The 72,089-nt window shown below is 41.9% G+C and overlaps 1 protein-coding gene across 1 annotated transcript; it reads right to left on the reverse strand.

Annotated features, from left to right (window-relative positions):
- Positions 1–5,178: 5,178 nt before the first annotated feature.
- LOC147722743 (uncharacterized) lies at positions 5,179–57,564 on the reverse strand. The gene is made up of 4 exons (XM_086966884.1): positions 57,497–57,564; positions 51,491–51,553; positions 7,501–7,596; positions 5,179–6,435 (listed from the first exon to the last, which is right to left on the reverse strand). The coding sequence occupies exons 3-4, from the start codon at positions 7,583–7,585 to the stop codon at positions 5,348–5,350; spliced, it is 1,173 nt and encodes a 390-aa protein (XP_086823010.1). The 5' UTR covers positions 7,586–7,596; positions 51,491–51,553; positions 57,497–57,564; the 3' UTR covers positions 5,179–5,347.
- Positions 57,565–72,089: the final 14,525 nt, after the last annotated feature.

The raw sequence follows: 72,089 nt of genomic DNA on the forward strand, positions 1-72,089 counted from the left end.
TCTAACTTAGGACTCTTTTTGAATTCTGAGGAAGTCAATCTAAACAAAGTAAAAATATATGACAAACTTTCCCTAATGGTTTCAGTTTCGATTTTAATCGCTGATGCAAACCTGTATGATACACTTGAATACGGTTGCTTTCACCTGATATCAGGAATTTCTCTTTTTCTTTATAAAGGTACTGATGAGTATCATATTTTCAAGTCTCCTATGTCTATATGGCCAATGAAGTCAAAATCACTGCGTATATAATAGAAAGACATGTTGGATTACTAAATGACATAGGATGTTTTGATCTTGCAATTTTGTTTCTGCTATTAATTTTGGTTTGTACAGTATATCCGATTGTTTTTATTGATAACATTAATCAGAACTGAGCAGTAATTATTCTTTGTTTTTACTGTTATAGGGGTCAACTTCTGTATATTTGTATTGTCCTGAAGATGGTCTCAGTATTGAAAGATAGAGACCGAAACATCGACCCACGCTTTTTCTTCCATTAATTTTTGTATCAAATTTTAACAAAGAAGAAAAGTGTTACAACATGTTACAGTGAAGGTTTTTTTAATTATATATGGTTTCCCTTCTTGTTACATTGGTTATATACATTTCTAGTACCCTCTTAAATATATAAAGTGAATATATATTTTATATACACCGGTTTCTGTGCTCTTTTGTTCAATCAATTATTAACCACTGTAAATTTGTGAAGTGATATGCTACTGTTTAGCTGGGGCCAAAATAACTCAGGCCTGTGATTTATTTCTTACAAATATTTGTGAAATATTTTGACCCAAACAAAACCCCTTGAAATCAACCTTTACCTTATCATTATATAGCCCAAGCCCTCAAGGGTATATTGGGTCTCCCACTTTGTGTTTAATACCCATGTGTCTGTGACATATCCACACTGCTCCACACCAATGTTATGTAACACATCACAGAACTCTGATATTGAGCACTCAATATGGACTACATGTCCCAAAATGCCAAGCATGAGAAAAGGAAATGGGGTCTGATGGTATGTCAGCTCCCCTGCCTGTGCAGAAATGTCATGAAATGATCTGTTCTCCCTTTAGATACATATTCATGATTCACACCTACACTGTCATTTCACTTTTTACTACAACAGAACAACAGGATGGCAGTGGATTTGATTGCTGATTGTGGATGGACCATGATGAATTCAAAATGGCTGCCAATTACTTACCGTGATGTATTTCCTGTCTCCCACTTCCTGTATAACATCTCCTGTCTGATATAATGTGTTCCGGGTAATTTTCGGAGGTTACGGGGCAAAATCGTATATTCCGGTGTCGGCCGTAATGCGCGTGCGCGTAAACGACGATCCCGAAACTACGTTTTTGGGCCGCAAATTCCAAAAATAAACTGGAACACATCATTTCATACAGACAATGTTATACAGGAAGTAGGAGACAGGAAATACATCACAGGAAGTAGTTGGCAGCCATATTGTGTTCATTCTGAGTCATCCTCTATCACTGATCAGATCCTCAGGCATCCTGCTGCTCTCATCAAATTTATTTCCCCATAATGGCTGAGGAGTATGAGGAGAGAGCACCCCCTTTCTCAGAAAGGGAATTGGACATCTTGGTGGAGGGGGTGCTGGAGAAATTTCCTCAGCTGTATGGGAACCCTGAGCACCAGCTGAGCACTGCAGCCAGGGCCAGGCTATGGGCCAACATCGCCGAGCGCTGCAGTACAGTGGGAGTGTCCACCAGGAGTGCTAGGGCGTGCCCTAAGTGCTGGGAGGACCTAAAGCGCTGGGCACGTCACAAGGCTACAGAGCTGGCTGGCCTGTCTTCCCAGCACCATGTGCATCGTCCTCGCCTCTCCCCACTGTACAGGAGGGTCCAGCGAGCAGCTTGGCTGACCCCCCATGCTCAGCTGGCGGAGCATGAGCAGCAGAGACCTAGTAAGTGCATCATATGCAATATGTGTCTGGGAGTATGATGTGAGTAAAACAGTGCTGTACCATTGTGTGTCCCATGCCTACATTCACCAATTCCGTGTCCAAGCAGCAGTCACCAAGATTAAAGAATCACACTGTGGCATATGGACTGTACAGGGCAGAGTGCATTTTGGGAGTTGTAGTTACTCCATGACAACTGTGTAAATGAGCCACACTCATGCATTCATATTGAATTCTGCTCTGCCAGCACCACTACCATTGAACCAAGTAAATCATAACTGTTGTGTGCATTGGATGAGCTATGGTACAGAGACTGTCCAGTGTGCGCATGGCAGGCCATAGGGTTTTGGATGTTGTGATTCGCATTGCACCTGTAGAGTTAGGTTCCAATTGAGACAGATCACCATGTGGCATGGAGTCAAGACATACTTTGAGATCCTTGCATCACTCTTAAGTGTTCCTAAATTTCCAAGGTGTGTCCACTGACAGACGTCTCACCGTCAGTGGCCTGTATGACATTTTACATGTACAGGTAGCTGTCGCAACCACCCACCACTATTCACCAGTGTACTGCACTACCTTTTAAGTCAACAAAGCCAATATGTGGCCCTGGATTGTCCGAGGATGTGTGGGGATGGCAAAAGGCTAGACTTTCAATGTAGCTAGATGAGTATTCCAGACCCTATGTGGATGTGTGACCCACATTCAGCTTGTCCCATACAATGCTCCAGAGCAGATGACACTTGTCCAGACGTTAAATAGCTGCAAATCAATATAAATGACAAGAATCTATTAAATCTGGACTTTTCATGTTCTCATTTGGTGGACTGGTTATTGAAAATGCACATGTAGCAGTGACAGGACACACAGATCACATGAATGACAAGGTTGAGGTTTGGCCAATACAGTTGTGTAAGCCACAATAATACACATGAGATGTCCATGTCAAACACAATTCAGTATATGACAGTGAACATACATGTAATGTAAGTTCATAAACAGAATAAGGGTTTGGAGCACACTGCCTCACAGTCTCCCCAGCACAGTTTGCCCCTTTGCATCCTGGTAAGTGCAGAACACAGTTCAAACTTACTTCAAAATTATCTGGAGTCATTCACCAAAGTTGGTGCAAACATGGCTGTATAAATCTAGACATGCGTTTCTGTATTGAGCCCTTCATCAGTAGAGAGCAGCTGTTTTAGAGAGCAAAGAAAAATCATCTGGGGTTGCTGTGTGCCTGTGAGTGGTACTGTGACCTGAGACGAACTTGGCAGCATTTCCAGCAACCACAGTAGATTTTGAAGTAAGTTTGAACTGGGTACTGCATCTACCAGGATGCAAAGGGGCAAACAGTGCTGGGGTTGTGAGGCAGTGTGCTCCCAACCCCCATTAAGTCCATAAATACTGAGGGTCAGATTTACAAGGCACTTGCGCCTCTTTAACACCGCCATTGGGTCACAGCGGCGGAGCAAACAAAGCGCCATGCTGCTGGGTAATTACAATGTGACACATCCGGTGCAGGAATGCTTCCTAATAGTGGCTGAGTGAAATCTACAAGATTTCACTCAGTCACTTTTAGGGTCATGCTGCGTCAAAACGCTGTGCCTGCTTGAAGCAGGTGTAAGGATTGACGCAGCATGTCAGTGATCGTGCACCCCTGAGCCTTCCTGGAGTGGGGACGCACTTGCCACGCCACTCCAGCAAAGTGCCGCTATTCCACCGGGGATGCATCACGCATCTGCCCACCCAAGCACCACGGTGTACCGCATTGTAAATGCGATGCATCAGGGGTGGTGCACGGGTGGGCAGATGCGTCGCAACTCTTCTGACACACCTCTGCTGGTTAGCAGAGATGTGCCAAAAGTTGTATATCAGCCCCTGACAACTGTAGAGTGTGATCAGAGGAGAACAAAATCTGACCTTGTTTCATCTATGTATGTGTATCGTCCTGCATGAAACAACCACCACATCAGGATTTTGCTTACACGTCTGCAGGCACAGCTGGGGAGACAGAAGATACGCAGGAACAAGTCTGGAGCTGGAGGACATCAGTTTGCTGGCGGCTACACCTTTTTTCCACCTGCGAGGACGAGGAGGATGAGGGGCCCTCTACATCTGCAGACCAGGGGGTTACGCCCACCGGGGATGAGGAAGAACAAGACTCTGGGACCACGTCCCGGGTGGAGGCTGTGGAGATTGTAGTGGGGGGAGGGACCGGACACCTCGGACCATGATGTGGTGGAGAGCTATTCACCTCCCACACACTCTTCACCAGTGGGTCACAAAGAGGTATCCCCGGGGCAGGCCAACATTCAATCTGGGCCTGCCACCTGCCCCTCTCTACCTCTAGAGTCCCCCATGCCATCGGGGGCTCCAGCTCAATCCCCTGAATCCTGTCCCCCTCCTCGTAGCCGCCAAGCCGAACAAATCAGCTCCGGACCGGAGGCACCACATGCCTTCTGTCCCCCCGACCCCTCCCGGTGTTGTCCTCCTGTGGCTGTGCCATGGGACTTGAGTTGGATGGTCGAGGGTCAACCTGACAGGTCCGCTCGCATGTTGCTGCAAGTGTGTCTGGAGATACGCTCTATGCGAGCGGACCTTGTCGGATCAATGGACAACCTCGGCACCCACATGCAGTCCATGAGCACAGCCATGTCTTCTTTTGTCTCCAAAATCCCTTCCCATACCACCGTCAATGTGTCCCCCTGTCTGTTGCCCTACACAGTTTCCCCCCGTACTCCTTATGTGTCATGTCCACATTTGATGCCTGTTCCTGCACAAGCCAGCCGTGTGGATGTGTCAGACCCTGAAGATCTAGACATTGTGGTCCTGGAGGATGACCAGAAAGACTTTTGACTTTTGGACTGAGACATTGTTCTGGACGAAGATTTATTTTTCCCCTTGTAAATAGACTGGTTTCCCTGACGCTATATTTGTTTTGCCCCAGCCCAATCCAAGTTCCCTTCTCCTTCTGCATTAAGATCATCATTTGTTTTCCTTTCTCGCTTCCAAACGGACGGTCAGTTTTTGTTCCTACATAAATATCTTTGAGTAATTCTACTTTGTTTAACTTGTTTGACTTCATTTTGAATGTCTGTTTCCAAAGATGGACACATATTTAGTGAGTCATATGCTATGCACATAATAACGTGTTGCTATGATGTGTTACACTCGTAACTGTCTCACACACACACGCACACATGCCTACATCGTTAGACAGGACATGATACACAACAGGATATTACTTTTGTAGATCTTTATTTTCACAATACACCAAAGGACCCCAAGACAAATTGCCCATGTGAATGTCACTGGCGATCATGTTTGCGTTTCCGCAATAGTGGGGGTGATGAACACGGTGAGGGGTGAGGTTGAGTTTGTCACCTTTGTGTATGTGGGTGTTGTACAGTGTGATCAAGAGATGCAGGTGCAGATGATGTCAGCACATTTGGTGTCTGTACCTGGACAAGGGCTGGTTGTGCAGGTGGTGGAAGTGACTGTCCAGAGGTTGGTGGTGTTTGTGCAGGTGGTGAGGGTAGTGGGAGTGACTATCCAGAGGTTGGTGGTATTTGTGCAGGTGGTGGGGGTGGTGGGAGTGACTGTCCAGAGGTTGGTGGTGTTTGTGCAGGTGGTAGGGGGGTGGGAGTGACTGTCCAGAGGTTGGTGGTGTTTGTGTAGGTGGTGGGGGTGACTGTCCAGAGGTTGGTGGTGTTTGTGCAGGTGGTGGGGGTGGTGGGAGTGGGAGTGACTGTCCAGAGGTTGTTGTTGTTTGTGCAGGTGGTGGGGGTGGTGGGAGTAATTGTCCAGCGGTTGGTGGTGTTTGTGCCGGTGGTGAGGGTGGTGGGAGTGACTGTTCAGAGGTTGGCAGTGTTTGTGCAGGTGGTGGGGGTGCCTGTTCAGGGTGCTGGTGTGTTTGTGTACCTTGGCTGTGGTGCTGTGCAGCTCCCACTGGCCACCATTGCCACATGCAGGCCCCTGCTGCAGGTGTCTGCCAGGGATGAAATGAGCAGGTCGAACAAAAGGGGGGGTGGCAGGTGGCAGACTGTGGGCAGGAGAAGGGTGCCCGTGGGATACCTGCACCACAACAGGGCTGGTACTTCCCACAAATGATGGAGAGGATGGCAGGGATACACTGCGTAGGGAAGAGCGGGTAGGGGAACCACCATGTCGGTCCCGGATGTGAGGGCTGTGAGGGAGTGATGTCTGTGATTGGATGTGTGTGAGCCGTGGCTGGTTTGATTTATGCCGAGTTTGTTTGAGAGGAGGCAGACGAGCGTCGCTTGGCAGAGGATGTGATGCAGTGACCTCAGTATCGTCATCCCCGGGGTCAATGTATATGTGCTCATCATCCTCCTCAAAGTCAACGTCCTCATGATCTTGAGCCTCCTCTTGGGCATGAGTTGCTGCCGACATTACTGCCTGGAGGATCAGAAGATTCTGCCCTCTGATTCCCCATTGGCCAGCACTGGTTGTCGGTCTGTCAGCCTCTCCCTCAGCATCATCTGAAGCACAGAGGTTGCAACCGTATTAGTGATTGACCAGGTATTACATGTGCTGCAACACCAGGGTTGTTTTAACTGTACTTTGCATCAGCAGATGAGGATCATGTGATCTGGTTAGGGTACCACCACAAATGACCACTCACACCATAGCACTGAGGTGTTACACAGAGATGTACATAATACTAACAAACTCACCAGCTCCAGCCACAACTCTCTGTCCGTTCGTATTCCCCCCTGGTGTATAGTGCTGCACCTGTCTCCTCATAGTTGTTGTAGACATAGCTGTAGAGGGTAGAAACTACATTCTCAATGATCTGCATCTCCAATTGACAGACAGGCATATGTGACACTCATAGGGGGTCATTATGATCGCAGACGGACTTGAGTACGTCCGCGACCATAGAGGGGGAGGGAACCTCTGCTTGGCCTGCGGAGTTCCCTCCTGTGCAATTAGGATGTGACCGCCACCCTGGCGGTCACATCCTCTATTTTTAACATTGCGGCGGGTGCTGCTTCAAGCTGCACCTGCCGCAATGTTAAAAATGAAAGCTGCACATTTGCATGCACAAAGCGGCAGGCACCGCGCGGTGCCTGCCGCTCTGTGCACGCAAATGCACCCACCACCCCCCCCGCTTCACCCCTGGGGGCCCGCAACGGAGCAGGAATACGTATGCCTTTGCACGGCGGACATGCCGCCGTGTAAAGGCATTGAAATTCAGACATCCTAATATGGCTGGCGGTGTCTGAGAGACACCGCCATCATATTAGGCCTTTACTGCCGCGGTTGTAAGCCAACCGCGGCGGAAAAGCAGCGGACCTAAACCAGGACTCACCAGCCATCCTAATTTGGCGGTGGGTCTTTGGTGGGTCCGCAGAGGATTTTCCGCATCCACCGGGCGGGCGGTGGCTTCCGCCGGCCCGGAGGATGGGGAAAATTCTCCATCATAATGTGCCCCCTTGTTTGTATTTCACTCTGTAAACAACAACTGTTGACTTCATGCAGAAGGGGATCTCGATCTCTGTCATGGCTTAGTAAGCTGGTGACACACCGCATGCCTTATTTACCTGACGGACTGGTGCGCAACAGTTTCACAGCTGGAGCCAGGATGTCATGCATCCCACGGGATGTTGTCCGCTGCAGTGGTCTCATCCTGTCAGCACCTGTGATGAGAAATACATGTCCACATTTTAGTACAACAGATTGTAGCTATGAGCCAAGATGTTATTCTCATTAACCATTTGCGGATAATCAAGGACAATGTGCAGCATGTTTACCTCATTGACTTTACACGTGGGCACCTGCTCACAAGCAGCATTTGACAGCTGTTACATCCATGCAGCACTGACATCAATAAGATGACACATCAACTGACAAACTTGTATGAGAAGGTTACTGATATTTCAAGGAAGGGGATAAATGACCATGACTCATCTGCATCACACTGATTTCACCTTTACCATTGAGACAACGTTTTATCATGGGTGTAATATTGTCTGTTAACAAGCCAGAAAGCAATTTTTGTGTGAGATGTGCAGTTGTCAGGGACATGATGTTACCCATTTGTGCTTCCCTACCCATGAGGTCACACAGCTCATTTTTGATTGAGAGTACACAGATTACTAATGTCCATCCTTTGAGTGTTCGCTGTTCCCATACTCCATTTCCAACATCATGGTACTACTTACATGACAACGGATGGTGTCTTGTGCAGCAGATATCCAAACTTCATATGTCAAACACTCACCTATACATGTGAATACAATAGAAGGGAGGCAAGCAAAAAACAACATTTGGTTATGATCCCACATTGCAGATGAGGTGAGAAGCTTTGAGGCTTCCTGCCTGCACTGGATTATCGTGTTGCTCTTCAGTCAATTAATTTTGCAGGTGCTACTGCATGAAGAGTCACCTTAGAAGCCCCTACACCTATCTGAAAGGTACACAACTGGCACCAGTGTGTGCCTCAGCCTTACTAATTTAATTTTGATTTAACCATGTACAGTTTGCTAGGGATTCATCCTATCATCGAATTGCAAGCCTGTTGTGTTTTGGTGAGTTCATATGACAAATTGTTCTATTGTATGTCCATTCTGCACACACTTGGCATACATTTTGTGTCACCCTCTCATTTGCCACCAGGGTCTGATCGGCCATGTGTTCAAATGCCCTATGTGAGCATATTGTGATGCAGGACAACAGTGTTTCACAACACATACGGTGGAGGTGAAAGGCACAATTAATGAGCATTCAGCTAGGTTGACTTACCTTGGGCCAGCACCGGAGCAGTGTGTGGTCCCTAGACAGATGTCAAGTCCAACCTAGTAGCAGAAGTCAGTGTGAGTCTTTGATTCACGAAGGACTGCATTGTACCTACAATGATAAGTGTGTTTTGCAACTTTACATTCCTGCTGCCACATGTGATGCATTCATTTTCTGGCACACAATGGACGAGCATAAGCAGTTGTGGGCACCACCGTTGCAGTAGTCTGTCATACATAATGTAAGGAGTGAACCCACATATCACTTAGAATGGGCCCACTACCTTGATGCTACTTATATCAAAATGACATGCCTACGAATTCAGAGGTAAGGTCCACTATCGTGTTTTGTTGATGCCCAGAAAATTATCCAATAAATGTACCCAGTACATGACCAGCTGTGAGGACTGTGCAATTTAATGTATGTTGGAAAGATTTGAAGTTGGACAGTGTATTTATTGTCAATACTAGAGAGACTGGTATCTCACTGTTTGTTTTTCATTTCCATATCTGTGCAAATAGACTTTCTTGATTAGGTCTACAGACACTATTACAATATAGTGGGTACACCCTTTTGACTAGTTGTGGGCCTCGATTACTGGATTGGTTTCCCCGGTCTGGGTCTGTTGGTGAAATACATGTTGTGTACCACAATTACAAAGGTATGATGAGCCAAGACATTTTATATTTTGTCTTTCGCTGTTAACAAATGTCATATGGTAAAGGTGAATGTCCATTGACAACTCCAATTCTAATGAAGCAAATTTTGCATCACTGGTTGATTTACATAGCTGGGCAGTATTTGTCCCTCTGTCGTATCCTGACAATGTATGCATTTTGACCATCTCCTGGCAAGTTTGACTTACCAGTTTGTGTGGTTGTCATGCCTTCCTCTGTACGTTGCTGATTCCTCCCATTAGATGCAGTGACCTCTGCTACTGCAGTTGTCTGTGCTCTGGCTTCATGTGTCAATGGGTGAGAATAGAGAAAAGTAAACAAATGGGTAATGTTCTTGTGGAACTTTTCGGTGATTTGCCCATATCTTCTGCGTGCTAACAGTGTTGTGAAGTACTGCCGCAGATGGGGCAGGTAGGAGCAGGGGTGTGTTGGATATGTAATGGCGTGGCAGAGTGGAAAATGGACAACAGAATCTGTGTATGACATATTTACATCTAATGGTACTCTCACCTTCTGCTTTGTGATTTAGGCTGGCACAGGGTGATGTACTTCTTGGAGAATTTGTGTCAGGTTTACAAGCCCCTTGAATAAGATTTACACTGCTGTTGCACCACTTCTGTGACACAACGGTGGTGTACAACAGACGACACATTTAGAATTATTTGCAACGTGGCGCTTCTATGGTGAAGCGTCACATTGTGAGGCCCTGCGCAACATTGAACCTTTGTCAGCTTCGATGTCGCCAGGGTGGGCATTCCTTTGGGATATTCCGCGTACAAGTGATTCAATGAAATCTGCAAGGTTTCACAGAGTCACTTTTCAGAGGGCGCTGCGACGCAACCTTACGCCTGCTTGAAGCAGACGTAAGGAGTGGCGCAGCACGTTAGGTATGGGCAGTGCATGAACATTATTGGAGTTGCATCGCTCTTGCGACACGACTCCAGCAAAGCCCCCCCTACACATAATCAGATTCAACACACACCTGTCTATCCCTGTGCCACAGAGCACCACCATCTCAACACAATGCCTCCGTGTTTGCGCAAGGGTTGAATTGCATGTCACATTGGTACTGGCGCTTCCCTGCTAATAATTGTCAATAGCTACTTTATATTTTTAACTTTATTTAGCATTTCCATATAGCATTGCACATTTTCAGTTAATATGAACAGTTATTGAATTTGCAGGGTTGTGTAAGTACGGCTGCAGTACTGTGGCCATGTTTTCAAAAGGGGGGGAGGGATTAGCCATTTATAATGCAAATGATTCTGGGACTTGTGGTGCTACATACAGAGGGTGACACATGAGTCTCTGACTGACTATATGTTTTATACACTTTGGACAAGTTCCTTTATACCAATGACAGTGTAACATAGACAATCTTTTCATGCACTTTTTCTTTTCATTCCACTTACCTGGTACCACGTAGTGGACATCACTGACAGGCAGCCCATGGATCAAGTTGGGGTGTATTGCTGTGAGGATATCCTCCTCCAGTGGGCTGAGCCGGATGCGGGGTCCAGGGCATGCAACAGGGAGGGATGCTGAATGGTGGCCTTGGAGGTACCTATGGTGCCCCCCTGTTGATCGCTGCACCCGGTGGCAGGCAACTTGAGGTGCCTGCCACAGAGTGCAGGGATGAACTGCAGTTAACAATGCAAGCAGGCATTCCATTCAGAATGCATGATCCCTTTGTTAAGTATAGGATTGCGACCAAACAGGGTTCAGTCACATCCTACTTGCAGGTCTGTAACCAATGACAGGAGGTAGGTTACAGTTCCTGACCGATGTTGGGAGGACTCCAACATAGGAATCGGGCCCTTAATATAAATTGGAGTGGGAATAGTAAATTATATATGTTTAGTGTCCAGCACCTTCCCAGAATTATTATAGTTTGGAGTGGGAATAGTAAATTATATATGTTTACTGTCCAGCACCTTCTCTGACTTAATATATATTGGAATGAGAATAGTAAATTAGATATGTTTAGTGTCCAGTACATTCCTAGCATTGATATAGTTTGGAGTGGGAATAGTAAATTATATATGTTTATTGTCCAACACCTTCCCAGACTTAATATAGTTTGGAGTCGGAATAGTAAATTATATATGTTTAGTGTCTAGCACCTTCCCTGACTTAATATAAGTTGAAGTCGGAATGCTAAATTAAATATGTTTAGTGCCCAGCACCTTCCCAGAGTTAATATAGTTTGGAGTGGGAATTGTAAATTAGATATATTTATTGTCGAGCACCTTCCCAGCGTTAATATAGTTTGGAGTGCCAATAGTAAATTATATATGTTTATTGTCCAGCACCTTTTCTGAATTAATGTAGTCTTTAGTGGGAATAGTAAAAATATATATATATTTTGGAGTTAGCATATAGATATATTTCTATATGTTTATCAAAGTAACATAGGGGGCCATTGCGATGGCAGGCGGACATGAGTCCCCCCGAGGTGGTGAGTGGAATCAGCCCCCTGTATGGCGGCACTCCGGCACATGAAATTACAATGTGATCACCACCATGGCGGTCGCATTGGCATATTTACCATTGTGGCGGATGCTGCTGGCTGCAGCACCCGCAGCAGTAGTAAAAATGCATGCAGTGCCTTTCCCTACACTATGTTGGTGGCACCATGTGTTGCCTCTCACTCAGTGCAGTTAAATGCAGGGGGGTACCATGGGTATCCCCCAGTGAAAAGCCACCTCCCCCCAACAAAAGGGGGGCCCGCAACAGGCCCCCAAAACCAATCCCCGCCATCCTTCCAATGGCAGTTTACCCGCCATGGAAAGAATGGCTGCGGCCAGCATCCTAATCTGGTGGACGGCGCCTTCTACGCACCGCCACCATTTTACTGATGTTGACCGCTCTGCCAGACAATTGTAACGATTACCTGTGGCTGATCGGTGGCGTGCGGTCTTTGCATCCACCACAGTCGGGGACAGATTCCCCCCGCATCGTAATGTGGTGAGGGGAAAATTACTGCTGTCGGTGGCGGGCCTTCCACCAACGTAATGACCCCCTTAGTTTTTTGAGGTAAATTGATGTAACTTAAATATTTTATTACATATACAAGATTTAAAACAATGTAAAATAAATACAGAAACATTTTCATATTTTATTTATGTTTTTATTTAGATTCAAACATTAAAGAATAAAATAAAAAGCATTTAATTGTATTAACTATATTTAATATATAGTTAAACAATGGAAAACATTTTTTTTTACATATATATTTTGTACATATGTATACATTATATATAATATTTTTGCAAACTCAAACTCATGTACATTTGAAAAAACAAGATGTAATTATATATTCCCTTTATACAATTTTTTTAAACAAATCATGTTTTTGGTAATAGTGATACATTATTTATTTATCTTGTAAATATTGATTACATCATTACATATAGTGTACATTATTAAAAACATAAAGGTTTAGAAAAAATATTGTAATTTGTTTACAATTATTTCAATTTTTTAACATATACTGTTATTTTAGGTAATATTTATATTTCAAATATAAATAATATAAACTAGACATGTCATTTTGAAATACAAACATTTTTCAAAACATTTATGGATGTTATCACATTATTTAATATTAGTACAGATGTTTCATATACATTGACCATAAAAAATGTATAGTTCATGAATTATAATAATAAATAATACATGTTTAATAAAATGTATTGTTATTACTATTGAACTTTTAAAAAAACATGTCAAATAACTTTTTTAAGAAGTGTATTATTTTGTAGTATTTTTACAAAAATGTATAGTAATGCAGTTCTAACGAACAGTAAGTTTAATAAAGAAAAAATATAAATCTTTATTGTTTAATGCAGCCACTTTTATTCCAAACATATTTAGTAAGCTATCGGTTTTGTTTTAGGTTATTTCTGAGGGGAGAAGCTCGTGGTTGGACGCTGCGTTCCATTGGGTAAGGTACGTTTAATTTTCTTTTTTTAAACTTTAATTTTGGTTTAATTTGAAGGCTGTCAAGTAGTATATAGTGTCAGGTTTTTCAATTTTTGGTGAGTTGTATGTTTTACTTTTGCATTTGCGAAATGCGGTTACTTTGTCAATCGGTCGGTGTTGGAGTTTGATAGCTATGTGAAAATATGTTTATAGTATGGTGTTAGTGTTATCTTTTTTTGTATTATGATATAATGTACATGTATATTTGTGCAGGAGAGATAGTTTTTTTCCTCACAGGTTTTTGTTGATTGGAAGTTGTCAATTGGTAGAAGAATATGTTTTTTATTTAAAGAAGTGTGTATTAGTAACCTAATAATTATTTTACACTTCCTTAGTTTTCCGATTTTTCCTAGAGCATTTCTTTTTTTGAATACTTTTTTCGGGATTTTTCTGGTTATCGTCTGTGGAGTTATTGCTGATGGATTACTTTTTATACAGTTGGATGTTTCCATTTTTTGGGGGGATTTTTTTCACTTATTGGGATTTTCATGAATGTGGATTTATTTATGGCAGTTTGGAGTACATTTCATCAGCTACGAAAACAGTAAGTAATTTTAAATTATTTATTCTGAGAGGTAAATGTTAATACTGTAATTGTTTTTGTTATTTATATTATATAAAATATAATTATTATGTTTATTTTTTACATAGTAATTAAATCAATTGACAAAATAATTATATTTTAGGAGTTACAATGTTTTTATTTATTTGATTGAGTGTTTTTAGATTACAAGTTTTGTGGATTTAGAGGTATATTTATTTAAAGTAGCCTTTTAGCTATTGTTTCAAGATATTTTAGCCCTTTAGTTGTTGGATAGAGTCTTACATTGCATTGCAAGTACTCAAACATTTGTTTAGTTTGCCTGGTTAGTTTTGGGACTAGTTGTCTTAAAGACTGTGTCAGGCACCCCATTTTGCACACCACAATGTTCTTGCTTGGATTGGGCGACCCATGGGCACCCTGTGACAGATTCAAAGGGCCTGAGGTGAAGGGGGGCCTGCTATGGCCCCCCCAAAGTACGATTCCAACAGCTGTTTTGTCTTGCTAAGACCGACTTGATATGGCTGCCTGAAATGTACAATGATGAAGAATTTCTTCATATTTCAAGAAGAATTCTTTCTCCAAACAAAGGGGGTCGCTATGGGGGCCACGTTTGCCCCAAATTTAGCAATAATATTTATGGACTACTTCGAAAAACAATTTATCTTCACAGACAACAACCCATTCAATGCCAATTTGGCAGTATGGGTGAGATATATTGATGATGTCCTATGCGTTTGGAATGGTAACTCTGAGGAATTAAACAACTTTCATGAATGGTTGAACCTAAGGAACGAACACATTCAATTTACCATGCAGTCCAGCAATGATCGGATCCCATTCCTAGATATTAGTATTCATGCTGAAAATGCTCATCTACAGACGACGCTATATAGGAAACTTACAGAAAGGAATTCATTATTACAGTATGGAAGCCATCACCCGAGGGCGTTAAAAGACAATTTATTTATTTATTTATTTATTTTGTGTACTTGTAGAGCGTAGACCTGTCACCCAGAGGGCATCCTGGCGCTTTGAACTTCGGGACGATTGCACTTCTCACTGCTCAAACAATTTTTGGAAAGAGATGCGTTTTCAACGCTTTCCTAAACGGCAGGTAGTCCTTGTGGCTTCTCAGAGAAAGAGGCAGGGAGTTCCAAAGTTTGGCCGCTGCAACACTAAATGAGCGGCCACCCATCCTAACTCTCTGAAACCTCGGGACCACCAGCAGTTGTGCCGAAGAGGAACGAAGGGGCAACGAGGCAGAGTACCAGGCAAACATATTCCGCAGTGGTACTGGGCCCTGTTGGTGTACTGCCTTGAACACCAGGCACGCAGCTTTATACAGCACTCGCAGATGAACCGGAAGCCAGTGTGAGTCTCTTAGAGCGAGAGTGGAAGAGCTGGACCTAGGACGAGAAAGAGACAATTTGGCGGCCATGTTCTGCACCCGTTGTAACTTCCCCAGCAGATTTTTTGGGGCCTCCAGAAGTAGCGCATTGCAATAGTCTAAACGACTTAGAATGGTACTGCGGACTACTTCCGGCCTGGCCTGGGCGGGTAGAAGGGGCAGAACTTTACGCAACATGCGTAACAGCATCATGCATGTAGAGAGGGTTTTATTGACGTGCAAGTCAAGCTGTAAATTTGGGCCGAAGATCACCCCCAAGTTGCAAGCTGATTCCGCCGCCGCTACTGGCTCGGGAAAGGTGTTAGGCCAAAAGTTCTCTGGAAGAACTCTCGGGATCCGGTCTATGGAACAATATACCTCCGTCTTTGAGCTGTTAAATTGGAGGGAGTTGGCCCGTAACCAGTCCGCTGTGGCTGCCCTACAGCGGTGAAATGTCTCCAGCGGGACCGCATTATTTCCTTCCAGAGAGAAGACCAGCTGGGTGTCGTCGGCATAGTTGAAAGCCGAGACACCAAAAGATTTTATAAGCTGGACCAAGGGGCGAAGGTACAGGTTAAAAAGTATGGGGCTGATGGCCAAGCCCTGTGGGACCCCCTGTCCAACTTTTCTTGGCTCAGAACAGAATGGAGGAAGCGACAATCTGCCTGTAGGACAGTTCCTACGAATTAGAGGGAATTGCTCCAAAAAAGATGACTATATGTGTGAGTCACATGATATATCAAAACGCCTGGTAGCTCGAGGATACGCAGGGCGGTTGGTGAAGAAAGCCCGTAAACGGGCATGGTACAATCCACATGAAACTCTTCTCAATGCTGAAAATCGGGATAAAGCCAACCCTGAACGCATAATCTGCGTCACCATCTTCTCGACGAGAAGTAATGAAATTAAAAAGATCATTAATAAGAATTGGTCGCTGGTTGCAGATTACATTAGGCAGGACGGTCTACAGTTACATTCCTTTAAAAGAGCCAAAAATATCCGAGACATGGTGGTTCATTCCTTCCTGGACCCAGTGGAACAACCTACTATCACTTCAATGTGGAATCTTCCCCCGATTGTTGGATCCCATAGGTGTGGAGCATGCATCGCATGTGCTACTACACTGCAAACCAAGACTTTTGTGCATAAAAACCGGACTTTCGATCTAAAATCATACACTAATTGTAATACGACTAACATTATATACGTAATTCAGTGTCCTTGCGAGCAAGTATATGTCGGGCACACTCAACAGAAGGCCAAACAGAGGATTTTACAGCATGGAAGCAGAATATGCTGTGCTGTACCAGGAGCCCCTTTAGTAGATCACTTTCAAAGAATGGGGCACACTGTTCAGGAATTGAGATGGGTGGTCATAGAAAAAATCACTCTGGGCAGAAGGGGTGGCAATCTGGTGACAGTGCTTAATACCAGCGAATCTAAATGGATGGCCACATTTGACTAAAAAAAAAACATTCTCAAGAGACCGACAGTAGTTATGCCCAGATGGCAGCACTGGGACATTAACCACAGTGATAGATGTGACTGTGTTCGATGGTCTGTTGGTTGAGTTTGTACATACAAGTGTAGATTAATGCTTGGACTCTTTGTTCCTTAATTTATTGCAATGACGTCCTCCATCTTGCTTGGTTCTGTGTGAATTAATTGATAATGTTTACACCCTCATGTTCGAGAGGTGCACGTTATAATTGTTTTCGGCAATTACGCTATCTATTATAGAATGTGCCAGTTTGCTATGACGCCCTCCATCCTGCTTAACTAATTGACAACGTCTACACCCTCATGCTTGAGAGGTGCACGTTGTTTTTGTAATTGTTTCTGGCAATGTCGCTATCTATCATAGAATGTCCTAGATTTAATAACTGATAACGTTTACACCCTAATGTGCGAGAGGTGCACGTTTTTGGCAATGACCCTTCTTAGAATATGCCTGATAGCGTTTTACACTCTTTCAAAATAATTATCTGTCATTGATCGTTTCTAAGTGACTCCTCTTTAACGTGCCATCATTTAATAACGGGCCGATGTTGTCTTATATTAAGGAAGAGTCGATTGCTGCCTTTGTTTAATGTAATGTGGGAATTCTTGAACAACTCAATCATTTATAGTTCCCTCCTGTTTGTATTAATCAATGCAACCTTAGATCGGAGACGTTGGCTCTCCACATTGCAGCCGAGTAGTATTTTTTCAGTTGCTAGTCACTCACGTGACTGCGCTACAATTTTTCTAGCCTGAACGCAGAAGTGGTTTGACTAAGCGTACTCCGCGAACACGAAGGACAGAGCACTCTGAGAGGGCAGACCGCCGCTGCGGCTACGTTGTTGATGTAAGTGCCGTATCCATGCTGGATACCGCTAGACCGTTCTAATGATCCTTGTTTTTAACAGGGGATTACTCCGATACTACACCTAAACACTAATATTTCCCTTCACCCTTCCCCGCAGAGAATCGAGGGCGGCGCTGAGTCCCTATCGTCTAGGACGAATATGGCATTTTTTGGACTGCTGATTGCTATCGTGGCCTCCTAATCGATGTAAGTGTTTATCACGGAATGTATGGGGCGTTAATGCCACGTGCAGGCAGTCCTTAATAATTAATGGGTTGTAACACCATCCCTCTCATCCCCCCACTTAGCGGAAGTGCAGGAGAGGATATTTCCTATTCATCTCACCAGTCCTCATGAGCAGAAGGACAGACTCCAGCCCCATCTTGAAACACACATTTAAGTGTCTGAAGAAAATCAAAATAAGACTGATTTAACCCAACTAGTGAGCAGATAAGCAAAACAAAGATAGGGCTGCATTTAAATTCTAATATTGATAATTCGTGCATGGTAGCCCTATAACTCATTGTCTTCTCCGCCTCTTCAGTGGCAGGAGTATGAAGAATTGATGTACTTCTGAACAGTACCACCGGGCGATTATTCTGCTGTTGGTTACCTATTTGTGTAATTAGTCAGTCCTTACCTAGTGTTGTTCTTGGGTACGATGCCTGAATCCTATTTATACATGGTTCTATCCTTGTTCCTCCCTAGCCTGCCTGAATTGGTCTTCAGTCCACTAGTATCTGACCACACGGAAGGTGGTCCAACAGATTCCCAATACCCGGAGCCGGCTGGCCCGAGTCACCATGGTAATTCTCCGTTTTTGTACAATATGGCTATTTTGAATAGCTTTTTAATCCACTTTTTATGTAGAATTTACTTAGTTTTTTTCTCTCTTAATTTATAGAGTTGTCTTGCCCCACTACATCCCTTGTTGTCCTGATGAAGACCCCGTCCAAGGGCTCAAGTCAACCTCCCATGTAGGGGTCGAAACGTCGACGGCTCTACCAGTATTGTCATCCGGCACTATCCATGACTGTTTAGTATTTATGATTGTGACCGTCGAATGACTTCTGCAATGTTACTGTAATTGTGACTTGAATAAGTTGAAGCCTTTCTTAATTAATATTGAATTTTTTGTTGAGTATGACATTAAGGTCTCTCTTTTGAACTACCCTACCCTTTCCATTTCACACCTTACACTTCCCTCCCTTTCCTGTGCTCGGGGCATTATTAGGATTGCGTATAATGTCTGATTTATTGACTAGCTCATTGTGATTAAAGAACAGTGTTTGCTCTATTAAATGTGATGAATTCTTTTATTAGAAAATGTTTTGAGTAATTAATTGTGTACCAAAGGTTCTTGCCGAGCAATCAATTAGACATTCATAATATCTTCAGAGTTCATACAATTGAAATTGAACAAAACAAGTCCATATGTAGTCCAATAGCCAGTCAGACACCAAAGTCCTGAAGTACGTTGATCCTTATTTTATTTCAAGATCCCAAAGTTCAAAATATTTTCTGCAGCCAAAGTTCAAAACATTCTCTGCAGCCAACACGTGTTTCGTTGGGCATCAATCTTATGCCTAAACAACTTCCTCAGGGCTGCAAGCCAAAAACAATAAGAACATGGTATAACATACCAACTACAATAAACTAATACAGTTTATTGGAAAAAAAATAATATTAATAAATCAATCACCACCTAAGTGAAAGAAAAGACATAGGTCCCAAATTTAACTGACAGAAATTAAAAAATAATACGTTTTATGTGACTCCCGGTGTTAGTATATAATTTTCAACAAAACGTTCAGGTATTTCGCCAAATACATAGTTTACATAAGTGTGAGTTACCTAGGTTCAATAGGTTTATCTTCTCTATTTGTTTCTTCAAAGGATTATATTCCATAGAATAATAACAGTATCTGGAATGATATAAGGAAGCTCTTAGCTCTGACCCCACAGTTCACATCCAGTCTAAGTGTTGAAAAAGTTTGCGTGTACTACTTACTAGTATCTAATGTAAAGTCGTCCTTATTTTTCAAAGTTATAAGGTCTGTAGAGTTTCATAATCACTCTCGAGTCTGAAATATTATGAGTATAAATGTGTACAAATATTTAATGTAAAGTCATCCATTTTTTCCAAAGTTATAAGGTCTGTAGAGTTTCATAATCTCTCTCGAGTCTGAAATAATATGAGTATAAATGCGTTTGGCTACGTCTCTCTAATTATTTAGAACTTTACTTTGTATTTAGGCAAAGTCTTAAACTTGATATTAACTCACAACCTACTACATATACACACTCTATATAGTACGTATATCGTATTAACGATAGCTCCAATAAACCACATAATATATGTATTCTAGTTCCCTATACGTACTTAGAATAAATATAAGTTATGTACATTAACCGAGAGCGAACCGCATCGTGAATGCGTCCTGGTTTGCCAAAGCCAAATCTTAGAGGTAAATTCTCAGCATACAAGCATACTTCAAAAGGAATTACTAGTTTGTTACTTTACTCTAGAGTCCCAATTTACAAATAGCATATACTATCTAAATTATCTAAACATAATCAAGGACCCTCATTATAGTGTTACAGTGGTAAAGCCCTATTACCTCTCCGGTGTTCCACACCCGCTTATCGGTATTTTCAACGTCCTCTGAAAAACCGTAATTACAGCATCTATCAAAGAAAAGCCACAAGGTCGGTGTCTTGCGTGTACGTGTACCAGTTCTAACCTCTATTTGGTTATTGCTTACCTATATCCAATGCGTAATCCCGTATATCTCCGGCACAGTCCTTCCGTGTTCGGTTAGCTGGCGTTTTCAATAGCCGCCATCTTGCTTAAGTATCCTACGTCTGGGTCAGATTCACATAAAGTGGCTGTAGCTAGAGCCACTCAAAATGGGTACGATTAATGTATTAAGACAGATTGAAATCTAATAGCGTACATTATGGACAATAAATCTATAGTTCGCGCTTCATAAGACGCTCGTATTCCATAATGATAATTAATTTAACTCTGATTTATCTTATTGAAACTATAATGAATCAAATGTATTATTAAAGTTTTAAGGCTTATAATCAATAATAAGTCTGCCTCTTATTAGCACGAAGTCTATGAAGAAATACGGCGTATTTTATCGCCGCCATTTTGAAAAGGGTTGAGTTTAGTCAATATGTTCTAAATACATGCTATTAACCACACTGCGTACTACGGCATGATGATAACATGCGAAGTAAAATTGATAACTTTAACGACACAAAGTAACAATAAGCCTGCCTCTATTTACACAAAATCTGTAAACAAACCGGCTTGTTCTTTCGCCGCCATATTGGAACGGGTAAGCCTGTCACTATTAACACGAACTTGGTAAATAAACCAGCGTAATATTTCGCCAACATATTGGAACGGGTAAAGGATACACAGAATACACAGATAATCTACCTAATCTAGGTATTATCGTAAAACATAGTCATATCCTAGAATTGCAAAAAGTAGTTCAACTTTTATATCATACAAATCAGCTTCTGGGGAGTGACTAGCAGCGCCAGATCATCGAGCGCCTCACATCATTCCACTGCAAATTAACAATTCATTTTTACATTTTTATAGCAACAGCAGAAAGGGTCATGGCATAATTGTGTACGTTTGTGATACATCTTTCTCTCGGACCCTTACATATGTACAAAATGTACATTGTACACGCTCGGTCAAAATATACCTTCATTGCACGGCACGATTCGGCTACGAACAAGTCATATGGGCAGGATTGGGTTCGGAAATTATTCGGTCGGCGCGTATTTGATCTTCACATCATACTTGGTTATTCGGACCTGTATACAATTCGGTCGGAAACAAGGGCTACAAATCGGATCCGGAAAAGCCAAATCCTATTCAGAGGCCTTCGAACAACATTGGAATCGGGCCCTTAGTGTAGATTTGTGGAGGTGTCTCCAAATGCATTGGTTAAAGTTATAATAGCAACCTTGAATTGCTGTGTGAGGGTAGTTTTTTAGTATGGCTTGCATCATTGACTGTTCGAAGACAATAATAATCTTTTGGGGAAAATAATTATTGTTTTTTGTTTTACTTTGGTTAAAAGTTCAACATAGGTGGTGGTTTACGTATTTGGTAATAAAGCATACAATATGGGGATGTTTGTATTTTGATAAAGTCTGTGTACGGTATATAACTGGTAAAATGGTTTGGGACATATTTTAAAAGTCACATCCCTCATCCATGTTCACAGTTCTGTAGTTTTAGTACATTCTTGAGAGTTCCAAATAATATTATTCTTTTGTCAGTTGCTTTATTGTCATAAAGAAGAAATTGTTCTTCATTATGGGTACCTGTGAGTTCAGGTGGTGTTTCTACTTCTGCAAATGTTTTGGGGACAGGTGTGGTGGTAGTAGTAGCTTTTTCAGTACTAGCTATTTGGCCAGTTTCATGTTGTGGGACTCTGGGAAGCATGTCTTTAAGTTTTTCTGTTGTAGCCTTTTCATATCTAGGGCTAGCTTATTTTATATTTTCTAAAGCTTTTCAAACTTCAATTTCAGCTATGTTAGGGGGTGGTTCTGCTCTCTAACAAAAAGTACAGTTGTTTCCTTTGTTGCAGCCCTCCCATACCCTTTGTTAGAATAATATTTACTATATTTCTAGTTGACTTTGTCGCCTGTTTGCTTTTCTTGGGTGTACACATACCCCATATGACATAACAAAAATGTTCCTTTCTGGGAAGTAATGAATTAGGCCCCTTCAGTCAAGGTGAAGTTTAAAATGCTAAGAGAAATGTATATATAAAATATTAGAAATGTTCCTGTGCTGTTTTATCATGTACATTGTCAATTTATTACTCACAATGTTGAATTTGAAGAATTTTTCAATGTTGGTGAGTTTTATTTTCTGTTTAACTTTAGTATTTTTTTAAATTCCTGTTGAAAAAAAGAGTAATTTTAATAAATGTGCTTAAATGTGTTTTTAGTGGGGGGAGTTGTGCTTAGCTTGCACTTCTATTTGACATTTTTGAAAATAGTGTTAGTTTATTTGAGCTTACTACTTACTTTAAGTGCAAATTGATATTTCACACTGTTCTGTAGTTATTTGAGTGTCTTCAGAATTATCTGTAGAGGAGATATAATTAAAAAAATATAAATTAAATATTTTGTTTGTACAAAAAGTGCTTCGAGAACATTCTTAGTAGCAGTAGTTTTAAAATGCTATTTTACTAACTTTGTGGAGATGGAATCAGAGTCTTCTATAATGCAGTCCAATGTTGACAGCAATATGGCAGAGTTTCTCCTTATTCTTGCTTTTTTGGTTACAGTGTAAAATAATATTTAATTTTTGTGTGTTTATATAGTGTTCCATTAATTGTTGTTTTAATGAGTTATTTTAATTGTAGGTGTATTTCATTGGTTGTTATTTATTATTTTAAAGAATTTGGCAGTTGTTTATCATATATGGAAAAAGCTAATTAAGCTTCAGGTACTGTTTTTTTTCAATATACCAGCGCTATGGTATATTATATGTAGTTTATATTATTTTAAATGTAAAATAATGTTATTGAATTTAGGTATAATGTTTGAAGTAGTAAATATTTTTGTGTATTTAATAATTTTTATGATTTTTTTTAAATGTCATTAAAATATGTTTTAATCAATTTATTGTGTATTCTGTCTGTGTTAATTAACCTTTTTATATTTTGGGGGGTAAGTAGTGTGTTATTGTAAATAATTTTAACATGTTGATATATTTTTTAACAATAATATTTTTGGCTATATTTTTGTTACAGATATTATTGTCACTTTGTAAGTTTTTTTAATATGTTCAATATAAGTTATCAAAATAATTTTGGTTCGATAATACTGATATCGATGTAAATGTTTAATAATATTTTGTAACTGATATTTGGCTATTTTTTTAAATATGTATAGTATCTAGATATTATTGTAATTTATATTTTTGTCCAAATATTATGGTAGGTCAATATTATGTCTGTCGAAATTATTAAGTTATACGTGTCAACAAAGCTTTATACAACGCAACCCCAACACAAACTCAGAGACTCTCAACCTTTCCCTTTTTCAGCTAAGAAAAAGCTCCCACAAACACAGGTTATTTTTGTTTTTGCTTTCCTACATGTGAACCTCCTAATCGGGCACTTTAACCACTTTTCACCCATGGACCTGCTAAGGGATTTAAAAATGCAATGGCTCCCCTTCATGGGCAACAATTGATAACCTTCACAAGCATAAGCTGTCACAACCATAGGGTTTTTCCTCAATGCTAAGCATGCACTTTACAGTCAGAAGCAGAGGCAGTGCTTAATTTGTGCCAGTGGTTGTAGGTGGTGGGCAATGGCACTCATTATCAGGGAGAGAAATGTATTTCTCACCATCCATCTTTCATCCAGACCGAGAGGAAAAAAGAGCAGAAAACGGAGCAAGAGGGAGGAAACAGAATATTGGAAAAATTGTTAAGGAAACAAAGCTGGTTAGAAAAGGCATTTGAATAAATGTGATCAAGAGGAAGACAGGGTATATTGGTGAAGTCAAGAGGCATGAAATGGAATGAAAACTGAGCATGGTTGGCGAATGTCACTCCAATCATGAGACAGTTCATGTGGTGGATTCCTGAGAAAAACTGTATGGACCTTATTACTCTGGAAATAGGCACTACAGACCTGTGGCCACCTGGAAGTATTTAACCTAGTATCTTATGTATCCATGCAAATAAGGTCATATCGTTAGGTTAACATGTGTATCTACCTAAAGACCCAATATTCTGGCACAATCAGCTTATTATTACAAAATCTGTAGTATCTGACCACTGACTATAATTGCTCTCATCAAAATGCTGTCAAATTAAAATTCACCAAGTGAGGTGTCTCTCTGGCTCATTAATCAAGCTATGATTTGAGAGCAAAGCAGCAAGTAGTTCCATGAAGTCAAAATGAGTCATTATTCACTATAATTACTTGCATCCATTGCAGTAGGACTCTTCTGTCTTCTTATCCTCTCTTAAAACTGGAAATTAAATATCATTATCACTTCTTTACATCTTCCATAATTCTCATTTCTGCTCTGCTACTTGTGCTGAAATTAGTTTAGTTATGAACCTTTTCAACAAGAAACATTCTTTTTATTCATTCATTCATATTAACTTTATTTCGACTTCAAAAGACATAAAAGTACAGCAGTTAAAAAATACAGTCTATATTATATCATTATATTAATTTACATTTGTAACTTACAATTAAAAAAATAAAAAGGATACCATGGTATTCAGACAACTTTAGCAGAGTAGTTTTTGAGTCTCATGTTTTAAAAAATGAATTAGTATAAAAAGATTAAGAAAGTTGTTCCACGTAGTGTTGGGAATATAAACAACGCTCCACTCCAGCGACCATAAAATTAAACATCAATTTCCAAAAGACGCCCTTGTTTGAACCATATTGCCTGGAGGAATTTCGAAATTGCAATAACAAAGAGTGGATCCATTGCAGATTTTAAGATTCTGAGTGCGGCTGAGTACTCCCTAATACCGAGGTTCCTACATAGTTGTGAAATCCATTTTTTTCTGGCCTGCTTGTAGGCAGGGCAGAAAAGACCACGTGAGCTTCTGTTTCTTCCCTCACATGGCAACCAGGGCAAAGGTAACAAGACCCTCTCTCCACTTGTTAGTTGTTACAAATAGTGGAAGAGTCCTGTATCTAAATTGGAGGAAAAGCCTCCTTGTCAATGGTGGATGTATTGCGTCCAAGACCTGTTCAAAACAGTAGCAAGATTTGTGGTTCAGAAACACCCAGGTCAAGCTTGTAGTGATACATACTTGACTTATAAGCCTCAGATTGTAATCTTTCAAATGTTTGGATAGGGTTTTTTTCGGGGTGATTGTGCATGCTTCCTCAGGAGTTTCCCAAATATCCTCTCTACCAATTGCCTTAAAGGAATCTCTTACAAAGGACAACCATGGTGTTTTTCCCACTGCTCCTGGCAACTTTAGAAACGACCTGAGCTCGTCCCTGTAGTGGCCCAGCTTTGGAGCACTCTAGAGCCGGTGCCAATACAGCAGAGGTCGACTCGAGATTTCAACGTATCTCAGCCCCTTGGTTTACGCCCGAACTTCACGAGATTAGGAAAAATTGCAAGAAAGCTGAATGATTGTGGCGGAAAAATTATGATGCCCTCCTGAAAATAAGGTTTAAAAATCTTACTAAGACCTATCATAAAGAAATCACAATGGCGAAAAAAGTTTTCTTCGCTAAAAGAATTGACAATTGCCATTTTATTTTACTTATTGGGTCAATTGAACTGACCTGCATCATTTGAAGTCTGCCGTGAGCGCGAGTGTCAACAGCATTCAGCGCGAGTGTTGCCAGCCATCACATCGTGAACACTAAGACGTCGACGTGCGTGATGATGTCATTGCGCAGGGTCACGTAGCTTGACCTTTGCATGGCGGCCATTTTATGTGGAGAAATCAATACGATACATCGGAAAGGAAAGAAAACACGATCTTTTGAGAACTGGAATCTTTATTATTAAGGAAACACTATATTCGGCGGAAAGTAATTACTAAATGGAATATACATAATAAACGGAAAGAACAGGTGAGGAAGTCGGGACAATTAAAAAAAAAAAAAATAATATTAATAAAATATTTTTTTTTTACTTGTGGATTTAACAAAAAAAAAGGTCTAAAGACTTGTTTATGTTAGAAACTCATTCTATGGACGGAGGTGATCAGACTAGGGCTGAGGTTGAAGAGGATATGGCTCAACAGAATTTTACCATAAGTCTTCCACAGCCTTTCTGGTCCACAGGATCGCAACCAGAGATCAAATGGGTAGAATGGAAGGAATATTTTACTAATTACATTTGTGCTATCGATGAAGCAGGGAAAATGAAGGCTGAACAGCAGAAGAGAATATTATTGCATTCACTTGGTCCTAAGGGTTTAAAAACTTTTTCACGTATGCAAAAAGTTGTGAATGCAGATTTGAGTGACTTTGAAAATGCCTTGAATGATATGGACAGATATTTTGCACCTAAGGTGTGTATTGGTGTAATAAGACATAAATTCTTCCAGAGGAAGCAAAAGAAGGAAGAATTAGTAGATGAATGGCTAGATGATTTGAAAAAATTGGCAATTGACTGCAAATTTGGGAACCTACATGATGATCTTATCTGGGACCAACTGGTCATGCACAATGACAATTCACCGATACAGGATCGGTTATGGGTGAATGGAGACGCACCGTTAGATAACGTACTTGCCATTATGAGGAAATCTGAAATGTCGGGTAGATGTGCCAAAGTAGTTAAAGATACGGAGAAAGATACCGTATTTTCCGGCGTATAAGACGACCTTTTAACCCCTTAAAATTTTCTGGAAAGTCGGGGGTCGTCTTATACGCCGGGTACAAAATGTTATGGTATGTTTTCATGCGCTTTTTCATAGCGAGGACTTCACTCGAAGGTGTCAGACCGCTTCACAATAGGAAATAACAAGAAACAACACACCTTATGTTAAAAAATACAGCCACCGACACTGGCAACGTCCACACCCAGCCCCCGCGCCATGAATTGTGCAAGTATCGAAAGCGAGCGTTTTCTTTTCATAGCGAGGACTTCACTCGAAGGTGTCAGACCGCTTCACAATAGGAAATACCGTATGTAACAAGAAACAACACACCTTATGTTAAAAAATACAGCCACCGGCCCTGGCAACGTCCACAACCAGGCCCCGCGCCATGAAGTATCGAAAGCGAGCGTTTTTTTCATAGCAAGGACTTCACTCGAAGGTGTCAAAACGCTTCACAAGCGAGCAAATGGCGCCATGAGTCTTACCTCGACTGCCGCTGCCGCTGTACACGCGCCTCCAACCGCTTGCACATCCCCAGGCAGACGATGCAGCAGGACGAGGCAGCAGGACGTCCGAAATACGGTATATGGTAACGGGCAGCCAGCGCCGAAGATGGCAGCGCCCGGTGTGTTGACACGTTTGGCACGTTTGGCACGTTTTGACACGCGCCCCTCTCACCTTGACATGGGCGTGGGCATAGAAAGGGGACTGTCGAATGTTCCCGAATGTTACCGAAGGCAGTAGAGCACTTGCCGTGATTGGCTGGTTGTTGCGAAGAGGAAAGGCAGTCTGGTGACCAGATACCGTATTTGCCGTACCGTACGTGTGGTGTTGAAGACAGTCTCTGCACCTGTTCATAGTGTACAGCACCAGTACATCCAGTGCTAATGGCTGACAGTCAAGAACCCGGCAAGGCTCCAGCAGCACATCCAGTGCAAATGGCAGACAGTGAAGAACCCGGCAAGGCTCCAGCAGCGCATCCAGTGCAAATGGCTGGCAGTCAAGAACCCAGCAAGGCTCCAGGAGTGGCAAGAAGAAGGAAATATGAAGCCAGTTACAAACTTAAAGTTGTGGATTTTGCCACGGAACATAATAACTGTGCTGCTGCAAGACAATATGGAGTGACAGAAAAGATGGTTCGGGCCTGGAGAGCAAATGAGAAAGCATTACGGAGTATGCCAAGGGGCAAGTGTGCATTAAGAAGAGGCACCCCACATTGGCCAGAACTCGAAAAGCATGTAGCAGACATGGTGGCCGAGCATCGGCAAAGCGGTTATGTCGTGACCCGAAATAAAATCCGATTGGTTGCACTTCAGTGGGCCAAATCTAATCCAGATCTCAGCCACAGATTTAAGGCCACTGTATCCTGGTGTACCAGATTCATGGGAAGGCATAATCTGGTATTGCGGCAAAAGACAAAAATTGCCCAAAAGTTACCTGCGGATCTTGATGCCAAAATGCATAGCTTCCATCGCTACATTATTAGGCTGCGCAATGAACATGGCTATGCGCTAAGTAGCATCGGAAATATGGATGAAACTCCAATGAATTTCGATATGATTGCCAACAAAACTGTCCATCAAAAAGGCGAAAAGACAATTTTAATAAAAACAACAGGACATGAGAAGTCCAGTTTCACAGTGGTACTAGCATGCACAGCTGATGGCGCAAAGCTGAGACCAATGGTTATTTTCAAAAGAAAAACAATGCCGAAACTCAAGTTCCCTGTTGGTTGTTTTGTGCATGTGAATGAGAAAGGATGGATGGATGAAGAAGGGGTAAAGCTATGGCTTGATAATGTATGGAGCAGGCGACCAGGTAGACTTCTACAAAGACGTAGTCTACTGGTGTGGGATATGTTCAGGGCTCATTTAACTCCGAGCAACAAGCAAAGGCTGGCAAGAATAAAAACAGATGCTGCAGTTATACCTGGAGGATTGACATCGTTGGTGCAGCCACTGGATGTGTGCCTAAACAAGCCATTTAAAGATCGCATCCGAGAACAGTGGAATGATTGGATGGTTAGCGGTGAAAAAACATTCACAAAAGGAGGAAACATGCGTGCTCCACAGTTGGATGTTTTGTGCACCTTTGTTATAAAGGCCTGGAACGACATTGATGCAGAAACTGTAATAAAGTCTTTCAAGAAGTGTGGCATATCAAATTCATTAGATGGTATGGAGGACGACTATTTGTGGGAAGGTGAAGAGGATGCCGAAGAAGAGACCACATCATCTGATACGGAATTGGTACCAGATCCATACGATGACTGCCTTACAGATGTACCACAAGATCTCATTGACTTACTTATGAGATCAGATGACGAAGAGGAGGATTTTGAAGGCTTTTAAAGGGAACGTTGTAAATCCTGTAGAAATCCCTTGGATTTATGGAAAGTTATGGGAAGTTTAATCCACTTGCACTGTTTCATGCACTTATTTATGTTTACCGTACCGTACCGGTATATTCAGAAGTGACAGTTTTTCATATGGTTCTAAATAAAAATATTGCGAGTAAAGCAAGATTGTTTATACAACCAATTTGTTTGAGTTCAGTCTTTGAGTTTGTAAAATAAACGCTTAGGTAACACTGTCCACTGATAAAGCCTTACTGCTCACCCACAGGGAGGAGGACTAGACTAATACGGTAAGTTCAAAATACCGGTACCGTACATTCTCGGAATGGCTATGCAGGACTGCGTTGGACTGCGCTGGAAGTGGGGGTCGTCTTATACGGCGAGTATAGCACAAAACCTAAAATTTTTCAGGCAAAGTAGGGGGTCGTCTTATACGCCGGGTCGTCTTATACGCCGGAAAATACAGTACTGAAAAAACAGCATCAGCAGTATTTAAAATCCAGAGTGTTTCAAAGAACACTAACAGACAATTCCAAGGGAAAACAACTAGCCTACCATTTAAGAGTCAAGGAAGAGATAGGAATACAGAGGAAAGGAGGTGTTATCGTTGCGACAGCCGGGAGCATTTGGCTATCAGCAAAATATGTCCTGCTTTGAAGAAGAAGTGTGGCATATGTGGATTAGTTGGACATTTTAGCAAGATGTGTCGCAGACGTAGTAACGTTAAATGTATTTGGAGTGAGGAATTGAATTCAGGAGAGAGTGATTGTGATGATGATGAGTGCATAAAGAATGTAAGAGGGAACTATATGCTTTATATCAGCGATGAGGCAATGGAAGGGAAACCAATGTGTGATGTGTCTTTGGGTGGTGTAACGGTTAAGGTGTATGCTGATTCTAGATCCCCATATACCATTGTAAACGAAGAAGTGTGGAAAAAAAAATTGTACACAAAATAGGGGATCATTTGAATGCATCTGATGTGAGTCCAGTGGGTTACACAGGTGAGAGGATAAATTTGTTAGGATTCAGATGGCTCTCTTTTCTTTTTAAAGGAAGAATGACAAGAGGAAAATTATATATGGCAAAGAAGGGGCCATCTGTGCTAGGATGGTATGACCAGAAAAATCTTCATATCATTCTAGATCCAAATAGTAAAGACAAAGTGCTGGTACTAGATGAAGGCAGTAAAATAGAGGATGTTTTGAAGGATACATTTGCCAGTGTTGTGAGTCAAAAGTTGGGGAAATTGAAAGGGTTTGAGCACAGGATTATGCTTAAGGCAGATGCTCAGCCAAAAGTACACAAGGTCAGACCCATTCCAATGTTAATAAGGGAGGAAGTGAAGAAAGAAATTCAAGGACTTTTGTCTAAGGGGGTCATTGAGGATGTGGACACGTTGGAATGGATTTCTCCGATTGTTGTCGCGAGGAAGCCTAACGGAAAAATTTGTTTGTGCATTGATTTATGCCATCTGAATAAAAACATTGTCATAGAAAGGTTCCCTTTACCAAAAATAAATGAGATGGTTTCATCTTTAAGAGGGGCAACATGGTTCTCAATGATTGACCTCTCTGCTGCCTATCATCAGGTAGTTTTAGAACCAGAATCGAGACATCTGACGGCGTTCATCACGCCATTCGGATGTTATCAGTTTAGGAGAATGCCATTTGGCTTGGCATCAGCTGCAGCTGTTTTTCAGCGTTTGATGCACAAGTTTTTGGTGAAATGGAGGGTGTATGTTTTTTCCAGGATGATGTTCTTATTACTGGAACTAACAAGGAGGATCATGGCACTAAGTTGATGAGAGTGTTTGAAGTTTTAAGCTCAGCTGGTTTGACAGTGGAATTAACAAAATGTAAATTTGGAGAGAGGAGTGTTTCTTACCTTGGTCATGTGATTAGTGAGGATGGTGTCAGACCTAAAGTCTCCTTGGTTGAGAATATCTTGGCTGCGCCAGCCCCGAGATCTAAAGAAGAGATCAAATCATTTTTAGGGATGGCGGAATATTGCGCAAAATTCATTAATAATTTTGCGTCGAAAGTTTATAACATCAGATCATTGCTTAAGAAGAATGTGAGATTTGAATGGACCAAGCAGTGTGAAAGGGAGTTTGTTGAGATTAAGATGGATTTGCAGAAAGTGAGTTCACTTGCAAATTTTTACCCTAATTTGGATTGTTTGCTGACTACGGACGCAAGTGATAAGGGTTTGGGTGCAGTACTTTTGCAGATTGGTGGTGATGGGAAAGAAAGGATTATTTTGTTTGCATCCAGGGCTTTGTCACCAGCTGAAGGAAGATATCCCATCATAGAAAGAGAGGCGCTGGCTTGTGCTTGGGCTCTAGAGCATTTTCGTGCTTTTGTATGGGGCAAGTTGGTACATATTCGAACGGACCACAAACCGTTGGTTCATATTTTGTCTACAGAAGGGACTGCAACAGCATCAGCCAGACTTGCAAGAATTTCAATGCGTATGAAAGAGTATATTTACAAGTTGAGTTACATGCCAGGTAGGGATAACGTAGTAGCGGATTGTTTATCCAGGTTACCTACGCCTCTGGAGGAATGTATAGATGATCCATGAGGAAGTTTCAGTGTGGCTTTGGTTCAGGATTCTGGTGTTCCTGCTATTAGTAAGGAGGATTGGGCTAGAGAGCATGGTAAAGATAAGATCTTGGTTGATATATCTAAGTTTATTTGAGAAGGTTGGCCTAAGGAAAAGTTTATTGCTGATGGTTTGAGACCGTTTTGGGAAGTACGCTTGGAGTTGTCCTTTGAAAAAGATGTGTTACTGAGGGGAGACAGGATTGTTCCTCCGGTGAGTTTACGGAAAAGGATTATACAAATGTGTCACGAAGGGCATTTTGGGATAGTCAGGACTAAGGTAGCTGTCAAAAAGTTGTTTTGGTGGCCCAAAGTCGATAAGGAGGTAGAAGATTTTGTGAGGGCATGTTTGGTTTGTATTTCTGCTGACAAGTCTTTAAGGACTTTGAAACCTGTGATGAGTGAGGCATTAATTCCTAGTTTTCCTTGGGAGACAGTTGCTGTGGACATTTTTGGTCCAGTGGGGGAACTTAGAGAGTACGGATTAGTTGCTATTGATCTTTTTTCGAAATGAACGGTGGTTAAATTCGTGGAGAAGGTAGATACCCAAACTGTTCTTAAGTTTTTGGACAAGATTTTTACAATGGAAGGGTTGCCAGTAAACATTTTAACGGACAATGGTGTGCAATTTTTGTCGAATTTGGCTCAGGATTATTTTGGAAGATGCGGAATTAAACATAAGACCACAGCTCTGTACAATCCAAGTGGTAACGGTACTGTGGAACGATTCAATAGAGTAATTAAAGGAATTTTGCAAGCTGCTATTAATAAGAAGTTAGATTGGAATGTGCAAATACAGAAGGCAGTATGGTCTTACAGGGTTACTGTGCATAATAGTACAGGGTTATCCCCTTATGTGATTTTGAGAGGCAGGTCACCAAGGTGTAAGTTTAGCCCGGGATGGATGTTTGAAGGTAAACTGGAAAAGTGGTCAATTGATGAGGTAAAGAAGAATTTGGAAAATGTGCATTCTAAGAGCAAAGATTATTATGACAAACATCATGGTACTAAAGATACCCAGGTTAAGGTTGGAGATTGGATTCGTGTTAAGAAGCCTTTTAGGGTTCAGAAGGGTGAGAACAAGTTTGATGTGGCTAAACAAGTAATTGAGGTTTTTAGAAACTCGGTTAGGTTGGATGATGGGAAAGTGTGGAATCTCAAGGATGTTGCATTTGATATCAGCTTGGACCATGATAGGGTAGAGTCTAGAAATGGTGTAGCAAAGAATTTTGATTGGGTGGAGGATTATTTCGAAAATAGTGATTTGCAATCTCGTTTGGCTTTGGAGGAGAAGCATGGTGTACAGTCCCAAAGTGGTCCTTGTAATGTGGATGTCTCGGCTGTGCCTTCTCAATTAAGGGAAGGGGAAGGGTCGGTGGATGAGTTGATAGTGGATGGTGATGTGAACAAAGCTTTGGTGGATGGTGCTTGTGGCACTGATGAAAATATGCAGTCAGGTTTTGTGAAGGATACTGTTTGTACTAAGAGGAAAAGGACGTTCCCTTTGTGGTTGAATGAATATGTCATGTGAGTTTTACTGAATGGCTGTCCAATGTGTTATTATGCTTTCATTATTGTTCTATTGTTTTTTTTATTTTTTTATTTTGTTGTATTTTGTAAGGGGGGGGTGAGTTATGTTGCTTTCTTTAGTATTGTATGTGTTACTTTAAGGCTCGTGGTGTTAGAGCTTAGAACTGTACTATGTAGGTGAGTTCCAGGTAGACAGGCAGTTATTGACTGACTGCGGAGCCTTCCAGTTGTGTTCCTGGCACTACCTGTTCTTTCATAATTCAACTTAATAAAGATACTTAAGTAATCCAGCTGTGTGGTTACTTAAAACTTGATTTGCTACAAAAACTGAAATCCGGCTCTCCCTCTGACCCTTGCCCCGCTAAAATCCTTTCCAAAATGGCCCTTGTTCTTTATCCTCTGATCAACCCTCTTCTCAATGCCTCCTTCACCTCGGGCGAGGTCCCAAAGGCCTGGAAAAAGGCTCATGTCATCCCTCTTTTAAAAAAATCTAATTTGAACCCTCTAGAACACTCCAATTACAGGCCAATATCTCTGCTTCCTGCCCTTGCCAAACTCGCAGAAAAACATGTACATTCCACCTTATAAAACTTTTTAGAAGCCCATGACATTCTGCATCAGACGCAGTCAGGTTTTCGCTCCAACCTCAGTACAGAAACAGCACTACTGGAGGTAACTGAGACTATAAAGAAAGTGACAGATCGCGGAGGGAAGGCAATGCTGGTATTACTCGATCTCTCAGCGGCCTTTGACACCGTCCCTCACAACTGGCTCCTTTTTAGACTCCATGAGATCGGAATCAGAGGGACGGTGTTCAATTGGCTTAAGTCTTTCCTCTCCGAGCGCCAACAAATGATCTGGTCACCACCTTTTTCATCAACAGTTCCATCTCTTGATGTGGGAGTGCCACAGGGATCAGTTTTAAGTCCCACCTTATTTAACGTTTACCTCTCCCCTTAGGCTGAACTAGTGGAGACCTTTGACGCGCGTATTGTGTCCTATGCAGACGATACGCAGCTGCTCTTTACCTACGATAAGAACTCCGATTTTGCAGTTGACTCCATCAAAAGCTGTTTGGAGGCGGTCTTCTCCTGGTTTTAGCTGAACCAGCTCAAATGTAATTCAGACAAGTCTGAAATTCTATTTTTTGGCTGCTCCCCTGATACCCAATGGAAATCTTGGTGGTCGGCAGATATGCACCCTCCTTCTTCCCCCACTGCGATCGCTAAGAATCTGGGTGTCAAATTTGACAATGGTCTTACCTTTAAACCCCAGATTCTTGCCCTAGTCAGCCAATGTTTTGGCCTACTACGTATACTCAGGAAATTCCTCCCTCTATTGTCGCTGGCACATAGGAGAATTACTGTACAATTACTGTACAGATTTACTGCACTGGCTCCCGGTGAGGAAGCGTATCATCTTCAAGACTTTGACCTTGACTTTTAAATCCTTGCACGGTACTGGTGCAGTCTATCTCAGAAAACATGTTCAGTTCTATCATCCTGCTAGATCGTTACGTTCAGCCACTCAAGCCCTAGCTGTCGTTTCATCTGTAAAACACTCGCACATTGGGGGTCGTTCTTACAGAGCCTGTGCCCCGCAGCTTTGGAATAAGCTCCCCCTCTCACTGAGAAAAGCTGACAATCTCCTGTCTTTCAGGAAAAGCCTTAATACCTGGCTTGTCAGCCTTTAGTGCGCTCGGTCTCTGCTCTGTCTCCCTCTACAGATCTGTACAGCGCCGGGACACTCTGCCCGAGTAGCCGTGCGCTATATAAATCACCATCATAACATAACATAACATATTAGGTCCACCACAGGGAGGACACCCAGGTCCATTCTTAAAGGAACTAGTGGGGTATTAATTGGCAGAACTGTAATACCTCTAAGGAATTTGTTTTCAGTCACAGTTAGTGTGTTGATTTTACTGTGGCCCCAGAGTTCCGCCCCATACAAAGCCGCAGAGCGAGCTTGAACTTTGTAAATCTCCAACTGGGACTAATTGGTTTGAGTGAACAACCATTATGAACTTTCCTCAGCCCTCCTATCGTCTGAATAACCCTTAAGTTTGCCTTTTCAATTTGGGAGGCCCAAGTCATTTTGTTGTTCAGGGTCAATCCCAAATATTCGAAGGCGTTGACTCGTTCCAGTGGAATATCATCCATAACTGGATGGGGGCAGGAAGAGGATTTGGTGCCAAACACCATGTATTTTGTTTTGCTGATGTTTACTTTGTTTCCTCTTTTTGCAAAAGCCAGTAAATTCCCTTAATACTCTCTGCATCCCCATAGGTGACTTTGAAAGGAGCAGGGTATCGTCCACAAACATCAATGCAGGAAATTTGCGGGAACCTATTTTTGGGGAATCAAGATATTTTGCCTGCAAGAGGTCTTCCACTAAACCATTGAGGAAAAGAGAAAAAAGGGTTGGTGCCAGCACACATCCCTGATGAACCCCCTTATCAACCAGAAAGGGGGCCGTCCGATGTGCATCCTTTCCATACCTTACTCTGGCATAAGTGCCCTCATGGAGGCATTGTAGTTGTAAACAAAGGTAAGATGGACCCCCATGTTAGCCAGGATATTCCATAACTGGTCTTGATCAACCATATCGAAACCTGACTTTAGGTCAACAAACGTAAGGTATAGGCTCCCCTGTTCAAGCATTACATGCTTCCAGTGGAGCAACTGTAACCTAAACAGTTAGTTCACCATGGACAACTTGGCCCTGAATCCAGCTTGAAGCGGGGTTAGTATGTCCTGGTCTTCAATCCATTCTTGTAATCTCCCCAGCAGTAACCTCCCATATAGTTTCTGTGACACATCTATTAAGCCAATGGGCCTGTAATTTGATGGTTCCAGTGGAGATACCTTTTTATAAATTGGGACTATTTTGGCGCCTGCCCACGTTACTGGGGCTGGAAGACCGTACTGAATTGCGTTGAAGAGTGTTAAGAGGTAGGGTGCCCAAATTTGGTGCTCACTTTTGAACTGGTCACCCGGGATTTTGTCAAGTACTGGAGCTTTGTTAGGTTGCAATTTGGACTGAGCTATTTCCAGTTCTCCCAATACAAATGGAGGTGCATCTAATAAGCTTTGAAAGTTAAAATTACAAACTGGAGTGTCAGTCAGTCAGAATATCTTTATTCGACTTTTTACAAGTCATACAAAGAACAAATAATAATGGAAACAATTACATTACAATACAATACATACTATACATCTATCTACATTTTTCAAAAAGAAGGTCCAGTTAAACAAAGAAAGATTTTAAACATGGATGGAATAATTTATACAAATCCTGCACAAAAGACATCCTAAAAAGCTAATAATTTTAAGGTAAGATTTGACCGACAGATTTCGCCCTCATTGCAGCTACCAAAAAGTTTGCCATGCAAAAAGTAATATGTGTGTTAGGTAAAAGTTGTAAAAAGAGCAAAGCTGGTCTTACTTGAACAAAACCAGCTTTTTTCAAAATAGGAAGCAAATATTTCTTTCTCTGCTCGTGGTACAAACTACAAAACATGACAAAGTGCAGGGTATCCTGCACCGAAAAGTTATCATAGCAGCACGGTGGGACCAGCTCAGGCTTCTGCCAGCTCTTAAAAGAACCCAAATAAAAATGTATCAAATTAAATCGAAACTTTGTTAATAAAAACCTGTGGTATGGGAATGTGACAAAGCTCAAGTAAGGGGCGAGTGAGGATGTACAAACCAAAAGGTTATGGGACCTTACCGCAGGTTTCAGCAATTCGTATTCCTCCCGCCGTGCTTCCTGCCTGTCCCTAAATAACTTTTTAATAATAACTATGTCCTGTCTCCTAATTTTTTCCGGGGATGAAAAAAGTTCTGGGCGCCCAAGATCTGCAAAAGTTTTCGCTACATAAGCCAGCCATGGGATGCTGTTATGTTTATCCAAGGATAAGACGTCATGCATAATTTTGTGGTTCAAAGGTAGGTCTTCGTTTGTCCACATTTTCAGCCACAAAGTCAGCGGTGCAAGGCTCAGGGTATCAGATAGATAGGGCAAGCCCACCTCTTTATGGATCGAATACGTTGGGGTGGATTGCGGAACTGAGAGCAGAGATCTAATGAATCTATTTTCTGCTCTCTGAATTGGGTCGAGATTTACATACCCCCACAGCTGGGAACCGTAAGCCGCTATGGCCACCGGTTTACTCTTGTAGATTTTCAAGAGAGCTTGCATGGGCCTAGCCCCTAACTTCCCAGCAAAGCCCAATACCGCTGAGGAAGATCTTATTACAGCCAGCCTTTTTGCTCTTATCTGAGGGCCCGAAGTTCCTTTCTGGTCAAACATTACCCCCAAATATGGGAATGTGGTTACATTGGTGACGGGAACTCCCCTACAAAAAAATGTTTTATGTCTTTTTTTGTTACACTCACATCCCATTACCATCGTGTGTGATTTAGAGGCGTTAACCTTAAGGTCCAGAGTCTCCATAAAACTACCAAATGCGTCCAGGAGATGCTGTAAGCCTACACCAGTACGGGCTATCAACACTGCGTCGTCCGCATACAGGAGTGCTGGGATTTTAACGCCTCCTGCATGCGGAACGTCGGCTGCCTGTCCCCGCAGGTGACTGCCCAACCCATTAATATAGATGGTGAATAGTAAAGGGGCTAAAATGCAGCCTTGCCGCACCCCCTTTAGGGATTTAAACAAGGGGGTGCGTCTACCATCATTTGTAACTCGAACAGCTGCAAAAAGCTCCTGATGCAGGTTAGCCATAAACACAACCAAAGACTCATCGATACCCATCTCCAACAATATCTGCCACAATTTCGTCCTATTCACCAGATCAAAGGCAGAGGAGAGGTCCATGAATGCAAGAAACATGGAACCCCCCTTTGCCACTGTATATTTAGAGATCAATAGGTGCAGATTTATGCATTGTTCGATTGTCCCTTTTCTTTCTCTGAATCCATATTGTAATTTAGACAGCCCGCCACAGCTCTCAACATTTTCATTAAGTCTGGCCAGAAGGACTCTACCTAATATTTTTATGGTTGAGTCCAAAAGAGATATGGGCCTATAGGAGGCGGGATCATCTCGCTGACCTTTATTTTTATAAATAGGGACGATGGTGGATGTGGACCAGGAACTAGGGGCTTGATTATCATTGGCTGCGTTAAACACTTTAGACAAGACCTCCGCCCACAGGTGAATACATAAAGAAGTCGGCAGGGACACCGTCAGGGCCAGGTGCCTTATGTCTTGTTGTGGCCATTAAAGCTTTTTCCACTTCTTCGGGGTTAAAAAGAATAGGGTGTACAGCTATCGCAGGCAATGAGGCATCTACAGTTCCTTCGACCCCGCCCTCATAGACATTTTTGAAGTGATTTAGCCATTTTTCATCAGTGATCACACAGTCCATAGGAGCATTATTGTCATCGGAAAATAACGGTTGTCTGATAATCTCCCAAAATCTCCTACTGTCCTTCAACACTGCCGCTGAAAGGAGATTTTCCCACGATTCGCGTTTGATAGTTTCCTTGCGATTCTTAATGGCTGCCTTATAGTTTTTCCTTAATCTGACAATGTCATCCCCGACCCTGGGGGAGATTTTTAACGCTGTCAACAATGCTCTGTGGGCTTTTGAACATGCCGAGTCAAACCAACGATTTGTTCCAGAAAATCCTTTTTTTGGTTTGGCTAAAAGGTCCTTAGCCACCTGGCCACAAATTGCCTCATAAGCCGCTAATATTTCTTTACCTTGCGCGCCAATTTTTGACAGATGTCCACTTTGTCTTTTATTTTAGGGAAATTTTTTTCATTGAAATTTTCCGGGATAACTTTAGCCCATTTCAATCGTCTGTCTTGGTCGTAAGGTTTCAGGGGATGTACTGGTTTAAGTGCTGTTGGCGGTGCTCCCATCTGGCCACCCCAGGCCACTTCGAGTAATACAGGGTTGTGGTCACTATAAGGTGTTATAACTGTTCGATAGTCCATAGTCCGATTTAGAATACCTTGTGAGACAAAGATGTAGTCTATCACTGAGCCATGATGGGTGCCAGTGAAGGTTGGCGCCCTTACGCCCTTGTCGGGTTCATACAAGTCATGGTTTGCAAGTAGTTCTTCTAACTCAAACCCCTCTGTGGAATGTTCAAAGTGGGGACCCCGGGGGGCCTCCTCGCCCTCCTCAATTGCATTATCACTCCTTCCCATACAGGCTAACTTACACAAATGAATATTAAAATCTCCTAATAGGATAAACTCATAAACTAAATTGATATTCTGAGACACTGTGTTTAAAATGCTGTCTAGGTTAGCGACATTACTACCTCTGTGTTCGCTGTTCCCAGAGTTATAAAAGTTGACATATATCGTCCTGCTATTGTTATTAGTCACCCTTTCAACGATTAGGATGTTTACGGAGTCAGTATTTATCTGCCTGTAGCTTCCCTTCAGATGTAAGGAAAACATAATGGCCAAACCACCTTTGGCTCTACCCATACGGCTAGGGACGGCAGAATTAGTAAAGCAAGTGAATCCATCCCACCAAAAATTAGCGGATGTGTCTCACGTTTCTTGCAAGGCAATTATATGGTACTTAGAAATAAAGCTCAAACAGGCATTATCCTGTCGTTTTGCATTTGAGCCAGCAATGTTCCAGCTTATAATTTTACAGGAGTCGGTTGGTATCCTAGGCTCTTTTTCCCCCACCAAACACCCTTCAGCTAAGCTTGAAGATATGTCCACCTCATTCCCTTACACCTCAGAGGGGCTCTGTATTAGGACGGTGTTCAAGATTGGCTTTTCACAAACCACCCCCTGATACAATAACCCAGGGTGGTCGTTAACTAAAGACACATATCTCTCTGGTGTTTCGTAAAAAGTGGGCACACTAAGGTCTTCACCAAAATGACGTTGGCTACAATTTATTAAGGGTATATTTATGGTCTCGCTTTCTAAGACAGTTTCAGGTTTAAGTCAATCACAGTTGTTTAAGTCAGATAAAGGAGCATACCTATTCCCCATTCCGCACCCCCAATCAAAGGGGGTAGCTACCTGACCTTGACCCATGACTGAGGTGTTCCACGTAGGTAGTGGCGTATTTGGGCGTTACAGAAACTGGTAGTTTCTCAACCGTGGTATAAACCTGTTATTCCGACCAGTAGGGTCTAGGCCCGGCAAACCAGGACCCCAACCATTGACGGCTGGGTCAAATGGCATGGGAGGCCAGAAATTTGTCTCATGCGCATGATTAGGTCTTCCATACTCAAAGTTAAACATGGGCCCAAAACGGTCGTTAGGATATCGGTGTCTGGAGCCCCCTTCCCGGTTTGAGGCATTATTCGCTCTCCTAACTCTAGGGGAGTTAGAAAAAGTAGGGAGCTGAGCCTCACTATAAAAGAATTTTAAAGTGAGCGGGATTATAGAACCGCTCCGCCGTTGGGGTGGGAAGATATTAGTCAAAATGTTTGGGAGGACGTCCGCATTGGCAAAGTTTATAATCACACAATCCCCCTTAAATTTTTTAGGCTTAGACCCGATCCAAGATACCCTCCTGGTCATAACAATGTCCCTTGCTAAACTATCCATCCCTTGGTGGGCCATGTTCATGTTAGTGGTGAGCCAATGTAGTGCTTTATCTTTCAGGTCCTGTTTAGATTCTATTTTGTTTTGTGCTAAAACTGGGACATTTGCTAGTACTAGCACAACTGGAGAGGCTTCGAAAATGAATTGGGCTGAAACGTCCTCATGTATTGATCCTCCTATGTCACCGGATGTCGAGGACGAAGCGGCTCCTCCTGCTACATCCTGACTAGGTGCCATTAATGAAGTTGATGGTAGGGGGTGCTCTGGTAGGGTGGACTGTGGTGCGCTCTCATTAGGTAAAGCCTCTACATCTCCCGTCGCCAATTTTGTAATGAGGGAGGATAGATTTGCCACCTCTTCAACCAGATTGTTTTGTACTACCCCCGCCTTTTTGACCTCCGATGTTAATTTGTCCAGTTTCCCAATCAGGGGCTTGATGATTGTCCTGATTTTTATGTCGATCATATCTTGTATCCGGTTGAATAATTCATCGTCTATGATGCGTCTAGACTCTGCTTCAACATCAAGCTCCATATGTTGCCCTTCACGTCTTGGGGGTGGTGTAGCCAACTTTTTCCTGCCTTGTTGTTTCCCCCCTCGCTTTGTGTGAGATTTTCTACAGGCTCTCACTGCCCGTGGTGCGGGCTGCTCCGGTGATGGTACTTCCTCCACAGTAAATGACTGATGGTTTCGATCAGAGTCATTATCATTATTGGCAGACGAGTTTACCAAAACATGGGGATCTTCTTCGTCGCTGCCATGGTCTTGTGAGATGTGGTCTAATCTATTTGACTGGGGAGTCTCTAACGGTGTAGCCAGCATCACTGTAGATGGTGCACTTGAGGACGGGCTTTATGGCGGCAAGACTGGAGATTGGCTCAAGCCTAGCGATTGCCTCCTCTCATTATTGATCTTACTGACTTTTTGTACCACATATGAGTACATAGTATTAAGAGACTCCGTAGCGGCGGGTGCCGACTTTTTCCTTACCATATTGCCTACCAGCTGAGGCGAACGAACAATATCCCAAAGTAGGTGTCAGGATCGACAGACAAATGGCAGCGGCAGAGGGTGATGATAGGCGAACTTAAACAGTACCTTATGAATGCCAGGCTGTAAACCTCAGGGGGTGGCCTCGCCTTGCCTTCTCGTGCCTCTGAGGGCCACAGAGGGCCCACCCTTTGCCCGGGCTTCGCCCTGGGCACTCCCGCACGTTCCCGCGCAGCGGGGTTTGTTGCTTCTTAAAGGCGTCGGTTGAGGAGATTATGCGGGGCGGGGCGGTCAGGGAGAGCGGGCCAGGTGACTTGGCCTCGGGATCGCCGGGACTCCTGGGAGAGTGAGTCCCGGTTCCCAGCGCTCGCAGCCCTGTCACTCGCGCACTCGCCCAGCAGGGGCCAACACTCGGATGGGCAGCGTTGACGATGCGGGACCCGCGAAGCGGGTTCCGCGAGGTGTAGATGGATCCTTCCTTCAGCAGCAACAAATCCTCCTTCAGATAGCAGGGCAAGAGTCTGTATCACGTCCCAATTTCCTGCTGGGGCGGGTTCCTTTTCTGCTGCTTTGCGGGGCGGGGCGGTCAGGGAGAGCGGGCCAGGTGTCTTGGCCTCGGGATCGCCGGGACTCCTGGGAGAGTGAGTCCCGGTTCCCAGCGCTCGCAGCCCTGTCACTCGCGCACTTGCCCAGCAGGGGCCAACACTCAGATGGGCAGCGTTGACGATGCGGGACCCGCGAAGCGGGTTCCGCGAGGTGTAGATGGATCTTTCCTTCAGCAGCAACAAATCCTCCTTCAGATAGCAGGGCAAGAGTCTGTATCACGTCCAAACTGGAGTGTTGTTAATGTTTGTATACAGGGTTGCAGATGAATACATATCCTCAAAATGCGAGAGCCAGGCACCCTCGTCTATGTTAGGGTCAAGTGTGGTTCTGCCTTCCACTTTCCCAAGGTGGACAAGATTCCAAAAACTTTTACTATCTTTTTGATCGAGGGCCATCTTAATTTCTTGCCATCTTGCTGATTCCCATTCATTCTTTGCATTAAGGATAGTACTCTTATATGCATTCCTGGCTTCCCTAATACGCAAATGATCAGAACCTTTCAGTTCTCTCAGAAGAGTCTGCTTCGCTACCCTGCAAGCTTTCATATACCATGAGTTTCTAAGACTACCAGGTTTAGGGTTAATAGTGCCACTCTTGAAGAAGAAAGCAGTCAAAACATCAATAAGTTTTTGGTGGAGCATTATGAGTTCGCCATCAAACTCGGGGAGCGTTGATTTATCAGCCATAACACTAATTCTCTCTAGAACTGGAATAATACTCTCACACAGGTTAGGGAGTGATTCCTCAGATTCTAGTAGCCTAGACCATCTTATATGCCTCCCCCCCTCTACAAGCACCAATTTGTTATAAAACACCTCTTTGTTGTTTCCATCAATGCTGGGGCACTGGATGTCCCAGGTCATGACTAGAGGGTTATGGTCACTCTCACATCTATCTCCTACAGAAAAATCAGCCAATTTCTGCCAAACTTCCATACTGATCATAATATAATAAATGACAGAGGATTGCCCAGGCCTCTTAAAGGTCGGGCAAACCGGGTTATCACAGGCCCTCATTCAAGGTCAAAGATATTGAGGGCGGGGATTGCCCAAGTGGAGTCCTCTGCATTAGAGATCGCATTTGTGTCTCCACTTAGTGGCTCAAAATGGCAATAAATGTCACCACAGATAAAAAAATTTAGATTTTCACCCAAACCACTCAACAAATATGACAGACTAGTGATTGTTGGCGAAATCCCTCCATACCGGATCGGCCGGGAGTAGACATTTATAATTGCAAGTTTCTGCAAATGCTTGGGGGTCAAAATAATGCAGGTTATATCTGGGGAATGTGTTTCAACTCGCTTAACCATGCACCCTAGATGTAAAGCAACCCATATGCAGAGTCCCCCTGACGGCCTGCCCATTGAACCCTTAACTGCGCCCTCGCAGTACGCGACAAAGCCTGCCCTATATTTTGGTTCTACTGCCCAAGTCTCCTGAAATACACATATTTCATGGGAGTCAATATATTCCCCCCAATCTGGATGTTCAAGTTTGGACGCTAGGCCCGCAATATTCCAGGACAGTGTTTTAAAGCCAACCACATTTGGCTGCGTTGGTACCCCTCTGTAACCTTCACTTGGTGGGCTTGATATGCCTGGACATACTAGATTTACCTCTGTGGTGATATTCCCAGGTTCACCAGTTTCAGGAATGGACAATGCCTTGCTATGTCCCGGCAGTGTCAGCTAGATCCCAATAGTACAACAGGCAATTTCCCCTCCAATAAGTGTACTCGGTTTTATGCCAGTTGTTTTCCTATCATCCCTCCCAACATTACCTTGTCTAGGCTGTGGTGTCCTATAAGCATCTAGCTCGGGTGTGACCCTACATGTCTTTTTACTACCCTGCTGTGCTAAAACATTAATACTCTCCTTTATGCTCATGCTTAATGTTGGTGCAAAATCGGGGCCAATCGCATCCAGTCAATCAACAGAATCCAATACACTAAACCTATTTTAGATGGGGACACTTGCTAATTGGACACTACTTTCCCCCATTGGGCAGATCGGTCTTTCTCCAAAATGGGCCCTCCTGCCTTTATTATACTCATAGTTCCCTTAGTTCAATACATAATCTAGCGGAGTATCGAAGTAGCCCAGATCTCTTGCCTGTATAGTGGTTTTTGGACTCATGTAAAAACCACCACAGACATGGGAGGCAGCCCTTGGGTCATTAAAATTAACAACAATACAATCCCTTGGTATATTTTTTTGTTTCACCCTTACCCAGGCCACTCTTCTAACTAACAGTAACCTACACTGTGCATGGGAGGGGAGCGGTTGATTAGTCTTTGGCCAGTTTATTGTTTTGTTCTTTAGCTGCTCGTGTGTTTCCGCCTGCCCTTCTTTTAGTTCTGGGACACCCGTTAAAACTGTAACATAGGGAGTACATTCTGGGGGTAAATTTAAATGTTGGTGTACATCAACAACCTCATTAGGCCCCCTCCGTCCCCCAGCCCGCAGCATTGGCGTTGTCAAAGAACCCTCATTACCAGATGTAGTAACATTATTTGGCAGTGGGGCTACTAATGAGCCGGTACGATAATTTACAGTCGAATTAGTGCCTTGAGCTCTCCTCCCTCCCCCCTCCCTCGGAGCGGCTTGGCCCTGGGCATCACTCGCTAGATTACTTTTGCCATTTTTAGCAACTATACTTAACGACGACTCAAGCTGTCCGAGCTTGTTCTCAACTGCTCTCAGTCTCGCCAATAGAGGTTCCAAGGATGGTTCTATTAAGGCACCAATTTTTGTCCAGTAGTGATTGTCAATCTCTGGGGTGCCATTACACCTGTCTTCAGGGCCCTTCTAAGTTTGCCCTACAGATGGTGTTATTGGGACCACTAATTCATGTTCCTCAATTGAGGTGTCGTCGGGTTTGTTCCGCTTGGCTGGCTTTGAGTTCTTCCCTTTCTGGGGAGCTCGTCCTCTTTTTGTTTTCGGTATTGCCCCCTGCTCTTGCTGTTTGGATTTATCAGATTGGTTCTGCACCAGGATATAACCTAGTTGTGTGTTACTTGATCCAACTTTCAGTGATGCTCCCTGGGCCAATTCAGGACACGCGTTCTCTCGCTCCTCAATAGTACAGACACAGATTATTATGTATAATTATGATTGATATATTGAATATGGGTTGTAATGTTCTTGTTATCAATGTCATAATAAGTGAATCAGAGACACAACTTAATTCACAATAAATGGACTGTAGCAGTTGACTATGAAAGGAGCCTAGAGGACAGTTTTCACAAATGTAATAGTTGTGGCTTTGACACTAGGATAATACAGAGTTCGCTAATTGCCTAGTCCATTTTTAGTAAAAGCAGATCGAGGTTGTAGTTGAAACAGTCTTTCGTCGACTTTCATCTTGAGTCTATCCTGGCTATAATATGGTTGTTGTCTTAGTCCCTTGTCGATTTCCAATTAGGACAGATCGAGTTTTTCATATGGTTCGCGTTTTGACCTTTTTGTCTAGTGAAATCAATTCTTTTATGAGCTTAAGATAATTTAAAGATTTCTTAGATGGATGTTGGAAAGCTCGTAAACATTCATGTCATTACAATAATATTTATCGTATCTGTTTTATATGGGTTCGTTTTGCTCTTCTTTTTATGCAAATAATTTCATCACATATTTCTTTAGTTTATGAGCAATGTAAGGCCCGTCATGCTGATGGTGGGAAATCAATTAAACATGCGAGTACATGTTTTTTATGTTTATCTTTTCTGAGTCATGTGAGGGCTCAACGCGGAAGTTGACGGCAAGCTTAAAACACCGTGTTGTGAGGGTGTAGATGATTCGGGACAGCGGTTCTTTGTGATTTTGGAGAAAACTACTATATTATCAAGAGGTGAGCGTTGGTTCGGAATTTCGGGTGCACAATATTTGTAGCATGTTGAAATCGAAGCATGTATACTACGGAGGTCTTCATTTTGACGAAGCTCGTGACATTTTGTTTTACCATTTTTTTAGAGAGTATACATGAAAGTTTCGAGCATATAAGCCAGTGGAACAACAGTACTAAAGATCCACAAAAAAGGTTTTATATGGTGAGAACTATATATGGTACTTTCCATTAGTACCTATTACTTTTGGAATCGACATTTAAAATGGTCTTCTTAATATTGCAGCCACACTTTTGTTTGTGGAACTTTTCTGAATTGCCTAGCAGGGGTCCCAGTGACATTGAAGCAATATTAATTGAAACAAGGTATTAATATTTAAGGAAAGATTACCTTTAACAGGCTTTTGGCAATAATCAAATAATTTGACTATGATTTTTGGTTGCAGTTGCTTCATTTAGGAATTATCAAGGATTTCATATAAGTTATTGAGTTGGTGTGTTTCACACATAGGTGTTGGTGATTGGGTCACAGAAGTGTAGGTTGGAAATATTACTAATACTGATATTGAACATTTCATTAAGTGAATTGGTCTCATTTTATTCTTTTTCCCACAGATGTACCCCTGAAGAAGAGACAAAAGTCTCGAAATGCATTGGGTTGAAATCTAGATGTATATAATTTGTGTGTTAAAAACATTGCAGTAGATTGTAAAACAAATTGTACAAGAGCATTGTATAATGAAGTTTGTCTTGAAGTAAATATTACATAAATAATGTGAAAAGAAAATGATCAAGGTGTATGCATAATTAATCTGATTATCGTTAAAATTTTGTATTCACGTTGTTGCATGTTGAAGTACCAGTCACCCTCATAGGGGCTGAGGCACTTCTTGCCTTTGTGAAAATTGGCATTCTCCTGCCTTAGCTATTTTAGAGCCTGCAACCTGTCACTGTGTCACATGACTGGGTGTAGCTGACAGTTGGTCTTTGGTATTCCTCCTAGATAGCCACACACAATAGAGAGCTTAGGTGCTCCTGGATAGGCCATTACTGGCAGAATGACTGGCCGGTGGACCTACCCACAGCCCTACTTACACTTGAAGGCAGGTGGAGGCAGGATACAACCTGTATCCTGCCTCCACACAAAGGGATGCATACCCCCTGTAGTTAGTCTAGAGCCAGGACAGGGAAGGCAGGACACCTGTGCACTTAAAAAAGATCCTCTAAAAGCTTCTTCGACTTCAATGAAGGCACAGGTATAAATATTAAACCTCACATACCAACTCTTCGGTACACTTTTGGACCTGTGGAGACACTATTAGGAAGAAAAACTGTTGTGCTGCTGAAAGGACTGTCACTCTTCTGGACTGCTGCCCTGCTGGAATACTGCCTTGCTGCACTGCTGTTGTGAGGAATTGCTGCCCTGCTACACTGTTGCTTTCCTGCCTGAGTCAGAAGGATTGAACACACACATGAAACCACGACTCGCAAAGTGGCTCCAACGGCTAGTTTGCTGGCCTTTTGTTCAGAGTCACAGAGATATATGAGGCTCCCACCCACCTGCGCTAGCACCGAGATCCAGCTGGAGTAAGCCTCTGATCCCTAATTGGTGCCTCTGAGGTCCATTGGTGTGGCCTCGGTGAAACTGGAGTGGCATTTTTGGGCTCTCTTCATAACCTCCGTTGGGCCTGTTGACGCCAAACACTTGTCACAATCACTGCCCGCCGACACAAAGTTCTGTCTACCCAACCCTCCTCGCTACAGCATTGACGGCTTGTGGGAAGTGTCCTTGTGTAGCTCTGGCCTGACCCTGTGTAATGACAATAGTTTATTTGCACTACAGTGACTACCATACACAACACCTGGCCTGCTATTCATGCTGTAATGCCCGGCACACTTCCTTGCTGCTTGCATCCCCCTCCACCGCACATGGGACTCTTTGCACTGGACTGAGAAGGTAACTTTTCAGCGGCGTAAACCACGGAATAAACCTGGTCTCTGAATTTGACCCACGCTCCATCACAGTCGGGCTAAACTTGTGACTCAATCCTGGTCTTTGTGTTTTTTGGCACTATTTTCACTAATATCTTTAAAATTGCATATTCCCTGTTCTAATAATTAGATTTTTGTTGTTTTGGTCTTGATTTATTTATTAATATTTTTCTCTGCGTTTCGAAATTGGTGTGTGCTTTTTCTTGTGTTGAGTTTTCAGTTTATTACTGTTTGAATTGCTGCATAAATACTTCACACATTGCCTCTAAGTTAAACCTGACTGATTCTTGCCCAGCTACCAGAGGGTTGAGCACAGGTTAATTTTGGGTTTGCATGTGGCTAACCCTGACAAGCATTGTGGCCGCTGCTTGAGTAGGGTTTAACCCCCCTGCCACTCAACCAGTGACCAAGTTTCTCACCTAAGCTATTACACCGCTCCCAGATCTCCTCACTCATAGAAACATATCTTCACCCATCATTGCCAATAAAGGGTATCACTTGTGGACATTCCTTGGTTTCCCATAGCGTGGTTAGCCTTAGAAGTTTGTAAATACGCAAATACAAGTACATTGCTGGGCATTCCGAAACTACTAACATTCCCCTCTCCTGCCTGGAAATGATTGTATTGTTACTGCAGTCCAATGCCAGAATGCATGCCCTTTGAAGGGTGGAAAGATAAGTGAATCACACCCACATTTGGATGGCAATGGACATGAAAAGATTTCTCTTTGAGAAGATATTTTCCCATGAAGAAAAGAGAAAACCCTCCTAAGTGAATTCATCTTCTAGGAAGAACTTTGTACAGAGGGAACTTATGAAAAAAAAAACATTTAATTTTCTAATTAAATCCACATAGAAACCTACACCTTGTGGATTCTAGAGTTTGTGAATTCCAAAAAGTCGTAAATCTAGTTTAGACTTCCTATATTTGTTTTTGTGAACATGCCCTAGCATGTTTACTGTAAGAAACTTTTTCACCTTTGAAGTATTCATTTATTTTTCCATAACGTTGTAAACAAGTTTTTCTTGCCCATTTGTGTTCCAGAGTTAAAGCAGTTAAAATGTGTTTAAAGGATGTTTTAATGTTTCTCGAACGCCACATCCTTTGAGGGTGGTACACGCTTGAATTCTTCTGATTATAAGTTACGAAAATGGTCAGTCCAGTCTTAGAATTGTGGATATTTTAAATGCATAATGTCCACCTATTCCAAAGAAACCAGGACTTTGAAACATATTTGAGGCGTTTTCAATCCTAAAAGAATGAAGAGAGATTTGACATTTAAAGTGCTCAATGTGCTGCCAGAGCTGTACTGAATAAATATTTTCATGAGGTCACTGGCTCTGTCCCTTATGCATTTGAATTACCTTTGGGAGAAGCGGAGCATCTGTGTCAGGTAAACGTAAAAGGACAGGTGTTTTACAGCTGAGAAGCAATCAGTAGCTCACCATGGGAGGGTTCTCAAACTATGTCACGATCACGCTTCTATTAAAATAGTATGTATGTGTATTGGAAAAAACAACTCCAGTCTGGCATTCAAGACATCTATTTTATCAAATGCCAAGCTTTGGTCGCCCACTTACTTGATGTGCAGAGAGGGTTGTTAATATGGAAATCTGAACCCAGGTTAGGAGGCCACAAAGAACCCACACAACTATTGTGTATGTTGCATAAAGTTTTACATTTTGTCATAAATGCCTGAAACCAAGTAGCAGACCAGTTAGGCATTTTGAAAATCAATGGTACTTATTATGTCAGTTTGAAATTATACTTCTATTGCATAGTCTATGTTAAAAGAGGAAGGCCACATTTCTCAGAATTCCCAGGTTGGGTAAAATCAGGAGTTTCTGTCCAAAGAAGTATTCCTAGATGTGCAATATGGCGACACCAGACTTTTCAGAGCACCAAACTGGTATAGTAAAACCTGGGGCCTCATTTATGAGAAATGACGCATCACTGCGTGAAAGCTTCAGTTTATCTAATTCCCTTGCAACCATCTCTGTGTCTGCTTATTAGTATGCTGAGTGTAAATGCTTCTGATTCCTGCATTTCGGGAGCTTGACTCCTTAGCTCATGCTAAAGGATTCCAATTACGTTTTTCTGTATTCAATAACTTTTAGTAAATACATTTGCAGACTTAAGTGAAAGAGTGAAAGTGAATACAGAAATTGCCTTTGAAACTTCACTCTCAACACTAATTACTGCTACTGGTACCAGGTTTAAAAAGGCTTATCGCTTTTGTGGAAGGTCCCCACACAGTTGAACTGCTAACTGAAGTTATTTTGCAGAGTTTAGTGTTTAACACTGATGGGGCCGGATTTCACGTTTTATATATACTTAGCAACCTCTGGCAGATGGTTTTTATTTCACAAAGAGATTTTAGATAGGGTCAGAGGCTATTTTTAAAGACCAGAATGGGATAATGTGCCCCTAGTATGCAACTCTACAAAAAAGAATATCCATGGTCTTCAAACTACTAATGAATCTGAGACATTACTCCGAAATAATACCACCAAATGAATTCTTGACTGAAAAAATAAGCATTATTTTTTCGGTATTCCCATCACTCACCCAGATGGGTGACATGCTTCATCATCTGGGTCTCCTCTGAAATCCAACCTAGTGGCTATAAGGGCTACAACTTCATCATAATGGTGAAGGAGCCCGAGGATGTTTTGTTCTAAAGATAGTTTATCTAATTATCAGAAGTGAGCAGTTGAGTACATGGGGAATATATGCAGTGCAATAGTGAAAAAGTGATGTTAAAATTGGAACGCGGTGGAACCAAACATTGTATTCTTGTAAACCGTGCACATAGATTAAAAACTGTGCAATTTGACAGTTTCAACAAATATGTCTCTATGGTATTCAAATGGTCAACATGTTTCAGCACATTAACAGCAAGAGTAAGCCTTGTGCATTCATCAGGACCTATAAAAATGATACGCTACTGCAATAAAGTGAAACAATTATATGTGAAATAATTGCTGCTCACCATACAACCTGATTGTTGGTAGAGCAATATACGAATTTCTCCTCAGTGATACTCAAGTCTCCTCGAGAAATCTGGAAAAATACAAATATAAAGCGGCATCTTATCTGGAGAAAAATCTCATATTCTTATTTACAAACAGTGCAAGTGGCACGATTTTGCCACCTAACACACTTTCTTGTAGTAACCAAGTTCACCATTCTTACCTCGAATATCTGAGGGAACTACCTCTCCCCACCTGGCAACAGCTCAGGTAAACAGGAGGCACCGCCCTAAACGGGAGAAAAACAGAGCAATACATCATATTTATAATGCTCCGTCACACCCTTATGTCTTCTGTCTCATCACAATACTTTGTAACACACACAAATATAAATACCTGAACATTTAAAACATAGCAGACAACTTGCACTATATCTTTTGTAGTGCACTCATATGTACTTTCTCATTCTCTACATTTGATAAAAGGAGATCTTAATGGTCAGTTATTCCTGATTGTCATGTTACGTGAGCCAAAAATAAGCCAAAAATAACTCCTTCTGCCTCTAGTTGGTATGTCAACTTACTAGAAGGACAAGTGTGTATAACCAAGTGTACCATGCTCGTGATGCATGCATGCCAACAAAAAAAACAAAAATGTATATACACATATACCTCTTGATATCCCTTTTGACTCCGCTACGATATATTTGAAACAATATTGATGTATGTTTCTCTTAAATAGAAGTTTCCATGATTATCGCAGCGTAACATTTAAATGATAATCGTGTCACTAATCAACCGTAAATCGCTATTTTGTCATTGCGCTCTTTACTCTTCCATCGCGTGAACAACCGTGCTCAAACGGCTAGACATTCTAAAAGCCATAAGAAGACTGAAGGAAGACTAGATCTTAAACTCCAGAGATCACGCGCTTGCCTCATTTACTCTCCTATCCATCGGTACCCCGCGGCGGTCATCCCGGCTGTCGGGGAGGTACGGGGACTAGGCTGGAGCTGACTAATATCTCCTATGGAAGCTCTCTCGTTTCCGGGTGCGCATCGCGCTGACATGCGCGATGACGTCATCCCATAACGTTTCAACTATCGGGAATTGTAGTTTTATTTAGAAAAAGGAAAGAAACGTTATGTATGGAACTACAAGATCGACTGCCAGTCATCAGTGTATATTATTTCAGCGCATAATGCTACTTTAGAGATAAAAAAAGGGGTAAAAAGGAATTATCGTTATTTGTCACCATGAGACCGCACTATTAACTTCAAATGTCTAATCATTCAGAATATTCATTAGGTATGTATGTCACCATCAATATGTAACCTCTACTATGGCCTTATGTAAAAAACCTATGTGTAGGCGTCCCCTATATAAATAAATGAATGGCAAATGGCGAGATGATGATTATTACTCGTACATGTATGATAATAAAATAAAGTGTACCAGAAGCGGGGCAACAAAACTGTTCAAAGCCAATTATGTCATGATATCAAAGCCCTCTTCTGTATTGTGTGAACTATATATGTTATATAATCTGAACCACCACTCGAGGATGATGGCTCTCAGAACCAAATTCATATATTTTTTTCTGGCTAGATGCACCTTATGGTAAAAACAAGTTAAGTGCTATCATATGAATGAATTCCGTTGGTGCCACTTTTATTGCAAAAGTAGGTACAGCCTGATTACTTATAGCATAACCCAGGGTATAACTTCATTCAATCCTATTCTGTCACTTTTCAATTTAACACCTTGGCTGCTATGGCTTTTCCCCTCCTGTGCTGGAAAATGCTATAGTCCATGGATCATGACGAGCTCAGCTCGTCATAAGCACAGCTCCAGTGTGCCTCATGACGAGCTCAGCTCGTCATGAGCAGGGAAGGGGTTAAAGACCCATTTCTGTTCTTTCAGTAACAGAAATTTGGAGATATCAGTGATGTGTCTCGGGATGTATGGGTGTTCTAGCACCGTCCATACAAAATAATCATGACGGTGATTAGCCTCTAGAAAATGACTGGTTAATTTGGTAGCTTGTTTCTTTCACCTCACTGTGTTCATATGTTCCATTATTCTCAATTTAACTTTTCGTGTGGTCATACCCACGTAATTCAGCTAGCATGGACATGTGATAAGATATATCACCTTTTCGCTGTTGCAATTGGTGAATTTGGTCTGGAGCCAGGGTTTGTTTGTTCCTATGTCCACTGACTTAGATGTTTTTGTTTGTGGACATACTCTACATGAACCACACGGGTAATGTCCTTGTACTGCTGGAAGGCTCCATAAGGTATCTGTAATCTGGACCTTAGCAGTACGAGGTCTAGTATGCACAAGTTTATCCGGTAAATTGGTTGTTTGTTTGAAGGCAAACAGTGGTTCTGGTATAGGGTCTCCTCCAATGTTCAATATTTTCCAATGTTTGCGCACAGCTTTTTGATTTCAGTAGATGCTGTGCTAAAAGTATTCACAAAAGTTAATCTAGATGTTTCTTCTTTGGAGGTAGTGTGTTCTAGCAAGGCTTCTCGGTTGTTGTTAAGTGCTCGCTTTGCAGAACGTCGTACCAATTTGAGGGGATATTTCCTTTGTATTAATTGTGATGTTAGGTTGTCTGCATGTTTCTGGAAACTCTGTATAGTGGAACAGTTCCTGCGAATACACAAAAACTGGCCGTAAGAGAGTTTATCTTTCAATGCCCTTGGATGGTGGCTCTCATATCTTAATAAAGAGTTCCTTGCCATCGGTTTGGTGTAGAGTTCTGTCTCTAAACCTGTTGGAGAGGCTACAATCTGTAGATCAAGAAATGCCAGTTTCTGTTTGTTGATCTCTATTGTGAATATAAGACATTCATTTCTACTCTTAAGCCAGTTTAGGAAGCTATCAATAGTTGTTATGTCTCCTCGCCAGACAATAAAAATGTCATCTATATAATGCCTCCAAAGGCGTATGGACTCAAGGAAAAGATTGGAGGTACTGAGTACATGCTCCTGCCCGAAGCCATGAACATAAAGGTTTGCCAAGCTGGGAGCGAAAACGCTTCGCATGCTGGTCCCTGAGGTCTGGAGTAGATAGTGTTCTCAAATTTAAAGAAATTTTCTTTCATAGCAATCTGTGCACAGGCCATAATGAAATGCACAGGTGTTAGTGTGCACAGATCTCTCTCTGTTAGTAGTACAGCAATAGCATCCAAGGTCTCATTCTGTGGAATGAAGGTATAAAGTGACTCGACGTTAAACGAGATGAGCACATCCATTTCTGCATTGAACTCAACCTCTGGTAGTAGTCCTAAAACATCTTCCGTATCCTGTAAGAAAGTTGGCATCTCTCTTACCATCGGTCTGAGGAATTGATCTACAAATGTAGATAAAGGCTCTAAAAGGGATCCAATGCCAGATATAATTGGACGTCCCACTGGTGGTCTAGTTGGTTTGTGTACCTTGGATAACACATGGAAATAGGGCATCACAGGATGTTTTGTCTGTAAAAAGACTGCTTCCTGTCCTGTGATCCAACCCTCACTAACTGCTTCTTCGACCATGATTGCAATGTCATTCTTGATCCTTTCAGCTGGATCTTCTTTCAGGGGACGGTATGATTTTCTGTCTCCCAATTGTCTTAAGCACTCAGCCCATAAACTTCTGTATCTAAAATTACAATAGCACCGCCCTTATCAGCAGGTTTAATAGTAATGTTATCATCTGTTGTCAAGCTACGTAGTGCTACCTGTTCTCTATTGGAGAAATTAGAGTATTTTTTGCAGTCTCTTTCAAGTAGAGTAGTTACATCATCACTCACGGCTTGTTCGAATCTAAGTACCTGTGGTGGAACCTGATGGACGAGCGGGGTGAATGTGGATTTTTTCTTGAGACCGGTATTAGTTTCCATTCCTTCTGATGAGTCTTCTTTTCCTCTAAAGAAGAAGTGTAGCCGAATTTTTTTAAAGAAATTGGCTAATTCCCAATTTGTCTGAAAAGCGTCTCCTTGAGATGTGGAGACAAAGCCAAGGCCCTTATTCAATACAGTTTCTTCATCCGTATTGAGAGCTCTAGAGCTCAGATTCATAATCAATCCTTCTTGGCACTCGTTCCTGCTTCTCCTGGTAGTTTCTTTTTGTTGCTGCGAAGATTCCGAGGTGATGGAGGTCGACTCCAATGAACCTGAGCTCTTTGATTTCTTCGTCTGCCTCTCGGGTGTCCTCGGCCAAACCCTAAAAAAGGTTGATGGTTAAAGGTGCCTTGGAAGCCCGGTGGTTGGAAGGGGCCCATGGGTCCCATTGGTCCCATCTGTGTAGGAAATGGTGGGCATTGCCAAGGATTTGGTTGCCACCAATGTTGGTATTGGTTCGGGGGGCCTCCACGCCATTTCGATTGATAATTCCTCCCTCGTCTTTTTCCTTGTGACCCACTCTTCACAGAGGTATCTGAGTCACTTGTGTTAGACCCTTCATCTGAACTCGATGTACCATATGAAGAGCCTATTCTGCGTCCTTTGTTGTTGAATCCTGGAGCCACGTAGTTATCACTTTTGTATGGATACACTTTCTCGTGGGCGAATTTGGCCAAATCCTTTTTGAATTTTTCAATCTTTGTAAATAGGATGTTCATTTTTGAATTCATTATTTGATTTATTAGATTCTTCTTGATTTTTATTGAAGACTTTGGTGGTGATGGTTGTCTTGATTTGTGCCTCTAGTACTTGGATTTCTATTGAGATGGTGTCTGCAACGCGCTTGGCTGTTTAAATAATTAAAATGAGCCAATCTTGCGTGCAGCGCCAAGCAATCATAGGCCAATCTTTTAAAAACTCTTTATCTGTAAGAAAGAGTCATGGGGCATTAGTCACCAATAATCCTGTCGGAGCACAATTCCCTCTTAGGTATTCAGCCATGGCCATTCCATGGACAGTTGTGGGAGAGTGTGATTTCTTCAATATCAATACTTTATTCCAATCGTCCTCATTACTGTTGGTAATAGGTGGAAGATTATCTAGAATGCTAGGGTTTAGAGACAGAATGGATTGAAGTTCTTCCTCATCATATGCCAACCCCAGTTTACTGCCATGTTAGACAATCAGGTACAGCTAAGCTTGTGCACAAACATATAACAAGACAAACAAGACAGAGCTAAATCACACTTCTAGTGTAATTTGTATAAGGTCTAGAACTCTTGCTAAACCAAATAAGACTCACAGCCGTTGCTGCTCAAGAACCTCACAAAGAGACTCTAGATAGGGTCAGAAGCTATTTTTAAAGACCAGAATGGGATAATGTGCCCCTAATATGCAACTCTACAAAAAAGAATATCTCATGGTCTGTAAACTACTAATGAATCTGAGACGTTACTCCTGAATAATACCGCCAAATGAATTCTTGACTGAAAAAATACGCATTATTTTTTCGGATTCCCATCACTCACCCAGATGGGTGACATGCTTCATCATCTGGGTCTCCTCTGAAAGCCAACCTAGTGGCTTTAAGGGCTACAACTTCATCATAATGGTGAAGGAGCCCAAGGATGTTTTGTTATAAAGATAGTTTATCTAATTATCAGAAGTGAGCAGTTGAGTACATGGGAAATATATGCAGTGCAATAGAGAAAAAGTGATGTTAAAATTGGAACGCAGTGGACCCAAACATTCTGTCTTATACACTGTGCACCAAGATTAAAAACAGTGCAATTTGACAGTTTCAACAAATAACTGTCTGTATGGTATTCAAATGGTCAACATGTTTCAGCACATTAACAGCGAAAGTATGCCTTATGCATTCATCAGGACCTTTAAAAAATGATACGCTACTGCAATAAAGTGAAAAAATTATATGTGAAATAATTGCTGGTCACCATACAACCTGATTGTTGGTAGAGCAATATACGAATTTCTCCTCAGTGATTCTCAAGTCTCCTCGAGAAATCTGGAAAAATACAAATATAAAGCGGCATCTTATCTGGAGAAAAATCTCATATTCTTATTTACAAACAGTGCAACCTAATACACTTCCTTGTAGGAACCAAGTTCACCATTCTTACCTCGAATATCTGACGGAACTACCTCACCCCACCTGGCAACAGCTCAGGTAAACAGGAGGCACCGTTCTAAACGGGAGAAAAACAGAGCAATACATCATATTTAATTCTATTTAGGGGGGGATACCAACCTATTATGGGCGCACTACCTTAACTTTAGGGTACTTAGGTATAACTAGTGACAGTAATCATAAGGTGCTTCTAGAGGAAATGATGCGTATCCTACATCAAACAGCTTCATGCGAAGCAACAATAAGAACAATATCCTCTGAGCACACCCACAGTTCACACATATAGTTCCAACATATATATGGCAAGCAACTCCAATCCTCAGGAGTCGGATCAATCAATATAGTCTCCAAGGTCAATGCACAAAAGAGTCCACTTTCTGTATTTGGAGTCCTTTTAATGAATTTCAAATGTTGATTACACCAGCCAACACGTGTTTCGTCGTGCATAAATTATACCTCGACTTCTTCAGGGCTGTAATCAAACAGAACATTTCCTACAATCAGTAAAAATATTTTCCTCGTATCTTAAAAAAGATGTGGGATAGTACCAACCACCATCTAGTCAGATAAAGGTCTGCCAAGTGAAGAGTTAGAAGTAGGAAAATAAATCATCAAGAAACCAATCCAGTACTAATAAACACCCTGTGTATAATAGAAAGAGACCCCAACCACCAAGATAAATAGGCACGGTGGGGGTAACTTATCACCTCTGTATCTTTCCGTAATCTCTCATCTTTATATAATCCTCATGGTGTAAACAAATCTATCAATCTTTTTTAAGATACGAGGAAAATATTTTTACTGATTGTAGGAAATGTTCTGTTTGATTACAGCCCTGAAGAAGTCGAGGTATAATTTATGCACGACGAAACACGTGTTGGCTGGTGTAATCAACATTTGAAATTCATTAAAAGGACTCCAAATACAGAAAGTGGACTCTTTTGTGCATTGACCTTGGAGACTATATTGATTGATCCGACTCCTGAGGATTGGAGTTGCTTGCCATATATATGTTGGAACTATATGTGTGAACTGTGGGTGTGCTCAGAGGATATTGTTCTTATTGTTGCTTCGCATGCAGCTGTTTGATGTAGGATACGCATCATTTCCTCTAGAAGCACCTTATGATTACTGTCACTAGTTATACCTAAGTACCCTAAAGTTAAGGTAGTGCGCCCATAATAGGTTGGTATCCCCCCCTAAATAGAATTTTTTGCAACTTGGAGCTGCCGCCTGGAGGGTACGCTAGTCCTGCCTTTATAATGAATAGAGACCAGGAAGCACAGGAGTTATTTAACAATCTCAAGACAGGGAATAAGCAAGGCAAGACAGTCAATGCACCCATACCTGCTAAGACTGAGGGTTTGAAGGAAAAATTTAAAAGATTGGAGAATTTGAAAAGACAAGAGCTTAACAAGTGGTGGGACGCAGCTACACTGAAGCAGTACCTCTTGCTCAATAGAATACCTAGGGGCTTGAGATCCCAAATCATGCCCACATACGAAGATCTGGAACCAGACCTGTTAGCAAACTGGGAGCAAGAGCTTACGAATTCCTCTAGAAATCTTATTAACATTCTTATTGAGAATGCTGAGAGGAAGATTAAAAAATTGCTTGAAGAGATCCATAAATTAGAAGAGGAGATTAAAGAACTTAATCAACCAGAAGTGATCATGAAAAATTACACTATTTTGGATAACTTTCTAGCAGACCTCCAGGCGGATATAAAGCGTAGGAAGGCAAGGAAGCTGCAAAGAGATGAAAATGACTATAAAGCGGATCGCGTCTTCACCTTTGCTAAGCGCTTTGATTATTTGGTTAGACAACCCCGTGGTTCCAAACAGAAGACAACTGCCACACCTAGCGTTGCAGCTAGTGAAACTGATGCCTCATCTATTGTTAGTAGTGAAAGTGAAGAAGTGAGTGGAGGGGCGGTGGCCGAGCCAGGCACACGAGAGAATGCTTTTTTAGAAGAGGTGAAGCGTCACAGAATTGGGAATCGGGACTCCACGATCAGGGGCAGAGGTGGCGGAAATACAAGACAAGGAGAGGATCCAGGGGCAGGAGGTCAACAGGGAGCAAGAAGGGGAATGAGGCTGAGGTCTTGGAAGGATTGAATAACACGCAGGTTGATACCGTGAATGAAATTGAGATCGTAAATATTTCTGAATTTGAACTGACAGATGATATGATTAAACTGTTGAAAAAGGGTCTAGGATTTTGTCCTAATGTTATCTCAGACTGGTACATGACCAAGATTGATGTTTATAAATTTGTGAGACTTTTGAAAATTAAAAAAATTTTTGTTCATGCACCACTGAAAGACAAAAGCGCTACTTTACATAGCCAACTTAGTGACTTGACTATAGAAGGGGCTAATGCTACAAAATTGTTACTGTCCTTGACAGAGAATGAAGAAGATCCTATCACAATGTCTAGAGTCCTGGAGGACTTAGAGATTAACAGATATCTCAGTCAAAGCAGCGGTCTAAGATTAAAATCTAGGTGGACACCTCAATTGGGAACAGGCAATACCATAGATGCTTTCCACAAGTCTGTGGAATTTGAAATCGATAAACTCATTGATAAACGGTCAAAGGGTGGTTTCTACAAAAAATCAGATAATCTCACACAGGGAGAAAGGAAGGCACTTAGACTCCTCAAATCCAATAATGACATCACAATTCGAATGGCTGATAAGGGTGGAAATGTGGTTGTAATGGATACCGTTAAATATAATACAGAAATCATGTCACAGCTAGAGGATCGTAAATACTATGAGCCCTTACCCAACAATCCACTGCCATCCCTAACTACAGTAATCAATGAGAGACTTAAAAATTGGTATGATCTGTCACTGCTGGATTTGGATGAGTATAACTATTTGACAATCTCAACACCTAAAGCCCCCTGTTTATACACCTTACCTAAGGTACATAAGAATAGAGAGAACCCACCCGGACGGCCAATTATCTCTGGTATTGGGGGTCCGACTGAAAAGATATCGGAGTATATTGATATTTTTATGAGACCGTTTGTCGAGAACTTACCCTCCTACATTCGGGACACTAAGCATGTCTTGAACATGATGTCAGATGTGACCTGGCAAAGTGATATGTTTCTTGTAACACTAGATGTGGTCTCATTATATTCAAATATGGATCACACATTGGGAATTCATGCAGTAGAGACCTTTTTCAACAGGAGACCTGCTGAGTACTTTGAGCACACAAGGATGATACTAGACATGACACAGATAGTACTCAGTAACAATGTATTTGTGTTTAATCGTAATTGGTACAGACAGCGCCTTGGGACCGCGATGGGCTCCAGGTTTGCTCCGTCTTTCGCCAACCTTTTCATGGGATGGTTCGAGGCGGAGTGGATCTGGGGTCGTCGTGGGGTCAGGTGGATTGAATATATTCAATATTGGGGTCGTTTCATAGACGACTGTCTCATGATCTGGACCGGCAGCCTGGAGGACCTTCTGTGTTTTTTCGAATATTTAAACAGTAATGATGTTAATTTGAAGTTCACAACACAGTATGACAAGGAGAAGATTTATTTTCTTGATGTTGAGCTATATATAAAGGGGAACAAGTTGTGTTCCAAGATGTACAGGAAGGAGACTAGTTGTAACTCACTATTACATGCAAAGAGTTGCCACCCCAATTCTCAGATAAAATCCATCCCGTATGGAGAGATGGTCCGAGCTAGGAGAAATTGTTCGGAGGACGATGAATTCAAGGATACAGTACAGGATATGTCTTCCAGATTTCAAGCTAGGGGTTACCAACGGACAGTTATTGAGAAGGCGAAAAGACGTGTACATAAACTAGACCGATCTTTTACACTAAAAGATAAAGAGACCACAGAGAAAAAAGAACGTGAGGTCCGTCTAGTGACTAATTACAATACAGAATCCAATAAATTGTACTCTATTTTAAATCGTCACTGGCACTTGTTGTCAGCTGATAAGGATTTATCAGAACATATTGGACAGAGACCGGCTGTGACCTTCAGGAAAGGGAGAACCTTGGCGAGTGACTTGAGCCCAAGCTATCCAATCAGAAATAGAGAAATCTGGCCCAGGAGTTTGACTAAGGGATTCTATAAATGTGGGCGTTGTAACTGCTGTAGATGGGCTTGTAAAAAGATTGTGAGTTTCAGCTACAACAATTCAATAATGTATGAAATAGATTCTTTCATGAACTGTGAGACCTCCTTTGTGGTGTATATTATAGCCTGCACATGTGGACAGATTTACGTGGGCAGCACGATAAGAAGACTAAGAGACAGGATGATGGAGCATATTAGGGCTTGGAAGAGTGGGGACACCAGATACCCAATAGCTGCTCATTTTGTTCAGAACATTAATAACCAGGGTGATCACCAATTTTGTTATCATGCAATAGAGCACGTACCTCAGGATCCCAGGGGAGGTAATAGAACGCTGAAACTCAGACGTAGGGAAGTACTGTGGATAATGAAACTTAAATCGGTCCAACAGGGGCTTAACATTGATAATGAGTACCAGTACTTCTTGGGCAATGAGTAAGAATTGGGCTGATCTTTAACCTATATGAAGTTCACTTTTGCATTTTGACTGTGAACATATTATATATTATATGTCCGTTGTTGACAACTAGCAGATTTCTGGCGCTAGACTGTACAGGGACACTTTGTCCCTAAGATTTGCTTCCCTTCTAAATATTATTTGTTTGATGATGAAATGAAGTTGTATAGCTAAGATAAATGTGCACCCTCGGTTGCCTTACGTTTGGCTAACTGGCTAACACTCACCCTTCATGAACTCTACTCACCTATCCCTATGGTACAATATGGATATATATCTTGGTTTTATTATGTGATCCCTTAAGTTTCGATATGTACTAACAGAGTAGTACATTATCCCAGGATTTGAGGTCGAGCGCGGAGTCAAATATGGAAATAAGAATTATTTTTACTATTGGATCAAAATCGGTTAATTGAACATATTGAGGTTGCTTGCTATTGTATTATGGATAAGAGTTTGGCCCATATATACATTTAGAGTAACGTGCTTCTACTCTTAGAAACAGATACTAACATATTACAAGATGGCGCCTACATATTAGCGCACTTTAGGCCATTCCAAGATGGCGCCTATGCTAGACGCCGATATTTTGAATATGAGCTTATTCATCGGTTTAAATATTATATTCTTCTAATACGAAGGAGTCCGATATAACAATACGAGTATTTAGTTTGCCCGTTTACATGGGCAACAGCGTGCTTAGATTTTTGAAAACTATACGTACACATTACAAGATGGCGCGCGTTTACCGGTATATTTAAGGATACTTCAAGATGGCGCCCATGCTTGACGCCAATGCTTGGATGAGGCCGGATGATTTGACAAGCTAATAAGCTGAACACAGGTAATTTTTCTAGCAAAGTTAGCTAGGGCTATACTTAGATATTAGTTTTGGGACGGTACGAGAGATTTAATGCCGTCTCATTGTATATATATTACAGGGAGTCGAGATATTATAAGAAACCGACGATTGGTGAGTGTGGGCAAAACTTTATTTACTTGAAGTAAATGTAGTTCTTATACGGGCTATCTTACTAATGTCGCTACCTTGACACAGATAGCCGTATACTGACCGAAAGAAGACGACGACCCTGTGCACACTATATTATATACTTACCGTCGGTGAGTACAAGTAATTTCATGATACTTAATGCGGGAGTAGGTTTTAGATTAGCGCTCTCTATTCTATTGAGTTACCGGTAATAGACTGCTCTCGCTTATGATGGAGGTGAATTCTATACTAGTAATGTAGAAGATAAGGAAATCACGTGTACAGAATGATTATGTTAATAAGTCTATTTAATTTTGTAATTAGTTCAGGAGTATGCATTGAGTTATAGGTTTTACTCACAAGATGGTTTAATAATATATGCATGGTACATGGACCTGAAATCAGGGAGTGATATGTGCCTACTCTATTGTTTAGAATACAGTGGACAAGTGAAGTCTTTACGATCACGTATTGAACACACCAGACGATAATTACTGGGTGAGTGCTGTAGTATATACGTTTGTATCAATTCTACCCAGCAAAAATAACTTGGAGTGTAATATATTTATGTTTGACTTCGATTGACGTTATAGATGAACAAAGAAATAGAGGTGGTTGACAAATTGCTGGATGAATTGGGAGGAGATTCTAAAGGTAAACCTAATTTAATAACAACATAGGGGGTGAACGTTGGATTTTAATTTGGCAAATTAATTTTGTTTGGACTCACCAGTGTAATATTCAGTTGCACTTTTGATAATAGTGATAGTACTTAGGGTATATATCATTTTGAAATGCCTCTGTTTTTTCAGACTGATAGATTTGTTTACACCATGAGGATTATATAAAGATGAGAGATTACGGAAAGATACAGAGGTGATAAGTTACCCCCACCGTGCTTATTTATCTTGGTGGTTGGGGTCTCTTTCTATTATACACAGGGTGTTTATTAGTACTGGATTGGTTTCTTGATGATTTATTTTCCTACTTCTAACTCTTCACTTGGCAGACCTTTATCTGACTAGATGGTGGTTGGTACTATCCCACATCTTTTTTAAGATACGAGGAAAATATTTTTACTGATTGTAGGAAATGTTCTGTTTGATTACAGCCCTGAAGAAGTCGAGGTATAATTTATGCACGACGAAACACGTGTTGGCTGGTGTAATCAACATTTGAAATTCATTAAAAGGACTCCAAATACAGAAAGTGGACTCTTTTGTGCATTGACCTTGGAGACTATATTGATTGATCCGACTCCTGAGGATTGGAGTTGCTTGCCATATATATGTTGGAACTATATGTGTGAACTGTGGGTGTGCTCAGAGGATATTGTTCACATCATATTTAATGATGCTCTGTCCCACCCTTAGCACTTGACAAATAACAGATTCTCTAAGTATCAGCAGGTTGTACTGCCATCTGAAAATATCTCCTGGAATGAATGTTCTATGTTGAATCCTGCTATGCTGATGCCATTCCCACATATTGAAGGAGAAGATTGCGAGGAACATGACTGCTTGGATGTGACTGAACTTTCTACCAAACCCATATATAGGAATGATTAGGATTTCGCTTGTGTTTAGAGAAATCATGTAATCATGTATGCACATTATAAATATTATGCAATATAAATATATCCACTTTTATATAAATGAGTCTTATAGAGACTTGTGCAGCGAGTGTACATTAATGAGCATTCTTAGGTTAGCCAATCTTGGAGGCCTAACCTTCATTTCTCTTAAGTTTCATTTCTACTTGTTTGTTCTCAAGTTATTAGTAAATTAGAATTGATATGTATGTCAAAAGTTCCTTTTTTCCCCTGCTGCAGGTGCAGGAGCTCAACCTCGTTATTTTAGATTTAGCAAGATACCTGAGGAGGAGAGTTATGCCTTTGGAGAGCCTGAACAGAGAGAAGGGAGGATGCCTTTCGTGCTTGGTAAAACCTGGGAGCCAAGGTCTCTGGACGAGTCAACTGTTAGACCATCTAGCTATACAGTACCACTACTGCCCCCTGTTTTCTACGGCAATGTAGGTAGTGATCACATTTGTCTGCTCCTGTCTTTTGATTGTCGCAACAGACAGCATGGACTCGCATAGTATACTACGCCAACGTTCATCCTCTCCCTCATCAATTAACCTACCACCACCAGACTCAACTTCTGGGAAGGAATGCAGGACGTCATATCCTGGATGAGCAAAAGCTGACTAATAGTCAACTCGGAGAAGACAGAAGTCCTCATCCTCAGGCTAGCTCACTCTATATGGGACAACATCTGGTGGCCCACTGCCCTCGGCAGCCTCCAACCCCGACGGACGGACCATGCCTGAAACCTCGGCAACGTACTCTACTCTTCCCTCTCCATGAACCAACAGGTCAATGCTGTTGCCTCCAGCAGCTTCAATACCCCACACATCTTCCGAAAGGCCTTCAAATGGATACCCCTGAGATAACGAAGACTGCCACCCACGCACTCAAAACCAGCAGACTGGACTACAGAAAAGCCCTATACGACAGGATCAACAAGTCTCTATGCCGCAAGCTCCAAACAATAGAGAACACCGCAGCTAGACTCGTCCTATGCATCCCTTGACACAAACACATCAGCCAACACCTATGCAACCTCCACTGGCTCCTTGTCCAGAAAAAAGTCACGTTCAAGATACTCACCCACGGCTACAAATGCCTCAACAATACTGGACCCCAATACTACAACAAGAGAATCTCCTTCCACGTACCCAAATGAAACCTCCGATCCACCAACCTCATCCTCATCGAAAACCTGTGCATCAACAAAGCTAGAACAGGAGAAAGAACCTTCTCCTAGACCACAACCAAGACCTGGAACGAGTTATGGATCGACCTCTGACGCGCCCCATCCCTGAACATTTTCAGGAAGACACTAAAGAATTTGTTATTCGACTGAAGGGAGCTGCTTACCCCCCACCGCCACGACTCATGGGTGAGTAGTGCACTTACATTCCCCTGATTGATATATTGATTGATTGATTCGTTACCACTGGACAACATGGAATTATAGTCTTATTAACTCTTCGCAGGTCCTGAACTATTCTATATTTACCACTGGGTTTCTGCAACCCCATAATAGGTGAATTACAGAGGTTTCCCCTTATCTCCTTCAGAATGCCTTGTGCAATCATAGACTCAATTACAGGTCTTATTCCAGCACAGTCTCCAGAGTCAATTTATACTGTGACATCATTGGGAATTTAACATTTGGCTTGACCTGTACCTTTGTTGTGTAGCATTTTAGAATCCAAGCGTAATTTACCGATTCATGCCCTTATATAGCTATAATTCACATTGCCCATATATAGGCATATAAATCATACCCATATTTAGACATAACCCATCCAGTCTAAATACAGGCAAGGCTACTTCCACTAGTTCCAAAAAGCCACAACGATTTCTTGGAAAACTCGGCTTCAGCAGTCAGGGACATCCCCTTACCTGAATATTGATTTGTCCTAGAAATCATGGAGTTTTCAAAGAACTACCATTCCCTTGGGGTTCTCTGACGACGTCATTATGTCCGACTGTACGTCAAACTAGACACCTTCAAGGAATCAATATGCCTACACTTGCCCCAGCAAACACACGGTGGTTCGGAGCAGCTCGACTATCTACTTGCCCGATGCAGCTCGCTACAGCAAGTGCCGATGGAAGCTGACCCTCCAGCTGATGCACTGACAGAGAAGCTGTCCTTTCTCTCACTGAGAATCCAGCTCCAGTGTTTCCAAGCTCCCCTTGCGGGGTGTTGGAAATCGAGTCCCGAGACAGAGATATCCGACCGCCTTCATTCTAAAACCAAGGTACAGAGCTTATTAGACCCTAAGAGAAATCTTGGATAGATTCTTGGCAAAGAAAAACTAAACCTATGCTACACCTCACTTATTTCTTCCCTCGTACTAGACTTAGGTTAGGTACATTGGGGTAGGCATATTTTAGAACCACCAGTTGAGTTCTTTTAGCCTTTGTTATTTATGTATGTATTTATCTATGGTCTAGAAACCATATAATGCTTTTACAGTATTATTTAATAATAATCTTCTTACTGTATGCATTATACTTTGCAACCAGTATTTCGATTGTAGCAGTTCACTTTACTCGCTTGAGAAAGAAGACTGTTCAATGAACCCTTTTTTTGAAAACGCCCAGCACTCTATTTCTCTGCACCTCTGATGAAACGAAGTATGCACTATTGACTGAGTATAATATCTATGTATTGTTTCCACAACTCTGAAGATCAGTTTTATTCTTGGGGAAACAAAGTTGTCATATTTATGCGGTTGTCAGAAACGAATCCCTTCTTGTTTATTCGAGAAACTTTCTAGTGACCTCTGAGCAAGCTGGCGTTCACAATTAAGTCTAATATATTCGATAGAGACCTAGTCGACATAAGTCCTACGTCAAATCTATGGGATATAATATTTCAATGCGCAGAGCCTATTGGAATATAGAAACTACACTAAATGGCACCCAACGTTTGGTAAGGCACTATTTTGGAGCTAGATACAAGAGTAACTCAGTTGTGCTTTACACAGAAACCCCTTTTTCCCGTAAAATACTCCAATAGACGTCTGGAGATGGTAAAAGGATAAAATATCCACCATTACTGAGTAGGACGAAAATCCTATGTATTCGTTTTTGTTTTGATTCAATGTTGAAGGATAGAGTGTTTCAAAATATAGTGCACCTTATCTTTGTTTCCTTGAAACTTGCTCTGCAGAACTTTCGGTCAACAAAATGAGTGACCCCGAGAATGGTGGAGCTGCAGCTGCAGCTGCAGCCTGACCGGGTTTAGGCATTAAAGGTTTCCAAGAAAACGACCAGGATGCTATATTTATCCCGGAAAACTTAAGGAAAACCATTGCTATAAAGCTTATAATGAATGGCCAATCAATTAGAGGTGGTAGGGTAATTTATGTCATAGAGGCACACGAATATCGGCAGACAGAGGTATTACATTCATGAATAATCTTCCCTGAAGCAAATGCAGTATCACATGTGTTTCACTTCTACAAAGTAGAGGATAATCCAACGGAATACGTCCTATTCGAGGACATTGAAATTCCACTAACTTACCAAGAGCATCAGCTTTGGTTTAAAGGCGCCCCACAACATCAAAATCACATTACCAGGCTCGGTCCACTAGGGAGACTTGGAGAAACATGGCTGGTAGTAGCCAGCTATACACCACACCCTCACATTGAAGGAATGTCAGGTGCAGAACTATTAGTTCAACTAAAACAACTAATAAAAATACATAGACAATTGGTTCAATATGTCATGCAGACTCTAACAGTCCAACCTCCTATAAGGATTCCACAACAAACCCCTCACCAGGGGAACACAAATAAAATTGCACCACAGACTATACAATCAGTCATTGGTAAATTGCCTGCAAAAAGGGAACACATTTCATTCTGGATAGCTCAAAAAATTACTCAAATCGAGGCAGTATTTCCTGATAGTACATCTCATGAGAAACACAGAATGTTAACGATCTGTTTACCAATGGGGATACCACCACACCTGGAGGGCTGCGACATATGGAGAACAGTCTTTGCTGCAATCTACACAAAAACACATGGTGTTCTGTCTATGGCGGTGATACCAGACGTCCTGAAACAGATTCAAAATGAATATGGGGCAGAGCCTGTGTTAAATCTGGGTATGAAATTACTGAAAGATTTCAAACAGGTCTCAGCTATAATGTTAGCTAATATTAAAGGAGAAGCAGCATCAGTGGCGATCCGCCAAAAAATAAGGGAAATTGATATAACTGAGCAACCATATGAACTGGCCAGAATAATTAAAAAATCCTATGAAGAACTAGGAAGAGATAGTTTGGGTGGGAAACCGAGAAAGCCCCAACTAACAGAAAGTCCTGAAAAGGTCTTTATCAACCCCTTCCCCCGCTGTGCTGGAGGGGGGCGCGTACAGCGCTCACATGCTCATGACGAGCTGAGCTCGTCATGAGGCACGGTGCGCCTGTGCTCATGACAAGCTCAGCTCGTCACGGCCATACCCGTTCCCATGGAATGCTCAGCACAGCAGGGGAATTATCCCCGCATGCGAGCGTTCCATGGCTCATGACGAGCTGAGCTCGTCATGAGCACCGGAGCGCCGTGGCTCATGACGAGCTCAGCTCGTCATGAGCATTCAAGGGGTTAAAACACTCTCACTACTCCTAAAAGAAGTGGGAAAATACTAAACAGATTCCTAAAGAGAAGCGTTCTCAATCCAGAGGCAGGTCTCCTCAAAAGGAGCCCTCTGAAAAGAGGTATAACCTCAGGAATACGGACAATTTGAGAAAACCTGATAGATATCAAGATACTGATACACGTTCCTCTCGTACCTTTCAGACTTCCTCACAGAATTCAGAAAAAAAGAGTACGGTCAGAACACAAGGAAGAACGTGTGAAGTCCAAAGACGATCAACACGGTCCAAAAAATAAGAAAACCCAATTCCCCAAAAAGAAGGTAGCAGGTCTAAAGATCAGACATGCCGAGGATCTTTAGGACACAACTCATGAACGGGGAGTGAGCTCAGACAATGCTGGACAGCGCAGCAGAAGTCACCATAGCTCGCAAGATCTTGAAGGATCATCTGGAGACAGTGGACTTGAATGAGTACATTCAAGTTGAAACAGCTAATACCAGGGTTAGTGTACCCCATAAGTTATATGAAGTAACGCTCCGGATGGAGGGGGACATAACTAGGAAAATAAGAGCACTTTTTTGGAAGAAGCTCTCTAAAGGTTATGACATTCTTCTAGCTGAAAAAGACTGGCCACCTAAATTTGTCAAGAAGTGACCACACGGTGAAGACATCATTATGCCGCCTTCTCCAATCAAATTCCAATTAATTTAAAATACACCTATGCCAGAAAATGGGCTGTAGCCCAGGCTCCTGCATTATATAAAAATCATGTGGGATGGGATACGGATTCTCCTCACCACAAATTCCAGTTCAAATCATAACCAGCTACACAGAGGCAGTATCCAGTTAAGCAAGAAGCTAAAAAACAGGTCAAGGACATCTTAGATAAACTTGAATACCAAGGGGTGATTGAAACATGCACCTCATCATTGAACACTCCTTTGTTTCCTGTCTCCAACCAGACAATACATATTGTCTCTTTTTGGACTACAAACATTTAAACTCTTGTTGCAAAACTTTTGCAGTTCAAAATGCACACAGTTCAGCACTTATGAATAACATCGTGCAGAAAAAATATAAAACTACATTAGATATTTCTAACGGTTTCTTCTGTCAAAACATTGCACCTGAAAGCAGGAACTTGACCGCTTTCTCAATCATGGGGATACAGGGTCACTTCTGTTGTCTCCCCTAGGGATTCAAGAATAGTCCGGGTTATTTTCAGCCAGAGTAACAGAGTTACTACAAACGTATGATGATGAGGCATTATCTTATGTCGATGACATCTATCTAACAGAAGATGATTTGGACAGGCACTTGAACAGAGTGAATACCATAATACTTGTCCTCGCCTCTGAAAGGTATAAATTCAACTTTAAAAAATCCCGAATTGTCAACATCAACGGCCTTTTTCTAGGATACAAGTTATCAAGTGAAGGCAAAAGCCTGGCAGCCAACTTTTTAGAAAAGTGTGAGCTGCTCCAACCTCCAAAAACACTGAAAAACTTACAGTCAATTCTAAGTTTCCTGAATTTCAGAAGAACATACATTCTAAACTACGCAGGGATGGTTAAACCTCTCTACGAATTATTCAAACCTGATTTTAAAACAACTAATTGGACTCAAAAACACACAGAAATATTGCGTTCAGTGCAAACAGATATTTTAGCAATAACACCTTTGCAGACACGCGTAAACGTACGCCACCTTGTAATTCTGACAGCGGTTCAAACTGCAGTAGCAAAAGAGAGAGCTCTCGCACAGGGTAAGCGCATAATGGTCGTTACTCCTGTACCTTCCTTTAGAGGCAGTGACAAAAGCAAGCATTCCAAATGCAAAGGCTTTACATCCAAGATGGATGCAATGGGTTAACTCTCTTGCTGCAACAGACATTGAATACGTTTTTGACCCCTACTTGAAAACACAAGAATTTCTACATTACGAACAAGAAGGCCCTCTGCCCTCTGCCCACTGAGATTCTGCCTCTAGAACAGTATGAATATATAATTTATACAGACGGATCAGCACAACCCGCAATTGGGGGTAAACAAGCTTATAGTGCTGCGTGCGCGATTGTAAAAGGTTGCTGGCGCGATGGTAAATTCCGACCTATGGTCACAACAACACAATCTCTCGGAGACTGTACATCTCAGCGAGCTGAACTACAGGCTTTCAAGATAGCACTTGAAAATACCGATCGCCAATTCTCCACACTCATACTGTGCGATTCGTATTACTGCATTCAATCTTACAATGAATATTTGCAGAACTGGGTTCAAAACGGTTTCCAAGATGCAAAGGGTGGCACAATCAAGCATAAGTTGCTGTGGGAACAAGTAGTTCAATTACAGAGAGAACTACAAAAGACTCACGTGATCCATACACTGAGTCATCAGCGTGATGGCGTTCATGTTGAAGGGAATTCATTGGCTGATGAAGCCGCAAAGGCAGCTGTGCAAACAGCTTCCGTAGCTGCAATCACTCATTCAAAAACAAAAATAGACGGCAAAACAATGCTAGCTGTCAATGCCACAAGCAAAGGTAGCGGAGAGGCGTTACCTCTGAACTATCCACTCGAATATGCATACATAATTGATGCCAACTCCGTCCATTTTGCTCGAATCCCTATAGTGGGGATAGAGTAATCCCAAACAGGAGACATATAGGGGCTTTGATACAAGAAGCACATATGGGAGAGCGTCTAATACATCAAGGGATCTCTAAATCCATTTTGGAATTAAAAGAGACGTACTGGTGGCCAGAGAAGAATGCCCACATTCACAAGTTTGCAATTAACTGCCATGACTGCAACAGAGATCGCAGCAGAGAA

The sequence above is a fragment of the Lissotriton vulgaris genome, chromosome 4_1, assembly GCF_964263255.1.
Source record: "Lissotriton vulgaris chromosome 4_1, aLisVul1.2, whole genome shotgun sequence".
NCBI lineage: Eukaryota > Metazoa > Chordata > Amphibia > Caudata > Salamandridae > Lissotriton > Lissotriton vulgaris.

Excerpts from the sequence above, each read along its gene's own strand:
- LOC147722743 (XM_086966884.1), bottom strand. The coding sequence starts at position 7,585 with ATGAGACCACTGCAGCGGACAACATCCCGTGGGATGCATGACATCCTG. Across the intron at positions 6,436-7,500 it reads GTTGCGCACCAGTCCGTCAG|ATGATGCTGAGGGAGAGGCT; the intron begins GTAAATAAGGCA and ends TCTGTGCTTCAG.